The sequence below is a fragment of the Rhopalosiphum maidis genome, chromosome 3 (assembly GCF_003676215.2).
Source record: "Rhopalosiphum maidis isolate BTI-1 chromosome 3, ASM367621v3, whole genome shotgun sequence".
NCBI classification, from domain to species: Eukaryota; Metazoa; Arthropoda; class Insecta; order Hemiptera; family Aphididae; genus Rhopalosiphum; species Rhopalosiphum maidis.
In genome coordinates this window covers 68,219,501-68,291,589 of record NC_040879.1, presented here as the reverse complement: position 1 = coordinate 68,291,589, position 72,089 = coordinate 68,219,501, and the positions used below count along the sequence as shown (strand labels likewise).

General features: G+C 28.5%; 3 protein-coding genes and 1 non-coding gene across 5 annotated transcripts in view; 3 read left to right on the top strand and 1 right to left on the bottom strand.

The window, feature by feature from the left end:
* LOC113558076 overlaps positions 1-1,983 on the top strand; it is a 2,457-nt gene extending 474 nt beyond the window's left edge. Inside the window, exon 3 of the mRNA XM_026963592.1 lies at positions 1,507-1,983. Within this exon, the coding sequence (XP_026819393.1) occupies positions 1,507-1,983 (477 nt within the window). The remainder of the gene's footprint in view (positions 1-1,506) is intronic.
* An 8,235-nt stretch (positions 1,984-10,218) lies between these two features.
* Positions 10,219-17,578, bottom strand: LOC113556596 (serine/threonine-protein kinase grp-like). 2 transcript variants are annotated; one of them, XM_026961641.1, is made up of 10 exons: positions 17,344-17,578; positions 17,096-17,175; positions 15,594-15,817; positions 14,850-14,914; positions 14,652-14,777; positions 13,229-13,361; positions 12,498-12,701; positions 11,879-12,090; positions 11,690-11,821; positions 10,219-10,518 (listed from the first exon to the last, which is right to left on the bottom strand). In XM_026961641.1, the coding sequence occupies exons 2-10, from the start codon at positions 17,158-17,160 to the stop codon at positions 10,309-10,311; spliced, it is 1,371 nt and encodes a 456-aa protein (XP_026817442.1). In that variant the 5' UTR covers positions 17,161-17,175; positions 17,344-17,578; the 3' UTR covers positions 10,219-10,308. The 2 variants fall into 2 exon arrangements, with proteins under 2 accessions (XP_026817442.1, XP_026817443.1); XM_026961642.1 differs by having other exon boundaries at positions 11,690-11,809.
* Positions 17,579-19,753: 2,175 nt separating this feature from the next.
* On the top strand, positions 19,754-19,826 carry Trnar-acg. The gene has a single exon. It is a non-coding gene; the product is annotated as a tRNA-Arg (tRNA).
* A 36,161-nt stretch (positions 19,827-55,987) lies between these two features.
* On the top strand, positions 55,988-71,526 carry LOC113556253 (dihydropyrimidine dehydrogenase [NADP(+)]). The gene is made up of 14 exons (XM_026961088.1): positions 55,988-56,429; positions 57,806-58,015; positions 60,427-60,630; positions 61,588-61,749; positions 62,232-62,458; positions 62,812-62,971; positions 63,062-63,728; positions 64,045-64,295; positions 65,661-66,110; positions 66,758-66,910; positions 67,907-68,380; positions 68,479-68,970; positions 70,240-70,400; positions 70,768-71,526. The coding sequence occupies exons 1-14, from the start codon at positions 56,340-56,342 to the stop codon at positions 70,868-70,870; spliced, it is 3,804 nt and encodes a 1,267-aa protein (XP_026816889.1). The 5' UTR covers positions 55,988-56,339; the 3' UTR covers positions 70,871-71,526.
* Positions 71,527-72,089: the final 563 nt, after the last annotated feature.

Here is a 72,089-nt window from a genome sequence, read left to right as displayed (position 1 = left end):
TTTAGTATAAAACAAATGTTTTTATTTTCTTATATTTCTATATAGGCAAGTACCTAATACTTACATGTAACAATTCGGGACTATTTTGTACATTTAAAAATAGTGAAATTGTTAAATAGATGTAAAACTTCACTTTTATTGATTATTAACTATACTTTAGATTTAAAATTGTTTATTTTGAGAATTTTTGATTTAAGGCGCCTGGTGCCAATATAATTTATTCTGTCTTGTAGAATCAACCAAATTTGGTTATTTTTTTTTTTGTTAACAGAGAAAAATATTCTATAGCCCGTTTTTTCAATAATTTAATCACAAGTATTATAATATTTTGATACAAATCCTCTTAATATCCAATAGGTATCGGTAAAAGATTAGTGGAAAAATATTATTATTAAGAGACGTTTTATCCGTATGTGTTGTCTCTCTCTTACTTATGTAGATCATAGCAAATTTTCGTTCAACAGAGCAGATTTTGTGGTATTAGCATTAATATTAGAGTAAATTTACCTATTAGCAAACTTAAAGGTAATACTATTATCTGGGGAAACTAATAGGCTTTTATTGATGTCTTAATTTTTAAGTGAGTTATAGTTATGTAAAATATTAAAACTTTAAAATACTCGTAATTCGCTTAAAAATTAAAATATCAATAAAAGCCTGTGAGATGCCCTAGATAATATTATTACCTTTAAGTTTGATAATAGGTAAATTGACTCTAATATTAAAACTAACATCACAAAATGTGTTTTGCTGAACGCAAATTTGCTATGATCTACATTAGTAAGACAGAGACAACACATGCGAGTATAACGTCCTCTTAAAGGATGGCAACTATAAATTAAAATGTAATTTGTATACACAAAATCGGCATCGCAAATAATAAAATAATAATAATATATAGTAAATATTTACATGTATTTGTCAATAAAATCAAAATTGTAATTTATTCATATTATACAAGTATAATAATACAATATTTTTGATTTAATGTAGGCCAATTTAATATTTGTTTTACTAAATATTGACTATTTTATACCATACTACTTTTATACTGTGTGTCTATAAAAATTCAATAAAATTAGACTAATATTCAAATAATTTGTAATTCCATAGTAGTTGGTACTACTTTAGGAGTAAAAAATGAATATAATATATTATTTTAGTATTATTATCAATATATTTAAGTTTAAATGTATCGTAATAGCTTTTTAAATACTTGAGTTATATCTCTTGTGCATATTCTAATGATTTTATGTGCAAATTATTTGATTAATATTAAATATAAATTATATAAATAATAAATTTTATGATGTTTTTTTTTAAGCATCTAAAGTAATTTCATAAAGAAGCAACCACTATATTACAGATAATTTATGTACCTATGACAAATTATAAATCACAATTATTTAAATTACTACAACACCAATTATCATTTTTTTTTCTTGTTAAAACAAATATTTAGATTAATAGTAAAAACTTTTGATTAAAAAAATATTTTTATTTTAGATTTTAAATGAAACGAATATGGCTAAAGATATGTCCTCTGAAGTACATTTTTATTCTGGCCAACCACGCACAAACAAAGATAAGCTTGAAGAGGTTTATGATGAAGTCAAATTTAGTGGAATAAAAAGCCGCAAAGAATCAAGCAAGAACGAAGAATCTCCATACCTCGATTTAAGCATTCCGCCCTGTGCTACATATGAAAATATGTTAAGCCCCAATGAAAATAACGAGTTGGTATATAGTGGTAATTCTTATGTGACTCCTAAAGAAGAAGTTACTTATACTGAAGTTGAAATTGCTGTTTGTAAGACTAAAAATAAGAAAGAGTTGCCAGTTCCCCCTAAAAAAGAAACAACAGAATATACGGTTATTGATTTTGAACGTACAAGACACTTAACTAACAGAAATTTGTTCAAATCTCCTTATCAACCAGGTACAATAAGAACTAGACATGATATTGGAGCAGTTACTCCTTAATATAATTAGACTATTATACTTGTTTGCCTACATAAAGTTTTTAATATTTTAATTGAACTATGAGATCAGCCTATTAAAGATCTTTAATAATTGACATTTTTTTTATTAATTAAATATTATTTATTTAAATTAATTTTTATTTCATTAACTTTTATATTTTCACTCAACAAATTTTTACAATGCAATTTTTAACATTATTTTTAGAAAAGATGCTTTTACATTTTAGATAACAAATAAATTCCTGTTATAAAAAACAAAATCTGCTATTTGCGTAATACTTTTTAAAAGTGTACATGCAGTTTTTGGTGGGAATCTTAATGATCCCATTTGTACTTTGATGAATTTAAGTTGTGGGTGGGAAGTAGAGTGCTCTCCTAAATTAATGCGAAAACAACTAATAGTGGCTTCGTTAACAAAGTAGTTCAGGCCTTACTGACCACCACACACTCCAAATATTTGTTATGTTTTTACATCATTATTTTATAAGAATAAAATATAAATTATTTAATAATATACTAAAAATGTACTGAATCACATATTATTAAAATATGTTTGTGATAAATTATCTGAATAAGATTTAAGTTTCATTTTTATTATTTAAAATAGATATATTGTTGCATTTAATTGGATAATATTTGTTTATATTTTATAAAATAAGGTAATTATTATTTTGATGTAAAATTCTACCAATGAACTAACAAATACTCATTAGAAATAAATATGAACATATTGTGTTAAGAAAAAATATAATGAATTACAAGTAATAATAAAATTTATTTTTTCAGTAAGTTTATACCTACTAATAAAAACTTCTCTATATATATTTTTTTGTAATCATTCTTATTGTGCTTGACTGTAAGTTTGTTCATAAAGTTAAGCACTTAAAAAAAAAATGATTAACTTTGAATTATATACTTAAATGTTAAATTATTGTATGTAAAAGTAAAATGATGTGCCAAAATGTATTGTTTAAGCAATAATATTACGTATATATGTATTCTTTATATCTAACTATTACTATTTGTTTATTAAGTGTTTAGACCATTATTAACAATAAAAAAAATCTTATTGAAAATCTATGTGTTAATTGACAATAGTATGTAAGTAATAATTTGTCAAAAACTGATATTTAATATTTATTTTGTAGATTTAAAGTACTTAATAGTTATTTTAGTATGATTTACTTTTTCTTCAATATTTAGTGATTAAGTAATAATCCATATATTCATAAAATATAACAGATTTTTTTATTAAACAATTATAATATTAATGTTTATTCACAGATATTATTGTTATTATTATTTATAAACAACATTCATAGGTATATATTTATATCTAAATAGTTTAATGTATTGTTTAAAGAGCTCAGGGATCATGGTTTTTATAAATTACCTATTTGTGTTTGAGTAAGTATATCTAACTAATTATTACTTTTCCGTTAGTATCCCACTACAATTGCATAGTTTGGAAAACAATTTTTTAATATATTCTGTAGTTTCAATTTTTTTGTAAATTTAAAAAAGTTATTATTATTATTAGTTAATTATTATGAACCGTAGTCATATTGGTGGAGGACCCCCGTCTATAGGGGCAATAATCAGAGTTTGTTATTACAAAACATAGGTAGCTAACAATGTTAACATATACATAATTAATAATAATAATCAGGGATAGGTTTTTTATGCAATAAATAATTGTGAAATATGCATTTTATTTACCAAAATATGCAAACATATGCAATTAAATTTTTATAAGATTTACACAAAAACATAGTTACAAAATAAATATTTATTTATTGAAATACATCAGTGATTGACTGTTTGTCTTAGTATAATATAACTGAGAAATAAAATAAAATAAAATAATTTAGAAATAAAATTTATAATTCACATTCAATAGTATAAATACGTGTGTTATGTGCTAAAACCAAATTATTTTTTAAATTTTCGAATATAAATGATCGGCTAATTGTATTTATCTTGCTCTGTCCAACTATTCAATATTTTATCGCATAGGTATCTATAGGACTGTATTTATAAAAACAAAATTTATATTTGACAAAATAACTAAGTTATATACTTTAATCAGCAGGGCTATAGAATTAAATAGGTACGAAATATAGTATATTTAATATACTATAAAACATGCATAATCGCATTCTTATTATAATCAAAATATGCAATAATATTCATTTTATTCAATATACACAATGATAATATGCATTTTAACCAAAATATGCAAAAACATGCAAAATAAAAACACCACCATTTATCTCATCATGAGGTGATTCGTGGACATTACTGACAAAATCAATAATCAGAAATCTCAACAAAAAAACATGCTGTTGCATATAAATCCTAGCCCTGGTAATAATATTTATAACTTAAAAGCAATGGATATAATTAATTTAATTTACCAATAAATAGATTTTCCATTGTAAACCCCTTTGAATTCGACATTTTACATGTGCAGTGACAACAAAGTATTGAAAAATGACAATTGCTTTGAATTTTGTAAGCTTAATACTGTTTTTAAATTAAAAACTAAAAATCAGCTATTTCCGTACACAGAACTATAGAAATAACTACATACCTACTGACTCTCAACAAACAGGTATTGATTTTATTCTTAAATAATATTTTATTCATACAAATTATTTTCACAATTTAAATAAATAATTAATTTGAGTATTACTCCTTTTACATCTTTGGTATTATCCAATAAACTGTAAACGGAATAAACGACGTATAAATTATAATATGACTGTTTATATAATTTGTGATAAAATGTTATGAATTGTAGAATGTGAATGTAAATACTTATAAAAGTTAAAATTGTACATTTGTATGTATATTCGGACTTTGAGAGGGCGTGTTAGAAGGAATCAGATTTTCAAACTTATAGGCTTGACTGCTCAAGTAGACAGACATTACAAATTTAAAATTCAAGGACCCTATTAACATCTATGATCGTTATTCGTTGTATATTTACTGTTAAGAGTACGTCACACTCGCATATGATGTCTTCGTCTTACAAAAGTATACTATCATTTACGCCTAGCAGATCACGTTTAGCTCCGTTAGTTTAAAAATTAGAGTGAACCAACCTATTATAAAACTTAATGGTAAGAACATTATCTGTGTTCGCATGTTGGGTTTTTACAATAGTTAATTTTTTAGCAAGTTGTACGTATATAATGTATTGTAAATGAAGAATGCTGTTAACTCACTTAAAAACTGAAATAATTGTCAAAAACAAACATAAAAACATAGATAATGTTCTCACCGGCAAGTTTCATAATAGGTCGATTCACTCTAATTTTTAAACTAATGGAACTAAACGTAATCTGCTGAGCGTAAATTTGCTGTTACGCTTTGTAAGACGGAGACAAACACGTGCGAGTGTGCGATCGTGCATGTAATAGTCGTATTGCAGTATTGCATTATCGTGTACTTTACCCGATAGAAATAGAAACAATCAATACCGTTCGGTTTGCTATAACAACGATGTAACATGGAAATAATGTAGTAACATTATATAAATTATATTTTTTAAATTAAATTAATAAATTACATTAATTCTGTGGTAGAAACATACCTTATTTCTAACGATTCAATTCTAACAATGGTGATAGCGCAGGAGCGGATTCAAGGGGGGAGGCAAGGGGCCATTCCCCGCGTAGACTCTGCACACACAGGTACATTTTAGAATGTCTATTTTTGGCAGCGGATAAAATACGATACGCACATGGTATTGCCTCACCCCCGCCCCCCGTAAATTTGGTCTGGATCCGCGCTTGAAATAGTGCCAGTCTTAAGCAGAGACCAGCAGGGCGAGCACCGGGCCTTGCATTAATGAAATTATACGTTATTTTATACTATAATTTGACGGCGAAATTAGCCAAAAAAATTACGATTTTCCCCTAGCCTCGCTCCACCCTAAGCCTATCGATTGACAATAGGATTCGCGTAACAGAAAATACCTACGACATTCCTCAAGCATATTGGTTGGAAATAAAAATATTTAATTCATAATATTATTTACACAGAATATGCATAGTTATTTTATTTTTTGTCACAAGCATAGACTTATTATAATAATTATTAATTGTATAGATTAATCAAGTATAATATTTGCGGTGTCATAAGTAAATTTGTTAAGTCAAATATTACCTACTTATTTATTTTTTTTATCTGCGTGCCACACAACAAATTTGCGTTTGGCATAACTAAATAATATTATAAAGTATATGTGTACCTATTGTTAGCTAAAATATTAGAGCGAATTTTCCTATTTCTACTTCTACTATGAAATTTAAATTTAAAAACATTATCTGTGTCTTTAAGTTGGTTGTCTTACGACATATCAATATTTGTGCAACGTGCAAGTTATTTTACTGTAAAATATTAAAATTTAAACTCGATAATAATTAATAGGTAATAAATAATAATATATCGCAGTCAAATTTAAATTTCGTAAAAACGACAACGCTGTACGCACAAACACAGATATTGTTCAAAATTGTTCTTCTCCATTGGGCTGAACACAAATTTACAAAGTGACTTGTTGAACAGAAAAAAGAGAAGAAACGGTGCGATGATATATTCTTAAATTGCGGATACAAATAGAGACAACTTAAATTAGGTACATCATATTATCACAGGTAAGTACACGGAGTAATATTGTATAATATTCTGCGATTCTATTGATTCAATCATCAAACACCGTTGAGTATAGAATTACAATTTACTTAATTAATTATTTAGATTAAATCTATTTGCGCAGACTTCTACGTATATAGACATTCATATTAAACTTGTTTGCGAAATTGTGTGTACAAATCATATAAAGTAACACGATACTGATAGACACCTACCACCTTTGTTAACAGTAAGTCAGTTACATCTCTATTATCTTTTCTAAATGTTAGTTTCTTTATCGATCAGAAGCTTTTATGCAGATGTAAGTGATAAAGGTACACGCCAAATAGTTGGCCTGTGGCCTGTGTAAATGAGGGTCAACATTAGGTACCACATTCGAGATGAAGTGCTTAAACTATCGTTTTACACAATCAAAATGTACTATTTTATGCAATAATGATATGTCCTATTCGTAAAGTTTTGACGCTTTGAGCGGTCCATAATCGTGTTGACAACGCGATTTTTTTATGATTAATATTTTACACATGTTAACGACAATTTCGAGTTCAGCTAATTTAGTTGATAATAATATTAGTATTAAAATTTTTCAAAAAAGCAACTTACCAATATGGATCAGGTCATTGACGAATTTGACAAAGTGAATAGTACATATTATTGAAAATGTACTATTTGATACAATTGAGGAGACGCAGGCAATTAATTTGAATGTAAATTGTTTGAAATAAGAATTTTACCAATTTTCGTTTTTGTATAAGCAGTATTAATATGACGGTCAATTGAAACTAATGCACTAATATTTATATATATATATATATATATATATGTTATATTAGATGATTTACTTCTCATTCTATGAAAATTGGTTTTTAGGTGTAGGTATTGTTATTTGTAGGGATTAGAAAAAAAAGTAATGCACACATTTTTCCGCACCACAGTAGCCGCCTTCAAAGTTCAAAGTGTGTGTTTACTGTATAGTGAAGATAGGAATACCGTATCTATAATAATATGACGTTTAATAATATATGAATATAGTACTGTACATATAGACGTAAGTATTAAGTGCAAAGTAGAAATCGGTTTATATTTGATTTTGATATTACACATTTATATTATTTATTATCATAAATTTTACGAAATTGTCAATATTTAATATTATTTATCACGCATACGGTATAATAACTTATAAGATAAGGTACCTAAGCGGTAATAATGACTATCGTTTTCATTACAATCGAAACTCGACAAGCCTGCAACAGCAGCAGCAGCTGTTGGCCAGAAAAGATAAATATGCCCAGCGCTAGTTAGTAGATAGAACAATATCTATACATTTTGGAACTATACAATTTATGTACATAATATATTTTAAAAAAAAATTATACTTCAACATAATTATTATGATTATTATATTAATGGTCGTGGATTTCAATATTTGACTTTTGAGCCTTTTGTACCGTATTGCTTCAATTCGTGGATCGTGATGCACTGGTGCTATTCTGTGATAGTACTCTCACGCAGTCGTGCTCATACTATTATTGTTTGTCTGGCGCGCCAAAATATTTTTATATTGTGTTAACTACGACTGATAATCACGCAATCGCAATGATGTGATAATAATTCGAAAATATAGAAAATAATAAATTTACATTATAGTCATTTCGCTATTTTACTACAATAATAAATCAATAAACTATTTATTTTCATATTAATCATATTTCTATTAAATGTCAATAATAAATAACATTTTATTTTAACAAAATACTTGTAAGTATCTGCAATTTTTCAACTATTTATATTGCATATAATCAAAGGCAAATGTTATTACTCGGAGGTCCTGAGAATATTATATTACTATTAATTATTTCATTACTCCATTTAACTAGTAATTGTGCAATACATTATAACTGATACTTGCGGTTTGGAGTGATATGCAACTGATATTATAAGCAAACGCTCAATGTTAAAGAATATCCGTGTTTTTTAATTTACAACATATTTCAAAGATATTTTGATTTAAAATCCAAACATTTAAAATGATTTGGTTTCGAGGTATTAAGTGAGTGCATTTAAAACTAGTATACCTAGATCATTGGGACACAAAGTTTGGCTACCAATACTTCTATCTCTTAACCATATTCATTATACTCAAAAAAAAATTAAGTAGGTACAGATTGAAATTATCATTCACTTATATACATTATGGTATAGTGGTTTATCTAGTGTTAGACATTATTCAATTTAAATAATAAATATTAGTTAATATTAATTAAATAAGTTGAAATTGTGATCTTAATTATTTTTTTTATTCATTTATTTAAATTAATATACAATCTGTTCCCCAAGGAATAATAAGAATATGTGATAACGAATTAATTTTTTTTACGTGAGTAGCATAATAGAAAGAGTCAACTATTTGTAAGACTACTCCAACTTATTACTTTTGTTAATTTAAATGAATAAACTCAGTGGCATATCCTGCACAAATTAATTGGGTAGGCTTGTATTGTTATGTAGTGTGTTTATAATTATAAGTCTATAACTATTGGGGACGATTAATTATAACATGTGACATAGGTATGATAATAATATTCAATAAAAATAGGTTGGGCCCGGGCCTAGTCGGCCTTCTCTATAAACACGCTACTGGCTACTGTATAAACATAAACCTTAAGTAGATCATGACATCAGTTCCTTTTGAGCCTTCTCGCCTTCTTGGGGGATTCCTAATTGGGTTACCCTACAGGCAAAGTAATCAGGTGATTAGAGTGGCAAATTTGCACACTTAAAAAATAAAATGTATTTATTATATTATATTATAATTTGAGATGGCGACAAATGTCTTGCTTGTAAGCGCCAAATTGCTTAATCCGCCACCGATTCCTAGGAATTGTGAAAGTGGCAGGAGTCTGGAGTGGAATCTTTTATAAAAGGATAGTGCTCCTTTAAAGATGATTTTTATTTTTAGATTGACATGTAATTTTAGGTTTGAGATACAAAGTGGTGAATTGGTGATTCTATGAAAAATATTTTAAGGTTTGAAATTTTGTCTGTGTTTGATTTTTTAGCATTGCCTAGAGCTGCATACAATAAGTTCACATTGGCTCAAACAGGGATTTATAAACTAAGATCTTAATTCTAACACATAAAGTCAGTAAATATAGTAATTTAATTTTTCTTTTTATTATTATTATTTATCTAATATTTTTAAAAACTAATAAGCAATCATCAGGAAATTACTTTTATCAAATCACCTATCCTAACTTATCAATGCACTTTAAATCATATGTAAAAACAATGAAATAAGATTAAAACAATGGAAAAAACACACAATATAAAATTGTTTGTTTAAATTTAATGCATAAATGTACAAATACATTTTATAAAAATATGTCACTTTCATTGACTATTGGTAAAGCAAATAAAAATTAGGAAACAACATGTTGTCAAACATTTTTAATATTAAAGCTAAGCAAATGTTTATTAAATTTATGCTACCTGTATGTAATTAATCAGCTACATAATAAAAAAAAATAGTAAAAATTGTATTATAATACATTAAAAAAATCCATAAAACACATCATTGGAGCTAGGTGCAGCATAAGTAAAATTATATTTAATCAATTTATCATAAATCAGTCTTATTTGTACTCATAACACTACCAAAAGTTTATGGTACAATTTCAGGTTTAGTAGCATTAGGCCACACAAATGGAACTTTGGAAATCAATTTAGACATAGCATTTTTAATGGAAACAAAATGACGCTTGAATTCTAAACCGCAGCCTCTTGAAAGTCTGAAGTCAATCAGAGTTTGATGATTCATTGGAATTACATTAGATTTAAACACTAAGCGCTGATCTGTAGTAGTAATTGTAACCTATAACAGTACAATATATAAAATTATTACTTGCATAGAATAATGTGTTAACTATCAATTTTAGTTAATGTGGTATATTTTGTTTTAGTTAAGAAACTTGTAATACTTTTGAATATTTACTTTTATCAATTGTTTTTATTTCCTTTTATTTTTCTTATGTACCTTACACACTAATTTAAAATGGCTGATAATTTACATTCTTACTTTCTATTTATAAACCTATCAGTGGCATATTGAACCATTCTAACTGAAAAAACAAATATCTCAATATATCATTCACCCATATTTTATTTAAATGTACCTACCCACCAAAACCGTTCGCTTCGTTCGCATTGTACCCTTTGCATATTCACATGTGGAGTAACAGATAACAATCTCATAGTTCAACGTTTATGTAAGTTTGTGTTCATTAAAAAGCAATAGAACATGTTTACACATTTTATGTGTCATTGTAGTTATATTTAACTAATATAAATTATGACTTATTCCAATTTCTTTCTTTGTTAAACTTTTAAATAAAATTAATATTATGTTATTATTATAATCATTATTTCACTACTGTTTGATATTAAAAAAGATAGCTAGCTGATCTATATTTGTTCTGTTAACTGCCATACCTCAGTGCACAACATAAATTCTTATCTCCAATGGCACCTTAATCACATAGATAACTTTACCAAACATGACAATTGTTTATCTGTATCATATAAAAACAAAATAAAGCAATCTATTCACTATTATTTTCTTATTAGCAATATAATAGGTCATAATTATACCTAACTTAGATCCTAGCTTGTTAATTAGGTAATGCTCATAACCATGGTTATATTTCTTATTTCTCCGTTCAACAGGTTATATGATGCACTTAAATATCTCCAAAGAATACAATATTTTTGACTTATACAAAATGTTTTCCTTTTTTCATCCTTTTCCTATTTAAATATCTTGTCGACTACTGCATGCCATACCAAACACAGAGTGTGCAAATAATACAATGAAATTTTAGTAAGATAATCAGTTTTTCCTTTTATAACGTAGCATATTTTTATTAACTTTTTTTTTCGACATACCATGGTTAATCATTTATTTTGAATAACAATTTAAATTTTTTTCTGTTTAAGTATTAGCTAATAATTAACAACAAGTAATAGTAAGAAAAGTAAGAATTTACCAAACTAGGTGAGTTGATTTTCCATGTATATCCCAAATCATCGAGGAATAGTGATAAGTTAGTTAATGCTTCTTCCGGCGACAAACAAACAAGAAATCTAGTCATTCTCTTGACTAATTTCTGTAAAGAATTCTGAAAAATTAACAGTTTATTAAACCTTATAAAATAATACAAATAGTTTCTAATTACATTTGGTGTGGAGATGGACTGTGATGTTAAAAGTTGTGAAGAAAGCAGTAGATCATCAACCTGTGTTGGCTGGGAAAATGAGTGTATTTCAGATTCACTAGACAACATGGATGTAGTAAACGAAATAGCAGCTGGAGCTGGTTGAGAATAACAATGACGATCATCGTCTACATCTCTGTCGGACCGAACAGAAATTCCAACTTTTTTATTATCTAAACAAACATCATAGTCTTGAGTTATATTATAGTTTAATTTATTTTAAAATGTTATTGAAAACTATTTAAGAATAAAGTTAGTATTACTGATGTTTATAATTTAGTTACTCAGAAATTATTTTCTGCTTAAATGCCTAAATGAGTAAAGTGTACTATACTCCGTGCCATGGGAGAGTGCAACCGTCATGAGCATTGAAATGATTTAGCTCCAACCCACCATGTGAAGTCATCTTTGTGCATACAGCGGTTCTTCAAATAGCATATCATGAATATGACTGCGACTAACTTTTAATCCAGTCGAGAATGTGGTATGGAATTGCGGGAATGAACCCGGTTTAGATGTCGCCCAATTGCATTCTTTCGTGGCACGGAGTATAGTTGTAATTAAATTAAGTAAAATTTACCAAATGTTTCTGACTTTTTGAACCAAAGATGTGATTGAATCTGAGATATATCATATCTTTTAGATGGTGTTGGTGTTAATATCTTTCTCACAAGAGACAAAGCTAAAGTATCTAATTTACACCATGGTGAATGATTAGAATAGTCAGTAGTTTTCCACAATTTATAATCTTCATCATTATCAGATGGCATATCCCAAGGTAACTCTAAACAAGTACAAAAAATATATGTTAAATTGAATAAATAATAATTTTTCCAAGCATTTACTTTGTAATTAACTTAATTACAGTAGCTAGTACAATATATACAGAATAAAATAAAAATCTATAAGCATTTAATTCTTAAATATATACTAAATATATACATAATATTTGAAAATGTAGAGGTTTTATCAACATAATATATACATTTTGTTTTTTAGCACTATAATTATAAAGTAACAAACAAAAATATGAATGGTAGCTTAAATTTAAGGAAGCAATTACATTATACAAAACTGACGTATCATTTTTTAACTTAAAAGTTATAATACTGAAAATGACAAAACGATATCAAATGCCAATAACTTTGGTACAAAAGCTCTAGAATATTTCTTAAAAGTTACATCTACAGCTAGAATACCAAAGAGATCAACTCTGACATATTAATTTTCAGTATGATATGGTAACTTATAAATAAATAATAACATTTAAAGACAATGTGTAGTATAAGTAATTTAATTGAAAATAATTACCTCCAGCGAGCATTGAAACTAGTATAATACCGCATGACCATATATCAGAAGGTTCTGCTTGATAAGGTAAAAGTGAAAGAACTTCTGGAGCTAAATAAGGTCTAGTTCCACAATTCTTATCCAGTTTACGCCGCTATTTAAATTATTGTAAGATATTAGATAGCTATCTCTAGAGATAAGATTTAAATTTAGTGATACTACTTACAAAGCAACAGATTTTTCATTTAATAAGAAAATAAGCAAATTAATGGTTTTCTAAATTAGTTGTAATAAACGTATTTTGTATAATTGGGTAAAATAAAAGTATTTATTATTTTAAGAGGACATTACACCCACTATCTGTATGTGTTGTCTTACTTTGAAAATATTGAAAAAAAATTCAATGCTACATCACTCATAATGTTTTAACTTTGATAATAAGTAAATAGGTAAATTATTTTTAATATCAAAGCTAACAACACATAATGGGTTCTATTGAACACAAATTTGCTATGTTGTATGTATGTTAGACGGAGACAACACATGCAGATGTGGTGTCCTCTAAATAAATTCATTAAGGGGATTTGATACCGACCATATCTGTCTTTGTCTTACATACACAGAACATAAAAAATTTAGATGTGTTTTTGCTAAACATACCGATTAATCTAGTAAAACGTTATGAAATCTGAAAACAAATTTGAATTTGTTGTCAAGTCTATTTGAAATTGACTTTAAAATGTTTAATAACTATATTTTTAAAATAACTTTTTTAGAGTAAGATGATAAAATAAAATTTGTGAGAAAGCTGATCTCAAGTAGATTTCATAAGAAGTTTAAATTTGTCTTCAGATTTATTATTACTTCATAAAATCAAGCGGTACATTTGCCAAAGAATAAGACTGAATTTCTATGTTCTGCGAGAGATATAAAGTGTCAGTATCAAATTCCTTTAAAAAAAAACTATTAATTATTAATTTAATTAATTTTTTTAAGAGAAGACATATTTTGCTATTTTATTCATAGACGATGCGTTAATGTTAAAAAGAATTAGCAGCGATGAAAAATTATTTTATGTGCATTGTGTGAAATAACAATAAATTATTTGATTATTTGATCATTTTTTTTATTATAGACCCCTCTTCCATATGTATAACATGTTATTATTAAATATATTGAGCTAATTTGCATGCCTTTACCGAGAACATTTTAGACGTAAGCAAACATAATCTACCTCAAGTAACTATCACCTTCCTATTTAAATCTAACATTCACCAAGTCACCCACCTATTAAAAAAAAACTATGAGCTTTCTCACTCACATAACTCTACTCTCGCACAGCCACTGTATAGAACTGATGAGTATTATTTTTAATTACTTCAATCTGTACCCTAAATGATTCATATGATTATTGCAAAAATAAGTATACATAAATACTTCTTACTTTTTCACCACATAAAAATAAAGTGGCCAATCCAAAATCACTTATTTTGAGATTTCCGTATTCGTCCAATAATAAATTTTCTGGTTTCAAATCTCTATGAGCTATACCTTTACTGTGTAAATACTCCTAGTAAAAAAAGTTGTAAATTATATATAAATAGATATAAAACAAATAAAAAAATATTGTTTAAAAACATACAACTCCAGCAATCAACTCTTTGAAAAACTTTCTAGCATCAGACAGTGGCATTCCAATATCAGGTTCTAATAAATAAGTGTATTAATAATGCAATTATTAGTTATGAATTATTGTTAGTATCATAGAATATTTAAATCTTATAAATTCTATAGAGATCAATCTAAAAAAATTTGATTAATTGTTTAAAAGTGAAATAAAAGAACCAGTAAGTATTGATTATATAATATTATAACATTTATATAATGTAGGATTGTCTCTTTAGAATTCATATAAGTCATACACCTAACCCGTCAGTAGTCGCGTATGCACTCACATGATTTCTATACTCACCACTATTAGCTTTAATTTAATTCTAATATTGTTGTTATTTATTTATACCTTATGTTATCATACCTGGGAATTTTTCTATAAATAATATAACCCAATCCAAAGTCTTGCGTTGAAATGACAATGGATTAAAATAACCAGTCTCCACAAAAGTGAGTGCCAGGCTATAAGTACTATAATATAAATCTGGTCAATCGGGTTCAGAAGCAAAATCAGATTCAGAAAGAATAATTGTAACTGATCTTTGCTTATGTATTGGAATATTTTAATAATAAATAATCATGGTGATCCAAATTAATTATTCACACCGGAATTTTGAATAATCACTTTTAATAGTAAAAATAGAAGAAGTGAGCCTAATCGTGTTACAAATACTAACACGCCTTCTGACGGGTTAACAATATCAAATAAGCTTACCAATTCGATCAAATAGTTCACCTCCAGATGCATATTCTAAAAATATATAGTAATTATCTTTGCAATGACGTTGGCCATAGTATTTTATTATACTCGGATGATTCAATCTGCAATGAATAGCTGCTTCTTTTTTTACCATATCCAATGCATCGGAATAGTTTTGTAAATCAATTGTCTTCATGGCTACAGAGCCTTGAGTATTTTGATTTACTAAAAGTTTTACTCTGAAAATAATTTCACATATATTTGTATTCATGTATAAACAAAGCTTGATAAACTCATTTGAAGGAGCAAAAGCTTTTTTTTAAGCTTTATAATTAAAGCAATTAAGATATAATTTGTGTATATATAATAAAAAAAATTAACTGATAAATCAAATATATTTCCAAGATATACATGTAAATTTACCAAACATGCTTATTGCTAACCATTCTTATTTTTTCCAAATATATCAAATTCTGTAAATTGATATTTTAAAGCACATATTTCAAATACCAACTTATTTTATTCTAATGTGAACCAATTTTTTTTATTGTAAACTGTTAGGAGATAATTTAATTTAAAAATGCTTATGAATATAAATCCAGTGGCGAAGCTTAAGTTTTTAGTTGAGACATTGAATAAAATTACACTAATACGCTTGGATTCCTCTCTTTTTATTTTACCTATTCAATAATACATTTTTTTTTCGTATGAATAATAAATAATCCCATTGTTCAAAATGACATAAATTATATCATCAGCCATGAAAACATACTACAATATAAAAACAACAATATTAAGAAATACATAGGTACCTATCAGCTATCAGTAATAGCGATTTACAGGGGACGATGGCAATGTTGATTATTGAGGAAATTCGAATAGCAAAACGTATCTCATAGCGAAGATAGTACATTAAAATCCCCCCTGTACCCGCGCGCCAGTAATTGGGAGACGTTGCGATGCATGTCTATTTGATATCATACAATATTTGGAAGACCTACATGGCCATATCGCACGCATCTAATCTATTTTAATAATTCTTAAAGACTATAACTGTACAACAAAAAACCAATTTTAACAAATATTAAAACATATAACATTTTTATAATATAAATGACGTTAAAATTTGTAAATATTTCATAAAACAAAATTATTTGTCCTGTGTTCTAATTTCTTAGTAGGTAGATTATCTCCTATGACGCTTCACCACTGTATAAATCCCAAACTAATTTTTATTCTAGTGTAATCAATTAAGAAATTGTCTTCTTATAGCACCTAAAGAAAAAAATAAAAACAAGTTGACTCCATATTAGGTACCTACTTATTAATCAATTTAAAACATACTGAATATTTAATCTAAGTTTAGCTAAATTTTATATTTAAATACATTTATTTATTTACCAAAACAAATTATAATACAACCAGTGACCCATCTTAAGACATTATAATTTTTAACGTAACATTAAATAGCATTCATAAAAAGAATATTATTTGTAAATAATTTAACAATAACATACTCGCCAAATGTTCCTTCGCCCAATATTTGAACAATGTTCCATCCTTCAACAAATGGAGTATTCATTTGTAATTTTCAAACCTAGAACAATATTCTATTAGACACTAATACCTATTAATATAGATTAAGAATCAAAAATGTATAAATAACAAAAAGAAAATTAAAAATAAATAAATACATATATATAATAAAACAAGTATGTATATTTAAATAATAATCCGACTTTAAAATAAATGAGTTAGGACTCACCTAAATCTTGTGTGTTAAAAAAACCACTAAAAACTATAATAAGCTAATACAATTTTTTGTTTAACTTAAAACATTTTAGTAAAAATAATAATTATAGTTTATTAGTTTAACAATTCAATAATAATCAACAGGCATAATCGATCGCACCTGTATGAATAACAAAGTTCAACGGAACACCACCACGTTAGGTGACACACTAAACGAGTAAACGACTTAACAAAAAACACTACACAGTACCTACACTAAACACTAAACAGTGGAGCGAAATAAAGGAACAACAAAATGTGAATCCGTTAACCTCGTTTTTAAAAAGTGGAGTTTTAGGTTATTGTCGCATACTATCGAATCAACTATCGATAGTTTGAAGATTCTATTGTTTATTATTTTAACCGTGAACAAACAAGTGATATATTCCGTTTATTATGATAATATTATGTAAGTTATTATCGTAGATCATATACAACATTATTTTAAGATTTTGATGATTACTAACCATAAAATACATTTTGACTTTAAAAAAATAGTATATAATCGAAGATTGTTTTGAATTACATCACTAACTAGTGATTGCCCAGACGACGATAAATCTGCAACGAGTAACTCTACACATGCGCACATCGAGTACCTAAGAAAGAGACCTGTCGCTCGTATTGGTAACAAAGAATTACGTCGCGCGCCGTGTCTCCATCCACATTATGGTATATGATCTTAACTTATTATCGCCGTTGATAAGATATGTAAGCCGATGATAAAGTCAAAGTCCTCCGGCATTGAGTAAGGTCGAGTCTGACGCTATACCGATACATTTGAAAAAATTGTTATTTGTTTGTAATTAGTTCTCTTGATATTAGATATTATAATTGTTGTTTAACTTCGCAAGCGTAACTACTCGTCTAAATTATTTTCACTTATGAGTTGATAGTTTAAAATAATTGAATTTTTCTTCTTTAAACTGTATCGTAAATGCTATTTTATAATATAGGTACCTACTATATTACCCAAATTACTTTGGAACTAAAATTATTAATTAGGTATTGTGTAAAAAAATTAGAATTGTTTTTAACAATTTTAGTCGCATAGACCTTTTTTAATTCAGTTAATCAATATCAATGGTTTATAGAAAGAATGTAGTACTTACTAGTATGGTTATACGGGAAATAAAATCATTTAACAATAAATAACTTGATGTATATTATACAATTAAACCAAAAAAATATGTGAATTTGAAGGAACTATTTAAAAATGTAATATTAATAATATTGATTTTTAATAAACTATAACTAAACAAATGTAAGTTTGTAATTTATACAAAATTTAATACCTGCATTACTTATTAGTCATGGGCAATAATTATAATTATATTTTTAAATTGTGTTATAAACTATAAACATCGGGAAAACTACAGTGTATTACACTTATTCGTCTTATTATTAACATCGAGCTATAAAATATAACTAAATTTCTATATATATATATATATATATATATGTTACGAGAAAAGTAAACTTTCGGACATTGTTTACATTGCCCTGTCTATGTATACTTTTCCCGGTGATTTTAGACAATACATTAAAATATTATTTTGACAGGTCCAAGTATACTTTGTCCGTAGTAAAGTGGACATTATAACTTGAACTATTAGTATACTATTTGAGTGATTTTTTTTTTTAATGTGTTATTTAGTTAAAAAGAAGTAGGTATAGCGAGGACAGGTGTAAGGTATAGGAATAGGTATGAGAGTATAGGAATAATAGTAGATATAATATTATGAAACCATTGTCTGTTAGTACTTCAAATACTAGTATGAGCCACCAGGTACCAATATACAAAACTCGATATTATCTCGTCAATTATCGTTGTTTAAAATTGGTTACTGTGGAGGAGGTTGATCTAACTATTACATTGAGAGAGCAGCGAGGAAATATTCAAATGTAGGAGGACATGGTTATGATAGATGTAATCGTACACAACAATGTTCAAACAAAAAATGTAAATGTAAGGCGTTAAGGAAAAAATATAGTTCAAAATGCCATTCTAATAATAATTGTAAAAATAAATAATTAAGGTGATGATATTTATGAATTGTTTAATGTAATTGCGATCAAAAATGTAATGGCAATGGTAATAATTTAACTAATGAAGTAATTAATAAGATTAAAAAGGTTTATAATTTCAAAATAAAAACTTTTGGTTTATATTGCCCAAGTTTTACTGGGCAATTCTATACAGTCCGGTCCGGCCAGTTCGGGCAATGTGAACATCAGTAGCAGGAGTGCAGGAGTTTGTTAACAAAAAAAAACGTTATCTGTTGGATGTATGAACATACCGGTACATAATATATTATAATAACATGAGCTATAAAGTAGGTGAGCAGAGCTATCTGCAAGTTAGTTATTCAAGGGTGATAGGTGGCCCTGTGGCGCAACGGATAACGCGTCTGACTACGGATCAGAAGATTCCAGGTTCGAATCCTGGCAGGGTCGTCGTCAGCAACGACAAATTTTTTTGTAGATTGTTATCGGCCTAACAGTCGCAATAAATTATTACTATAAAATTGAATAAAAAATAGATTAAATCAGGATAATTTTTTAATTGTTTAAAAAATGTATCAAAGTAAAAATATTCTAATTTATATTTTATACATATTTATTTAGATTTATCCAGATATGCCTATATTATGAATAAAATAGATATGTCAATGCTTTTTTAATTATTACGCTTTGAATGCATTGTAATAAGTAATTTCCATACGAATAGCAACAAATATGTAGAGTACTCGTATAGTAACACCATATATTGATATTTGACTACACATATAATATTATGTATTTTGCTGATTATTACATTATTTTTATATAATTCGTTTAACCTCTATCAAAGATGATTTTTTGTTTTGTCGACATTTCGAATTTATATATATATTTAATTTTATTAAAAATATTCCTGGAAACAAGTTTTTATACCAAAAACAATGTAACAGAATACAAATAAATCTTTTAAAATTAATAATAAGTTATGTATATTTGTTATTTTTTTAGTTAGGTTTTTTTTTTATTAGTTTTGTTATTTAAAAATTTCTTGAAATTAAACCTAAGATCCTAATTAACAAGACAAATCATACGGCGTAGAGGTGAATTATAATGAAGGTAGGTAATTACTAATTATAGTGGTAAAGAAAGGTAAGATAAAGGTAGTGGGATTTTTCAGTTGACGGGTTGGTATACATATACTAAAATTAATATTCGTTGGAGAATAGATAAATCAACAAAACCAGGTAAAAATTACGTTATGGTTGTTACTTACCAATGATCTGATAAACTTTTCAAACGAAGTAGCTGATAAATAAATGTGTCATGTTGAGCGTGATATATGTTTAGGAGAAAACCGCAAAAATATTCTTTTGTTCAATTATTTGGGGTTGTAAAAAGTATATAAACTCCAAAAAAAAGACCCATACTCAAAAACTGACTCCACTTAAAGAGCAATATAATAGTATAAAAGGGGCAATATATACACAGAGAGAGAGAAAATAATGAATAGGTAATTAAAAACAAATGTAGAATAGTGATTATATTTTTTAAATCTATTTATTTTTAATAATATTGACAAAGAAGAAACAAATAATATTAATATTTTTTTTATTAATTGTTAAGGTTATGTTAAGTTTTATAATTGATAAGGCTTCAACAACAATGTTAAAGCCTAATTTTTCTTAAATAATTTATAATATACTAATAAAAATGTTATTAACTGTTTATAGTCACAAAATTAGTTGATAAAAAGTAGATACCTAATGAGTAATAATTATACTTAAATTCACTTATATCTATATTTTTTTAATAATTATATTTTTATTTTTATAGTTAAAAACAACTTAAATTAATTTTCTTATAAATAGAATTGGTTTAATAAAACAATGCAATACAATTAAAATAATAAATTTTAATTTAAAAAAAAAAACTCATGTATTAATATTATTTTATAATAACATGTTTATATTATTTGTTAAATATATAAGTACCTACTACTATTTTACTAAGTACTGAATATGTAATGGCTTTTATAACAACCACTTATAATCTCAAAATCAATTCAGATTTAAGCTTGTGGCGAATAATAAAATTATAAGCTACTCAATAACAATATGTAAGTTTTGAAACTCAAATTTATGGTCGAAAACCAAAACAAAATACGAGATAAAATTAAATTTGAATTTATTGTGTGGTGTCTGCACTTAGCACGTTTTTTTACACCTCTGAAAACGAAAAATGAACTTGTTAAGCTGGGCTAGAAACGAAATAAACTTTCGAGTGTCAAAGTGTTTAATTATAAACGTAAAAAGCAATAAGAATATAAGATAAATATTTTTGAATTTTAAGGTCACTCTAAATATTTGTGTGATGTAACACAAACACTCAAATAACTAAATATAAAACTTATAAGTCAGCAAAATATTTCAAAAAAACTACGAAGTAAACAAAACGTTTGATAAATTATAGACATTTTACAAAATAGTTATACATTTGAAGTTAATATTTTAACGCCAGGGCATGCATGGACATTCGTCTGACAAGCCATGGTTATTATTACTACTATTTAACTTATCTTCATTGATTATAATATTTTAATAATATTATTATTATTAATCTAAAGTAAATCATTTAATTATACTTAAATTAACTTATATCTATTTGATTAGTAATTATATTATAACTTATATAATTACAATCTAACTACTTTTTTGTTTTTAATTATATTTTAATTTATATAATTAAAAACAACTTACATCAATAATTTATTTCATTATATAATTGGTTTAATGTAACATTACAAACCACGAACGATATAAAATTAAAATAATAAATCATAATTTATACAAAAATACTTATGAGAATATTATATTATAATAGTATTATAACACGTTTACAAACACCAAAAAAATTAGCCTTCCTTAAAAATGCCATAATACCTATTTATTATCATAATTTATAATAATATTTTACAACCTCCGAGTTATTATGGCTTTCCGAGGTACATAAATTCTAAATTATGTTATTTAGGCGTGACCTAATAGAACTTAATAAGCTTAGGTTAATCGCTTCATATTGGTATAACCAATAGGCAATCACACCTACCATTCTACACTTTAAATACTGAACATTGCGTTATACTGCTGTATATCTCCTTAATAATAATGCGTAGGTACCGTTTTTGTTTGTACATTTTACAGTGTACACACAACACATGCACCTACGGCAGATTAACTAATAACAATATGTAATAATGTAGATTATACCGAACATACGAGTATAAACACTATAAACATTATAATTATTAACTATACCATAATTAAACATAAACGTAACGTTTATGTAAAAACTACAATTAATTTAAGTAACAATAAAATATTTGTACCATTGCCGAATGCCGAATTTAACCGAGAAGTGATCGAGAGTTATGTATAATATTAAAGACGAACATAAAATGCGTATTAATTATTTGCAATACTCAGTATTACGATTAAAAACTATTAGAATATACTCTATACCAGCTGGTCTTAACAAGGGTGTAGCCGGGGGGGGGGGGTTCAGGGTTCAGACCCCCCCAGAAATTTTTACTTAGGTTTCAATCTTTTTATAATTAACTACTCAGTTTGAACATGTTTATGTACCTTTCCTCGTAACTTAATAACTTTTTTTTTTTAATTAAAAATTAAATTTGACATGTATTGAACTTTACTTCATTAGGAGTTAGAACCTACGAAATAATATAATATTAACAATGATTCATTTCAATTTTTTTTTTTTTTAAGAAATATTTTATTAGCGTACCACAAGTCGAGAAATGCTGGTCTATAGTACATAAATACATCACCACACCTAGTACAGTAAGTTCAACTTAAATTAGATTTAATTTTAATTTTTTAATTATTACGATACTTTAACACTATATTTTTTCGGAAAAAAAATCAAATTTATTGTATTATCAGAAGGCATATTTGATAGGTACTTAATTATTTTTAATTGTGCTCTACCACCATTTACATATTATGTAAATGTAGGTATATTGTGCAATAACAAATCAAAAATTGATTATTCGTAATATTTTCGAGTTTAGATTGCAAGCAGCGAGATATCGAATTAAAAATTCGTATAAATATGGTTTTATGTAGTAAATAGGAAGAAAGAGGGCCAACATCAAAAAATAATATTAGCAATAACACACTGCTCCTGTTGTTTAATGAAGTGGACAATCATCATTAAAATACAGTGCAGGTATTAAATAATATACGTTACAAAGATTAAAATTAGTTAAAATTACCTTAAAATTATGTTAATAATATCTAAATAATATTATGAACACTTAATATCTAATGGTGGACGGTTCCAGATGATCAAAGGAGTTTAAATAAACATTCCGATAGTATAGTAATTAATATATTTATATATATCTTTGGATAGTACTTGTATATATACAATGGCTGCGGAAAGTGGAAAAAGCAGATGGACGCGTGAACTTCCTTCCCACCACACTCCTCGGAAACAAACTACGAGACGTGTTTAGGGCTTAGCAGCGTTTTTGTCGCACTTGTAACTTTAAGTGCGACGGAAGCATATTTGACGGGTCCCTTCGCGACTGTTTGCAGGCCCGCCAGCCTCATTGTAATCGACAGCTACTGCAAGAGCCCATATGCCACAATGATATCCGCTGACATTTGCGCGGCTGTACCTGTTTGTGCCGCCGTACCCATTTTCTCTGTTGCTAATGTCGTTATCGCGAATACCTGCATTACGACGGCGGTTGTCCAAGACATCCCACTGAAATATCGGTTTCAGATACAGAGCCTTGATAAATTTGACTAGGGCTTCTTCTTCGTTCCTAATACCGTGGTACAACTTGTGCTTTAGGTATGGCGCAAATGTCCACGGAGCTGGTAGATACTGCTGTAATTAGACATATAAATAAGAACGGATATAATAATGTCTAAATCAATCATGTGTGTGGAATTATACAACAAAATAAAAAATAAATGTCGACAAATAAATAATAAATATGATGTAGGGCGTACCATGTTGTATATCTGAGAAAGTTATGCGAACCAAGAGACAATGTCGTTTTTAACAAAAACGTTCGTATAACTAGAACATAACAATAAAAGTACCTAAATAAATGTTTAAAATAAGTGAAATACGTTAATACCGTTTTTAAAATTAAAAAAATAGTAAATTATAATGTCATAAGTGAGATATATATGTTTATTTATATATAGATTTATACGCTGACTCACAATGTACGTAGAATACTGACAGCAACAGACTGCAGCCGTTGCTGGGCCCAGGCAATTCAAAGGGTCGATTTTTGAGCGAACACTATTGGTTGCCATGGTTATGCAAGTTTATTGAATTTCGAGGGAGACCGATTCCGAGAAAGTACAGCCCACTGGTAAATGAATATTATCGTAACACACACACATACACGGAGCTTACCCGGACAAACCACCTAAATATTTTTACCCCTTTGCCGCATCCAAATTCTGCCAACCACGTCTTCACACATAAATTTCTTGCCAGTTTTATCGATAAAATATATCTTATTTAACATGTCAGTCTCTAATCATAGGTCCCGTTTAAGATGGGATCGTCACTTTTATGAGCATCATCTCCCACTGTAACTAAAACTGGGCCCTTTTTGACTTATTTTTAAAAAGTATAGTCCAGATTTAATCACATTATCTCCACATTGTGATTTATGTAATTTGTGTTTATATAAATGTTTATGAAACAAATAAAAATCATATTTATAATTTTCAAATTTTGTATTTAATTATTGACACTCGCAGTCATAATTATTATCACTTATAAACAACAGTTATTGTATATTGATTACCGAGTGTCAATTGTCAGTTATGAGCAATGACTGCATGAGACATATTGCTTAGGCTTATTACCGCAGTAAAAATGAATATTGTACAATAATAAAATCCCACTGTTTCATACATAATTATATCTTCCAAATATAAAAATTGTTTATTGTTTAACAATTTTTGGATGATTTTTAATACAGTTAGCTAAAGTCGTTTGTCTTGTTTTTTTATATAAATATGGCTACTTTGAAGGCGGAGTGCTGTATAATTTAAAAGCACACACGCATACAGGCACACACATACATACGCATTAATCGTCCAAATTTCATTTAATATTCATTATTTCAAATCCATTTTAATTTGATCTCTTTCAATTCTATAATATATATGTGAAATGAGTATTATATCTATTTTTTTTTTTTATGTCACGTTGACTACATGTAATCAATTGGTATGCACATTTTAAAACATATATTGGTACAATACTTATACATTGATCTTTTTATTTATTTTGAACACATTTAATGTCATGTTAAGTAGTGAGTATTATGTAGGTAACAAATCTGTGTAATAAAATATTTATAATATCCAATAATAGATACACGCATAACGCATATTACCTAAATATTATATAGTATATACTATAAAGTTTTAAATTTTTAAGTACTCGTAACGAATGTAATATTATGCTATTTTCGACGTATGTACATTATCTATTTGGAATAATTTTTTTTATTCTATACTACAATTATTCATTTAAAACAATTATTCTTTATTCGTAAGTAAATCAGTTATTCATTCTTTTATTTTTTAATCGTTATTTTTATTTGTTATTGTCCATCTCTGAGTCGTCAAATGTAATTAAAAACCACACTCAATGGCTATGTATTTAACGAATTTACCACCACGAAGATGTTACTATATTTTTTAACTAACAGCAAAAAATATTAAAAAAAAATTAATAAAAAAAAAAAAAAACGTGTTATTAATAATTGTCACAATACGGATAATTGACACACCGATGCGCGTCGTTAAAGGAAAACCAATAATGAGAGAATAGAAATACTCGTGGGGGACAATAACATGTCAATAAAATAATGTTCGTACCAAATGTGAAATTGACATTTTGACGTAACACTTCGTATAAACGGACAGCTTTATGTCCTCGTTACCCCGGGCCACTAGAGAAAATTTGATGGCGGAAAAAGTTGGAGACGTTTGATAATGGAAAATTTCCGGCTGTCTGTTTTCTAAACGGTAAAATAAACGTTTGCAAATATAGTTCCCATAACTATATATATAACCCAGCATTTGGTTACAATAATCAAAACCGTGTTCGAGTTTGTTTATATTTTTGCGCCTTTAAGGCATAATAATTATCACAGAGGACAAATATGATATAACCACAGATACCTATATAAATCTCGCTTTATTTATGCGATATATGTTGACGCAGTGGAGTAACAGTATTTGTTCACGCTCTTCATTGCACAGCATAAGTATAAATTGGGGGGACTTAGGGGGGCTTAGACCTTTTACATTTTTTAAAGTTTTTCAAGAAATTTAAGGTTATTTATTATTAAAAAAATTATAAAATGTAAAACATAATTCCTAGTCAGGATATCCGATAGCCGATAGGTATGTGTTATGTGAACATTTAAGCTTTATGTATGAATTTGTATTGTAATTGTAATAAAATTAAAATGATTGAGCTATACGTATTAATATTTTATAACGACAACGATAAAAAATTATATGTATTATACGCCGTTAAATAAATAAAATTGAAGTTTTATATATATTTTATAAATAAATGTAACAATAAAATTGTAAAATTTATATGAAGAGGGCATGGGGAGTCTAAGCCCTCCGCTGGCCTATCTATGTTTATAATTTTAGCCCTCTTTCTAACAGGGCAAATTTACACCTATGTCGCATAGCCATATTATTTTGTCTCATTTCCAGCAGGCTTTACAACAACATAAAATCGTCACGTAAATGACAAAACAGTCAGCCTCATTATAATAAATGTCATCTGAGAGCCGTGACTCTAATAGTTGAGAAGTATTACATAATCTAATATTTTACTGGATACTATAGGTATAAGGTATATTGCTATTGGAATTTAGTAAAGTTTGGAAAGAACGGTGAAGTTCAAATTCACTGGCTAAGATTTAAGGACCTCTAATCTGATCAAATAATGAACATAACAATTAATTTTTTTTAATAATTACATAGGCAAAATCAATACGTTTTTGTAACTGTACTTGATTTAGGTTTGAACTTTGTAGCCTAGACCCGCATACTTATTTATTATACCACCCACGAGCCACCTACAAAATGTATATCGCTACGCTCGAAATTATTAGAAGAACGTAATATTATGTTAGTTTAGGTTATAATATGTTATATGACTATTTTAATACCTATAACATTATGTATTTCAAGGTATTTTATAATGGTTTTAATTCCTCTTTTTATAACAAGTCAATAAGTGATTATTGGTTATTATATTTTTATACTATTAGTAAACCATGAAATTAAATTTCAAATATAATAATAATTCAATAACATCGTGTTACTATGGTTAAAATAAAAATAATTGTAATGTTTTAATAGTTGTTATAACTTATTGGTAATTTTTTTAGTTGTTTTTGTTACTATTAATTTATAGTATCTATAGTTAAGCTATAGTTTATTGAAATAGCTTTAATTCTAAAACATTCTTGACAAAGGAACGTATTCATTCAAAATGTAATTAAAAAATATATTGTTACAGAATGAGACTTTATATTTAAAACTTTCTTTATAATATACTTTTATCGTAATAATGAGCTCTAGATTATAATATGTGATATAGACATATTATAGTAAAATTCATAAGTGATTTATAAGTATATAACTACCTATCATTAATTATTATTCAGCGTAGCCTTTGCAGTAATTTATAAACTACACTGTTGGTTTCTATAATCCATCAATAATAATTTTATTATGACATGTAAAAATAGTTATTTTAGTTTATTGCTTACTCAGTTACCTAGACGTGGCACACATTCAGACATCAGACCCATCCACATACTTATTTTTTTTTCTGAATAACGGAATCCAAATTAATACACCTTTCTAACTTCGAGCCATCATAGGACGTAAGTATTAATTTACGTACAACGTTATTACACTGCCTATTCATAAAATATTATGTACAATGCGGGAATATTAAATTGGAAATTCAAAACACTCGTTAGGTATAGAAGTATAATGATTAAGACGATTAAGTTTGTTTTATCATTGAAACATTTTCATTAGGTTTATTATTCCAGAAACATTTAATATTAGCGTCGTGTCAGTCATATATCTTGCAAAGGTCTGAAACTCGAGTCACCTAAATAATGTGTTGTCTTAACGAGTACCAAATGATTTAAAATGTTTAGTATTAATTAATATAACAATAAATGCATTCAATTTGCATTAAAAATATAAAACTAAATATTCAATTGGTTTCGTAGTTACAAATGCTCCCTTTGTACCTATTAGGTACTTATAAGAGTTGTAAGTAATATCTATGTAAAGTGAGAAAACTATTGTAATTCTTAATTGTAATTGAACAGTTAAGGAAAAAACAATAAAATACAGCAAAACAATTATGTTAACCATTAGGTTAACTTAATAATACAATATATTATATAAAATATTATTAAACAAATCATAACTCAAAAGTCACAATGAAGTATAGGTGTAGACTAATATATTAAACAAAAACTAATACAAAATCAAATAGCTTTAAAGCCATTTTATTTATATATATATATATAAATATGTATTTTTTCCATTTATATTAATTTCGTATAAGTTTTATATTCCTTATTCTGTTAATTACAACATTAGCAATTAAATATTATAAATATTATCGTTAATTTTTTTTATACATAGTTGGTATTTTATTTACAGTAAATAGAAATTTAACTTAACAACTTGATCATTGTGGTTCTACTTTATATGATGCCTTTGCGCAGAAAGCCTTTGTTAAGAGTACATCGATACTCGATACTGGAGTACCGCAATTAGGCAATTTCCCCACTCACGCAAATGTAAACTGTGCCCGCGGTTACCTTTTTTCATTTTTTGTTAGATGTTCGGCCCAGAATTTATAAGTAATAAAATAGATCGGTTGTAAACTCAGCCCGATAATTTTGACACTTACAAAATATAAAAATTAGGAAATGTCGGTTAGAAAATACGTTGAACACATGGAATTTTACTTAAAAAATAGATTTATATTTTAACCTTATATTAAATTACATATTTACACTACAATTGTCTTATATTTATACACCTTTTTACACTTGTCTTACAATGTTACATAAATAAATTTAACTTTTATTTTTTGTGAGTAATGAATACTCTGAATTAAATCCAATATTGAAACATTTTATCTACATTTTTACAAAATTTTATATTTGCATAATGACTATAATGTATTTTATACCATACAAAATAATATGAAAATGAAAATCATTTTTAGATAATAATCGCCTCCTCGTGGTGTCCTCTGGGTAATTTTAAATGGTTTTCAAAATATTATGAGAAAATTATACATTTATTTTTATTCGAGCCAACTTTACTCGTTAACCATTTTTACCTGTAAAAAAACGCGGGTCGAGTTTACAACTAAATCATTTTTACCTGAAAAAAACGGTACCTTTTGTATATTTTTTTTCCTCGGGCTGAGTATACAATCGTCCTATTATTCCTTAGCTCCATAAAATGTACTTATTGTACAGATTGTATAAATTGATATATTTTAAACAAATAAAAAAAAGAGGACATTGTATCTCTATTTATGTCATTTATTTTCGTCTTACATTCGTACAGCGTGTGCAATTTGCGTTCAGCAGTAGAGTTTATCATAGTATCATGTATAGTTAACTTTAGTACTAGAGAGAATTTAGCTATTAAAAAGTAGCAGGTAATAATACTATTTATGGTATCACACACTCGGTTTTTATTGATATTTACATTTTAAAGAGAGTTATAAGCACGGTAGATTATAATCTACCGTGGTTAAATACCTACTAATAACCTAAGGCATATTTATAACTATTCTTGATAGTTTAATATTTAAGTAAGTTATGAGCATTAAACAATTTACAGTTCAAAATGCTTATAAAAGTTGGTAAAATTTATAAAACTTTTAGAGGTACCTTATCAATTAATATTTTTGTTAGGTCGATTCATTCTAACCACATAAGTTTTAATTATAAATAATGTAGGTAAAACAAACTTATTTTTATATACAAGTGCTAAATTTAACTACTAAATAAGAAACGGTTAAACAACTATACAATTACACAATATATATATAAATAAACAGTTATCCACTATCGATTTATTTAGAACAAATCAAACGGTAAAACTTTTAATTATTTTTTTTTAACTTACCGGACAACGAATTGCTGTTGACGGAATTTTCGATTTTGCATTTTGACTGAATTTTAGATTATTTTTACGCCTACATCCATCGGATTTTGAATATTTTCATCTGTCCGATTTATTCACCGAAGACGTCCGGTTACGTTACGTATAGAAAACATAACCTCGGCGTACCGACTGTCACAAAAATTATTTCGTTTGGTTTGTGTTCGGGCTTTCTAAATGAAAAAAAAAAAGTAGTAGAATTTTAATAATACGAAGTTAACAACCTGTGGATTTAAAAAACCTGTAGCGGCGCGACACGGTGGCGACACGAAAGCGCGCGGCGCTGCCACGGCGGCGGCGGCGGCGTCAATCGCCCCTCGCACACGCATATGGCCCGAAATATTATAATATATTATTATTATTATAATCCTCTTCGGCGGACCGTCAGATCTCTGGCCACGATAATAACAATATATTATTCGACTATGCGGCGCGACTGTGCGTGTACGGACCTTCTAAATCTAACGTGTTGTACACGGCGGCACGTCGTCGTTCGTCGCCCGTTCTCTATACGGGACAAAGAAACACACGATTCGATGTTATATACATATATCATATACAATATACAATATAGGTATACAATGTATTACAAAAAAATAGGTACCCGAAACTACGGGGGATTATATCGGTTAGGTATACACCCAGAAAAATACGAAAAAATGGTTTTGTCAAAAATGTTACAAAACATGTATTATTTTTCGTCCGTAGCCGTAGGTAGTTGGTAGGACGTATAAAATACACGGTCGAATATCTCGCCTGGAAACGCACGACGCGTTCCTATAGGTTCCTATAGGCGTGTTTTGCCGACCCCCGTCGGCGCGTTAAAGGCTCCGCGCACGCCGACACCGAAACGGCGCGCACAAAAGAAATAATACAATATAATATTCGACAAAATCGATACAGCTGCCCGCCGCGCCGCCGGGTCGACGCCAACATCCCCCGAACAATAACCGTCTCCCGTCACGCGCGCGCGCCCGACCCGCTGAGGCCGCGTGCGCGCGCGCGTAGAATAAAACTGCGTACGCGTTATTATCACTATGTTTTTTTGACACGACTGGTGTTGCACTGCTGCGGCCGTCGCGTACGGCAGCAACACACCCACCGGCTATGCGCAGCTGCTGCGCGACGACACACGAACATAATTTATTGTTGTGTCGTCGACTCGTCCGACCAGTTTTCTCTTTTACTTTTCATTATTATTACACGCTATGCCTATTACTATTACTATTATTATAATTATTATTGTAATGCGCGCGTTATCGTCACAACAACAACAATAAAAGAAAGCGGCACTGGCGCGTCAAGGTCAAAGTCAAATACCCATATTCTATACACATGCCTACGACGTGTTGTATTTTCGAGAATTTCTGGTACTGAAACCGCCGCGTGTTGTAGTACCGTCGTACGCGTCTTATATCATAAGACATTTTAAAAATAATAAAATATAAGCTCCGTATTAAATGGGTTCGAGACGAGTTCCTAGCTGTACCGGTTTTTTTTTTAATCTTATTCTCCATAAGTCCATTACGACGTGTTAGGCATTCGTTGTTTCGGAAAAAAAATCTCCTCCTCGATCGTACAGAATACATTATATAAAGTAATCGACGTTTAACCTGTCCTACCGGTCATTTACATATTCTTTCGATGATATTTCTCACAAAAAACTAATTTATTTACCTATCTGCAGTATAGGCCTATTATACGTATACTAATTTATTCTATATCATGTAAAATTCCGTGACTACTTTTCTCGTGGTGATTATATTGTATAAACCGGTCAGGTCGGAAAGATTTATTATACAAAGATCTAAAATCCTAGAAAAGATACGAGTACGTTTTCGTCAAAATAAAATACAGCTGTTTAAATAAATATATTTTTCCAGAATAATTTAATTATAAAAAAAACTAAATAATAATATTACTTGTATAACTTATATTAGAGGAATAATTAATATTGTTAGCTCGGATTAAAGTGCATTTGAATTTACTAGTAACTATAACTACATATAAAAAGGACTGGGTCGCTAGGTAAATTATTCGGTCCACGATAATATGTGTTCATTTTGAAAGCGGTAAGTTGTGTCCCAGCTATAAACCATTGGCGCTAAGTGCAACTAGGTCTAAAATATTAAAAACTTAAAACATAATATTTTTTATTTGTACAATTTAATTTTGTATAATTGTGTTTTGTATAGACGAATTAATAAAATATCAGTGTGAGACATATATTATTAAACTACGAAGTAAGTAGGTACAATACAAAATTGCGCTCGGTAAAAAAAAAACACTTAATACTACAAATATATGACGAATAATGACGAAGTATACTAATAATATAATAACCCGATTAAAATTTGTTAAATGTTTATCATTTAAGTTTTTATCTAAAGCATGATATTTTTACGTACCTACTAACATTTTTGTCCAAGACTCAATTTTTTTAATTATTTATATCATATATTATTTATTAAGAGCATGATATTATATAAGCCACATATATTATAATTTATATTTTTTTTTCCGGGACTCAACTTACCTACTACCTATTATTTCCCGAGACCCAATTTATCAAACCCACTTATATAATGCCAAATGGTATAAAAGTATGCTTTACAGGTAATAACTAATAAGTAACTTTCAATATTTCTGGTAAAAACTAAGTAAATACATTTTAATAACTTTTACTTTTTTTTTTCTGCAAATTGTATTATATAATATTATTTAAGTCAATATTATATATTTTCAGATAATTTATTGACTATTGCAACAATGCATGACATTATTTGTTATTTTTATTTTAGTTATAAATGCACTTATTTTCCATTAAATTGAATGAAAGTTTATAAGTATAATATAATTAATAAACGTATTAAAATTATATTGATGGATAATTTTTTAAAAAAAAAATCAAGGGAAGTCACTTTGCTATACAGCAATTTACAGGTATCAAAGGTTATCGTCATTAGAAAAGTCATTGTAATGACTATATTAAAATTGTACTGAATGATAAAGCATTTTTTATTTAAAACGATTATGAGAATATTTTCTATATAATATTATGTTTATATTGATATTATCTAATACTTAATAAAAAAAATTTTATCAGTTATGCGGAAGGTTAACTAATTTCGACAAAATATAAAGCACATATATTATGTGATAATAATTAAAATATCAGCCAATTCCTACTTCGACGTGAAAGAACGATCGTAATAAGTTGATAAATATATTGTATAAATAACGTAAAATTAAAAATTTGATTATGTATTGACATATTGTGAAAAATAATATGTTACTATATAATATTACTCCTGGTGGAGTAATGTTACAAGTCTCTATGAAGAATATATGTTACTGAACTAAAAATGTCTGTAACAAAAAATTGTGCTTAAATATGATTTTTTATAATGCTGTAAGAATAAGTTATGAAGAACCTTAGATTTACATTTTTACCAATAGTTTAAGAAAAAAATAGTCTTAACTTTTAAATGTCAATAAACAACTCAAAAATAAGATGAATTGTAAAAAAATCTATTATTAATATTGTTAATGAAAAATTCGAGTATCTACTATTATTCGGTTATAAATTACAAAAAAATAATAAAATCGATTTATTTTAAATTGTAATTATTTGGAATTAAATTTACTTAAAATATATTTGTCTTATTCAAAATTCAACGATAAAACATTTGACTATTCGAGTGTAATAGGTACCTATATTTATTACATTTTAAAAATCATTACGGTAAAAACATGTAGTTAATAAGGAAGAAAGGAAGAAGAAAAGGAACATTTATATGATTGACAACTGCAAATGTTTAGTGGGTGTTTACGATATAAATCTTTTAAAAGTATTGTATGGAAATATTTTTTAGAATGCCTACTAAAAAAAAAACTTTTAATTGCACCTCTATGGAAACCAGTTTTTGACTGTCATGGTCCGTTCGTAGTGTGAACTGGTTTATATACCTGCCTAAACACATTATTATATACACGATAAATTCATATGATGTAACTATGGAAGAAGTTCTTGTCGAGTGTATCTTTACATTAGGTTATTATAAAATCGGAGGACCCTCCGCATGTTACTTTCTCTAGTTAGAACCAGTTTTTTTCATGCTTCTTTCAGTCAAATTTATTTGTCCACCAGAAAACAACGAACACAATAGAAATACCATTACTTAATAATGTTTAGATACAATATTTGAGTATAGAATTTAAAAACATTTGTACCGTGACTATTGATCAATAATTAATTATATGAACGCAGTGGACACAGAAACACGTTCGTAACTCGCGTCCATATAAATTAATGTTATGGGATACTTAGGAATTAAGGTTTCAAGAATAATACGAGATTTATTACATAGTACAACAATCAATATTTTAAAACCTTTAAATAAAAAAATTTTTCTTCATTATTTTATAATGCAATTTTATTGTAAGGTAAAATAATAATAATAATGTGTAATATTATTTTAGATTCAGAACGGATTGATGAATGTATTGATTTTACGATAATGTATTTTTTTTTATTTTATTTTTTATTTTTGTGTCTGCGTCATCACGTTTTGAAGTACCTAGTAATAGTGCTTTGATTTTTGACTTCAGCCCCTTTTTGAAAAGAAAATTGTATCTAGTTGGTACTTTTTTTTTTTTTTTGGGGGGGGGGGGGGTGGTCAAAAGTAAAAAATTTCCAGTAGTTTTCATAAGCGTCAGGAAAACCATGAAAAAGTAACAGTAAAACGAGAATTTTTACGCATAACCACTTTTCAATAAAATCGATTTAACTTAAAAACGAATCATAAATACTTGAAATTTTCACCAAAATGTTTAAATGAGCGTTATCTATTTACGATTTTCAAAATATTTATTGTTTTTAAACAATTTGTAGGCTATTGAAATTTTCGATTTTTCTAAATTTATTTTTTAAAATGCCGATCAAAAAAAATTTGTATTTCCAAAAAATCTTTAAAATTTAATACAAGGTTTATTATAAGTTGTGCTTGTTGTAGTAAAAAAAAAAAAAAAATAAAAAAATCGTTATTCACAATTTTTGTTTATAAGCATTAAAAGTTCAAATGTTTACAAAATAAGTATATCAAAATCGCGAAAATTTGCAAGGAATTTTGAAGTTGAAAATTCATAAAATTGTTGTGATGTATATCGAAGGTTAAAAAACCAAACACAAGGTTCTCCATAACTTTTTCTTAAAATAATAGTAAAAAAAACTTCAGCATCGATATAGAAAAAATTTTATGAGCGTATGAAATTCATTTTTTTATGAAATCGAATAAAATAACGATATAATATTACAATTTAAATATAGGTAATAGTATAATATATCCTATTAATTATCCTAGACTTACAAATCATCTCCGTTCAGAATCGTTTTTCGTGTACGGTGATACCTGTCATTGTATTCAAATTCAACACATCCATAATAGTGACCTACTCATCTCCATGGCTACTATACAGCAGATCGATATCCACTTGCCCACCTTTTTTTTTTATATATTATTATAATGCAAGAGTTTAAAGTTAACTGTTTTTAAATGCGCTATGTTCAGTTTGTAAAATATTAATAATATTTGATTTACATTTTTATTTTTACTATCAATGAGAAATAATTTTAATTATTTATCAATGGGATATTATTGAATAATGATTGAATATCCAACGGAAACAATGGAAAAACAATTTGGGATATACATAACGCTTAATCTTCATACATTGAATTTGTATGGTATAATATGATTTATAAACTCTTTTTACCTAATTTAAATTTTCGATAAAAACAAGACATCTTACTATCTTAGTACTAATGTCCAGGCCCAAATTTTGGCCTAGGCCCGTGAAGCTCGGGTTGGAAAATTATTTTGAGGCCTATGGTAGCACTTTTACTAAATCCGGGCCTGATTATGTCTCAATTTTAAATTTATATTTATCATCTAATACAGTACTTATCATATTCGTTTATTAATATTACATATATTTTATTTGTATTGTTATGTTGAAATCTTGAAGTATAATATAAGTTGATGAATATTTATCTGTTAAATATATTATTATACTGGTATATATAAACTAAAAAATAACTCATATTCATTTCTCCTCTATAAATTCTAAGTTTATTCGATAATTTATTAATAAATTCATAGTTGACGTAAGATACTAAACAACATTCAGAAATTGTTTGATTATGTAAACACGTGACTTGTATAATAAGTGAAATAGAATAATTACTATTTAGAAAAATACTGCTTTTTTATCTAAATCTTTGTGAATAGAGATGCCTATTTTAAACGCTATTGTAAATGAAATACGTGTTTTAATATCGACCTGGACCGCCTAAGCAGTTAACCGGTATAATATGAGATTACCGGAGTAGGTAAATTGCGTCATCGAAGAAAGGTCAAAGTACCTAAACTATATACTTACTGTATAACTTGTGGCACGGGTATTTTTGAAGCACATTAGAACTGCGTCCCGGGACATTTAAAAAAAAACCATTGTTAAACACAAAAAAAAAAACAATAAATAATGAGATGCAAACGAAATCTAATTGTTTATACAAAGTTCGTGAATTATTGTATTTAAGTATATTTATACACATTATTACCAGTCACTTAATTATTAGTTTTTAAGAATACATTTTTTAATTTTAAGCAATAACTAACATCAATACAAATACTTCAAACCATACCAATATTAATACAAATTATATTTTTAGTTTAAAGACTAAAAACGGGTCAAAAAATATTCCTAGACGTTATTTATATAGTATGTATAAAATATACTCAGACTGCAGTATTTACATTAGAAATTAAAAACCGAATTCAATTATATGTACAGTGACTCGTTGTTTTTTTTTCATAACATAATCCAAATCTACAATATGTGAAAATTTTAACTTATTATAGGGCTTTAATGATGGTTTTAACTTTTAAAAAGCCTTGTAGTGACTATATAACAGGGGTAGCCACAACAAGGCTTACGAGTTTCGTGCGGCTCTTGAAATTAAGCTTAAAGAAAAATTATTAACAATTTTATAAACATCTCTCAACAATGAGACTAGCTACAAATTAGTTTCATACATTTGAAATACTCAAAGTTAAGATTAGTGGCCACTGTGGTTACATAACATAGGTTTTATTCGTTGACCCCAAAAACCACACACTTTTAATAAAATACAGACAAAACCGCACAATTTTAAAAATTATCGTATCTAAAAACCGCACAGTTATGATTTTGACCCCAAAAAAGTCAATAAACAAAAACGCATATGTATAACGTATATTATGTATAATTAATTATTTATTCTCATTATTCTCATATTTCATCAAAAAAAAAGTACGTATTCAAAAATTTAAAATATTTAAAAAAAATTTAAAACTTTCAAAGTTTGATTGGTTGAAACCGACTGCCGACGTTATTTAAAAACTTTATACGATCTCCGTCATGTAAAAATTCTTCCCAAAATTGAAACAAATGCTCCTAAAAATAAGCTCCTAAATAGGCAACTTTAGTGGCAACTAAAGACTTGATTATTATACAATACTTATCTAATAATCTTATCTTTTTACTAATTTCACTAAAAATAGTGTGCGGTTTTAACCCACTCTAAATGTGCGGTAATTTATTATAAAATGCCGATAAGCTATGCGGTTTTTGTCTATCGACCTTGTTAGGGTCAAAATCAAAATTGTGTGGTTTTTGGATGCAACCGTTTTAGTTTCCTTCTCGAATTTGAACAATATATACTAGCTGATTACCTTTATGCCACCATAGTATAAACGTTTAAAACAAACGATTCTTATAATCAGACATAAAGTGAGTAATTTTTTTTAGTTAAATGACGGGTTTAAGCCGATGGATAAGTATTTATTGATTTGTCATTTTCATCACTATTGAGAACCTATAAATAAATAAATAATTTTTTATAACGAAATATCTTAATACTATCCTAATTACTTATACGAGATGCAGTTAGTAGCACTCAAAAATTCCCACGAAAAATGTTTACAACACAAATAATAAATATATGATTATAAAATATATTGAATTTATAAATGCGATTATAGCGAAAAATGATCCTTTTTGTATTTTAACAAACATTATAGTGATTTGACCTCTAACATGTTAATTAAAACATTTATATTATAAACAATATTATTATTACCTATTATATTCAGAATTAATTAAGATAAGAAAGTACCTATCAAATAATTTTTTCAAACGATTATCTAAATACCTAATACCTATACATATACAACATATTGTGTAAATAATTAATGACTTATAAAATATTAGGTAACATATAATCTAGATACAGCGCTACTCATTAAAACTTTAATAATTTAATTAAATTAATAATAATAACAATTATTATGTTAATTTTTTTCCACTCGACGAACTAGGTATATAAAAATCAAGTTTTATATTTTTATTACTAATGTTTTTTAAAAATCGTAGGTAATATTTTGAAGTATTTTTTTACGATTATTAATTTTTTAGTCCCTAATATATATTTTTTTATATTAGGTACTCAAAACTAGAAAGTTGGTGGATTTTATTTATAACATCATAGTACCTAGTCATATTACTCAAAGTTATAGTAAAAGTAGAATAAATATCTGATTATATGAAAACTTATAAAAATACTATTTACAACTTCAATTATTATCCAAATTTGTTTTAAATTAGTTTAATACATATTATATTTCTTATCGTTTTATATAAGTTTAACTCATGAAATAAATTATAGTTCTTTCACGTTTTAATACAATTAAGATTAACAATTGTTGTGTTATGAATATTTCTAATACAGTTTATACTTATATTCAGTTAATAGTGGTTCTCAAATAACCAAATTCTAAGTGGATCGGAAATATATTGGCTTGCAATGAATTATTATTATCTTTATTAAATCCTTTATGAGATTAAGTGACTATGTAGAAATAAGGTATATTTGAATATTTCAACACTTACGCAGATCTATTAATTTATTGGAAACCGAATATTGTGCTTATGGAAGGTATTTATGGTAATCGTAATATTTTTTTAGATACTCATAAAAAAGAGGAAATATATAGATGATACGATTTATAGGAATACTATGTTTTAACAATTTAATAATATATTCTGGACCATTATTCGATTTAACCGGTTATCAATTTATTGTTTAGTTGGGAAATATTTAAATAATTATTTCAGGTATAAATTATTTTACCACAATATGCATAATAATATGTATAGTTAAATTATGTTATAAATATATTAGTGCATGTGTAAGAATTTAAATAAGTACGTACTTAGGTATATATAAAAATGTAATAACAATTAACTTTATAAATAATTTAGCATGTTTTATAAAAAAAAATACAAGTTGTGTGTTATAATCATGTTTAATATACGGTTTTAATAAAGTAGATAGTTGTAGTCTTTTTTTAAAATTATTTATTATTGCATCATTACTCATTAGATATTTTTATCTTATCAATCCACACTTTCTGAACCATTAAGAATTTTTGGTAATATATTTTAAAATATTATATAGGTATTTTATGTAATACCGTTATTTATAAAATACTAATATTATGTACAATTGAAGCTACGATATTTAAGTTCAATTTACTTGTATTGATAATTGATAAAATTTTCAAAATACAAGATTTTTAGTGGCTATGAATGTATTGATTTTAAAATAATATATGTGTTTTTATTATTATTTTTATGCATCATGTCACACTTAAAATTTTAAAAATTTTTTAAATTCTTATAAAATTTGTCAAAATCACGAGCATTTAAATTTCCAATTTTAATATTAAAAGTTTGACAATTAAATCTTATCTTATAAGTTGTTCTTATAGAGAAACCCTAAAAGCTCTCATAAAAGTATCTCAAACATAGTATATATAGTATATAATCAATAATCGGCTTCCTTGAGTCGCAGTCCGAGTAAGAAATAGAAATGATTATATGAAATACAGTAAAACCTCGATTAGACGGAATCGCTTGGCACCATGCAATTTTTCTGTGTTACCGGGGTTCCCGTTTTACCAAAGTTCCGTCTTATCGAGGTTTTACTGTACATAATATACCTAATGTCACAGATGACACTGCCAAACGTCCAAAACGTGTATAAAAAAACGCTGTATAAACGTAGGTTCACATTGTATATGCATACGATTATGAGCCTTCACTTATTATAATATATTTAATAATATATAAATATGTTAAAAAATAAAAATTGACAACAGCGATTAACGACCAACAACGACGAGCGTACACAATTATTTTAAAAATAAATTACATAATATAGTAATATAGGTACTTGTATGTTATTGTATGGATGACATACGCTACCGGTCGTCCAAAACCAGTATATAAGATCGCAGTTTAATTATTGTACCTTCATTTGCTTGATTGCAGCATTTGCTCATGATGTTCAGATAGCTCGGATTGCAGCGCCTTTACTATCATGTTCAAAATAGTTAGGAAAACGCTGTCGTTCGTCCAAACACTGCTCGTGTGAACTTGTGTACCTATAATACGGTCCTGGTATTAGAGGAAAACAAATGTAATGTCCATACACGAAAAAAAAAATATTATAACTATTATCATACTATTCGAAAATTGCAGTTTTAATAAAAATTATTTTTTAAAAATGTAGGAATATACAATTATTAATTGTTTTCTTTTCATTATTATTAGTAGGAAATGCGATCGTTCCGTCGTCCAAGCCACGAGTCGCTACTGCTATACTACTTATAAGTTATATTATTTACTTTACAGAATGAAAATATCAAATTATTTTTATTAATTTTTAAGGGGTTTTGATACTAACCGTTTATAAGGAGTTCAACATAGGCAATATTCTAAGTTATTTATGCGGGTCAAGTAAATGCGTGTTAACTAGTAAGTAGTACATGTGTGATTGTTTGTAAAATAAATAGCAGAAAAATAAATTGCATGTGTTAATAATTCATTGTATGAATATTAATGATATTGTTAAAAGTATGTTCAGTGGTATCACTCAAATTATCCGGTGTCTTAAATGATTTGGCCATTTTCTATATTATAATATTGGAAAAGTAATTGCAACGCGCAATAGTGCAATGCGAACATTATTACAGTTAAATATCAAATCTACAATATGATTTAAGTTATAAATCATAATAAATAAGTTTTAGTTTATTTTATAATTATTTTTAACAAATGTTTTGTGATTACAGTAAACAAATATTTATTTTTTGTCAATCGTATCTTATCTATTTATCCCATAACATTTCTAAAAGAATATTTGAATACTTAATGGAATTTACTTAAAAATGGTTTGCTTACATTTTTAAATCAATTCATTTTCTTTGATATTATTAATATTTTAAAATACTTAATAGGGTTTTTAAGGAGTTTAATTTTAAATAAGTTGAAATGTAATTTTGAAGTAAACTGCGTATAACGAAATCAAATATGTTTCATAGGTTTTATTCGATGACTAGGATAGTCGATACATTTGGCATAAGATAGATCTATTTTGGTAGATGATATCGAATCCCTTAAAGTTATTTATAGTTAATATATCATGAACCTATTTACACCGGTATAAGCGCGATACGCCGGTAATTAATTATAAGTTATATAAGTTCCATTTATTATTTTTATATGAAATAACAGTTTAATAATTATAATAGGTATGTGATTCGTCTTTGCAAAAATTAGTTAAACCTATACTATATTATTATTTATAACTGATGGAAATATAAATAATTATTATACACAATACAGCAGTGCAATATTATTTATTAAGTCATTTTTGTAAAAAATAGGGATACATCGATAGAAGTATTCTCTCAACATTGTTTTTAGTATGCGATGATTTGTAATTGAATTCAAAATATACATATTAATTATTGAGATCTTATACTCAATAATGAAGTCCACCTACTATACAGCAGAATGAGTGATCCTGTTTTTATACTTCAAAATGCTTGTATATTCATTATTTATATATTACTTATTCTGTAACGACTGTATGTAACATATTCGCACGATTTTATTTCTTGAGTTCTATTAAATTAGAATTATACATTTTTATACTATTTATTACATTTTTAACAACGAACTACGACAAACGTATTATTATTGAACGTTTTGTTTATCACAAATTATTCTGTCGATTTATATGTATCGCGTGTTATAGAATCTAAGGTGCCAATAATTGTTTTTTCCAAAGTTACCCTCTGGGCTCTAGTCACGGAATAAATTGTTGAACATTTCGTAAAGTATCTTTTTGTGCGGATGGAATTTAAAAAAAATATAATAACACATAATAATATGTTCTGAACGACAAGCAATGTGTGTGTGTGTGATTATAGAAATGCACGCACGCAACGGTTGACGTTGATTATTTGTTATGGGCTTATAATGTTTATACATCTATTTAATAATCAGATTTAGTATAAAATAGAGTTTTATTTTTAGTATTGACCCCGAGAGATTCAAATTTTAAACACGAATGGAAAAACAATAAAAATATAGACATATAGATAATTTAATATATCTGTGCAACAGCAATTTCGCACTAACTAGGTATTGGATTTGCATTTTATTTATGATTGTTTAATATTTATACTTTTAATTTTTTGTCTGGAGGGATAATTATTCCGTTCGAAGGGGAAACGTCCTATATTCCATAAATATACATACCATTGTATTATAAATGTATGTGCTTAGGCATATGTTTTAGTCGTACACTGTAGTAATATTCTAATTGACCATTATACTATAATTGTTATTGTTATAGTTCATTATATAATATTATAAGATATATTCAAAAATTATTATAATGTAAAATTAAATAGAAAATTATGAACTTTAAAAATATCTCCAAGACTTAATCCGATTAATTGAATATTTGCTCATAATAATGGGTAAATAAAGTTGAAGACTTAATATTTATAAGTGTATAAACGCCACGAGAATAGATTCTATGACGTCACATGGAAACATTAAATGCCTGTACATTGACAACGGAAAGTTAAACATTTTTAGTGTGAACTACTGTTTTTTAACGTGAAGTACTATTTTTCAAAAATATAAAAAAGCTATTCATTTTTTCTTTTTATAGTCCTTTAAGTAGTATATTATTAAATAAAATTTACGTTTACTTTAAATAAGTTACAAATTTAATTTAAATTATTTTTCAAAAGTAATTATGTACAATATTTTTTTCAGCATATTTTATATTAGCTGTAATAAAGATCAAACTACATTACTACAATATAACATTTGTGTTTATTATATATATACTGTAATCTGTATAGACATATAATTTTCCAGGAAAACAAGTATAATTATAAGAAATCTATACATTATTAGGAGTTCCTCAAACTATCAACAGTTGGAGACTGACGCTCATCTTTAAATATATTGTAAACATATTTATCAATTTTTTTAAATTTTCGCTTCAATATGCAATAAATTTTAAATATGCAAAAATATGTAATAACCTTTAAGTATGCAGAAATATGAAAAAAAAAAATTCAAACTCATATGGGTATGTGCCTGAGTTGACCTATACTCTATACAAAATACACGTATATAGATGATATAAGACACTTTATGGTCACAGTTAATATAATAAGAGTATACATCAGTGGTCTGTCCGACTGTCCATATCCTTTATCCTCAAAGAAACCCTGGCCGCCCATTTGAGCACGTCTAGACAATGACCGTTAAATGTGTGGCAACTATATTCGAAGAAATAAAATAAGAATAGCCGCCGTATATTTTTCCGCTTTTCATAGTTACAATGCTATTATACACTCAGGATATATGGCGCGTCGGGACGCATATTAAATAAAATAATAAATTTAATAATATTTTCGGCCATAATTCGGATAGTTTGAGTGTATCAGAAAAGCAAACAAATATAGAACGTATATTTGACCGAGTTGAATGCACATACTATATATATATATGTATATATAATCCGGAAAGAGCCTGCAGGAGATATTAGTCACATTGTGGCACATGAGCTATTATTCTTTGTACAAAAATTCAACCAAATATATAAATTGTGAACTCATTACTCCCCGAAATTCAAAATAAATTCTTAAATAAAACATTCAACAAATTGTATTATACAAATTATTATTAAATCGCATTAAAGTAAACCAAAGTACGACTTTTGTATAATCTATAACAATAATTATTACTATAAATCATTGTTCTTTAGCTGGCATTTTTTTTTTAGTATGTTTATTTGAGGATTCAAATGTATTAATAATATATTATTATTTAACGAACAATAAGTACCATTTTTTTTTCAGAAACATTCTTATTAGTTTGGAAAACCTAATCAATTTTAATTTAAAATTCAAAAATAAAAATGTACATTAATATTATAGTAAAGTGAAAGTACATCGTAAGATCTTAACATAATTGTTTTTTTTTTAATTTTCGGTAAAATTATATATAGTTGTTATATTTCTTATAGGTAGTTAATACAATGGTAGGTAACGGACATAGTGAAAATCCGAAAATAAAAATGTTAAACTTGGTATTAAGTAAAATAATAGTTGAGTGACATCATCAAGAGGTAATAGGTAATTATCGGCCACTGCACATATAATTTTACAATTTTACATACTTCGCGGCATTGCCACATACGAAAATACAAATAGAACATTAGAACATAATAGTTTTTAAACATCACGTAGCAACACAGTTGAACGTAATATTATGCACAATTTTTTATTATAATATATTATGTTAATAATAATATAATATATTATTTTTTTCATTTGTCTATTTGTAATATTTAATCATACGCGTTTTATATTTTATACCAGCGACTCTTCGTGAAAAAGTGAATAGGTAAGGGTGAGCGACATCTATTGGTATAATATACTTGTATTATTTAGTGTTACTCTTTGAGATTCTGTGCGACTGTGCCCTATAGACAACGTAGTTCAGAATAGTATTTCTTTTCTAGTTGTAGGTATCTTTTTTAAAGATTAATATCAAAACATCGAGTACAAATATAGCATCACAGTTCTTTAATAGTTCATTTGAAATACAATCGTGGTTGTGTACAATCACAATTATATAATATTATATTATTAATATATATATAAAACAAATTTTATTGCAAGTGATTAAGATTTTGTTTAAAGTTACCACTTCACCAATATATATAATATATGTAATAAAACAATATAATAATGTATAAAATACATATATATGATATACACATAGAATATGTAAATAATGTATATTGTATTATTGATGTTTTATTATGTAATTCTTTAAGTGCTTTCTTACGGTATTGATGTATTTATTATTAACTATGTTAACATTTTTTAGATTTTTCCAAAATTTGATTTTGTGTTAGTCTTAGTTTTAGATTCTGAGCGCTCTACTCCAAAAATAATGCATTGATTTTATAATGATGTGTAAAATAGGGGTGATTTCTAATAACAAATTAATAACAAATTGGATTTATTTGACTTTGGTGGGAGATCAGAAAAAAAAAATTCTCAATACTTTTTTTTTGTAATCAGAAATTTAAACGCAAATGCAAAACAATTTTGATTTTTGACATAACTCGAAAACGATATATTTAATAGTATGATACAATTTTCAAAATGTTTAACTTTTTTTGAGTTATCTATAGGCATGACTAATTTTCTATTTTTTTTTTTTTTTATAAATAATGTTGATACAAATTTTTTGCGTTCTTATATCTGTAAAAAAAATATTGGAAATACATATAGGAACAATGTTTTTATATGCATTCAAAATAAAAAAATAAAACTTCTTTTTAGTTATAAATTTATAAGAACTTATTTTTTTACATCTCAGTTTTGTTCATTACCTAAAGTTTATAAAATAAAAGTAGTTCTTTACCAATGTGAAGGCAATTGTTTTTTTTATAGATATTTTAAGTTTAAATTTGGACAAAATTATTTATATAAAATTTAAATGATAAATATATATAAATAAATTATTGTTTTTTATAATTTAAGAACATTATTCTTGGGAACCTAAAATTGTTACGTATATGGTATGTTATATTATAATAAATTTTATTATATGCAAAATATTTTTAATTTATATTAAGATATTATTATCTATGTTTACTGTCTTATGGTATTTACAGAAAGATATATAACATCCTAATTACATTTTGAGTTATTTAATTTCTTCGCGCACAGTGGCGTCATATACTACCTATAAAAATATTTGTGTAAAATCGATAATTCATAGTTGCAATGCTATGTAGATAATATGTTCAATTGTAAACTGTAATATATATTGAACTGTATTTACTCATAAAATCACAATCTAAATAAAATAAAACAAATTTATTTATTTATATCAATGTTATGGAAAAAATATTTAGAATTGGCAAAAAAAGTATATAATTCATCGAAATACGGTTAATGTAGATAGTCATTATTATATTAATTATGTATTTATGTTCAATAGGTATATAGATTGTGATGGACGATGGTTGAAGTGATAACAATACCTATAATAATTATAGTCAAGTTGTAAATAAATAACGAATTGAGTGACGTGTTATTATTCTTAGGATTATTATTTTATTGCCTAAAAATATTATTGTTGTTATAATGTTATATATTATTTTATTATATAATTATAATTATAATAATATGTTGTAGATATTGTTGTAGGTATTAATTAATATTTATCATCATATCATTCCATATCAACTGTTCTATGACTGTATAATATATAAATAATACCTTATAAGTTATAAGTACCTTTATAGTACATATATATATATATATATATATATATATATATATATATATATTATATAGGTACTCACAGTGTGCAATAAGCCAATAACATACTTACTACGTAAATATAAACAACTATTTTCCAGTTGTGTATGTTGAGTGGTATTACTTGTAAATTATCTGGAGTTATTAATTAACTAGCCATTTACTATGATATTAGAAAAGTATTCGGAATATGCAGAAATATTATGCGAACAATATTATAGTTTAAGATTTATAAATACATGAAATTAAAAAATTTAATTAAGTTATATTATTTTTTAATTTTATCTATTAAATTATTGACCAAAGTAAAGTAGATAGGTACACTATACCTACACTATAAATAGTAAAAAGTAGATTAACTTTTTTTAACTGAATTAAGTTAATATTTTATTCCATAGGTGTTAAATTTTAAGTAATTGAGTTAAATTTATGATTTGTTAACAATTAAATTTATAACTTATCAATACTTAAATATGGTAGCAAAACGTTTTTAGGGGAATTTACAAAATATAAGGCGAGTTAAAATTTGTCCTAAATTTAGAATTTAATTTAATTTTATATAGTTAATTTTATTATTATTTATTACAAATATTCTGCGACTACAGTTGATAAATATGTTATTTATATTTATTATAAATTTGTATTTAATTAATTTAAATGTATGTATTTATGAATTGTATTGTAATTATATACATATAGGTACACGTTTATAACAAGGTGTAGTTTGCATACAATATTTTTAATAACTATAAATTAGGACTTATTTTTAATTTTTTATGTAAATATTGTGACCTCGGTATATTTTGTGTTTATATATGAATTGTGGCCTAAATATTTTTCTTTTTAATTTTCATATTTTGGATATTATTATAACATAATAATATTATCACAGAATACTTAAAACTTTTCGTTTTGTTGTTGATGTGGTATTTGATTAAAAAATGTACTATTAAAAATTAGTAATTAGATATTTAGTAAAAATGTGAATGATAATTCCCGTACAGTCTAAACGAGTAATTTTTTTTGCTTGCAAATCTTTTATTTTTCTATTGTAATTTATTTACTTTATTAAACATATTCATTAATTTATTTTTTACTTTTTGTTTCCTGATTTATTGAACTATACATATGTATCTCTAATCACTTTTTTTTAAATTTTCCGTGATGCAATTTACGTACGTTTAAAAATAGGTATGTATTATACTATAATAGTACATTAGTACCTATGACTGTGGCCTTTTTTTGTTTTGACAACTTAGTATAGTTTCGTCTAGGCTTATAAGCCAGGTGTAGTTTACATGTATAATTATTATCCGTACTTAAACGCAGTTTCTAAATGCTAATATTAAAATATTATGATATTACCCTAATCACAAAAAGAGACGAAGTAATTATACATATAACAGAAAATATTATAATGACAAGCTAAGAATAGGCCACTATAATATTATAACTTAAAGATTTTAGCGAGTGGCGATGACCAGGCGGTCATCTGTGACTTATTATTGATTGTCATAAATATTAGTTCACGCACAAGACGTAGCAGATAAAAATCACGTTCCTATACACGAACAAAAAAAGCTTAAAATTATGTTATTTTTACATACAAAAATATATTCTTACACAAAAGTCACAATATTTTAACACTAAAACAAAACATAGATATTTTTGTTTCTATAATTTGCAAATTTTGACGAATTTAATAATTTAATTATAATTTTCTAACTTTAAACATTTATAAAATTGTTATGATTATATATAGTATATTTTCGATATTTTAAGTTGGTATATAAATAACTTATGAAAAACTTTGTATTATATTTTTAAGAATTTTAAACTAGCAAATATTTGTTTAGAAAAACTAAAATAATCGAAATAAATGTTAATACTTAATGAGTATGTACAAGAAAATATTAATTTGAAAAGTAATTTAATCTACATGACTACATTACTATATTTTTTTGTTTTTACTATAAAACAACTGAAAATCGAAATGTGCTATTGATTTAATACATTGTTGAAGAAACACAAGGTCACATAAGAAATTTAGCAATAAAAATATTTATATTTATATCCTTTAAAAAGATTATGGTTTACAAAATATAATATAATTATTATAAGTATACATTAAGGACTTCTCAAAAAAATATTGGACGTTGATGTGTATACGCTAATATGAACTATGAAAAGATATACTCTTATTACATAAGCCAATGTGGAAGGTTGATTCAGTCAGTATAAAAACATGTTGCGACCAACAAATCGTCGTTATTTTACATTTTTAAATCTTAGAGAATATTTAATTTCACATTGTTTCAAGAATTAGATAAGCGATAAATATATATTTTTTTTTGCTAAGTTATATTTTTGTATTTTTTTGTTTTGCATTTTTATTCAAGTTTTTATTAAACGATGATTACATACTTTGATTTTATTTTACACAATCTTATAAAAATAAGTGCATAAATATGTAAGTATGAGAACGGATTTAAATACTAATTGCGTTTTTTTTCTGAAAACATTGCTTTCCAAGCACATGTTCATTTCATACATTAAAGAATTAAAAAATATAACTTTTATTTTGCATTTTTTGACATTTTTAGTGTATTTTTTAAAAGTTTTTTTAGTAATTTTTATATTATAGGAATTGATAATATTTGATAAAAATTAAGCATCACCTGATTATACAGTACTATCATGAAACACGAGGTAAAAGTATAACGAATGTATCTATCTAAATTGTATGTTCAATTTTTGGAGTAAAAAGAAGATCTAGAATATGATAAAAATAATACGAATAATTATTAATACCTAAGAATAAAAATTTATATAATTAAACAAATTTTTTTAATGTTAAAAATAATTTTAAAAAAAAAAGTGGTAATAAGAGCATTAGATTAAATTTCTTTAAAGGATTTTTCTTGTCTTTTAGAGCATTTTAATCCATTCCCTACTTAATACATTAAAATTTGTTTCTTACAGTCATAATAATAATAACTGCTAAGTGCGTATACACATAACGCACATGGTTATGAATAATGGTAATTATACTTTAGAATCATCGGTTATTATTTGATATAATGAACTATCTATGAACACATCTCAGAATAGATTAGACATTTAAATATTCAGGAATGATTTCATCCAATTGTTTTTAATTCAAATTAAATGTATAATAATTTTGTTTGTTAATAATTATATTTATTATGTTATGATTTATATACACTTTCATCGCCATTGTATTCAATTGTATTCAAGTAGTGATCATGTTCCTATTGATTTGTATTTTATAATTTATATTATTGCTTATTGTCAATATTATTAATTGCTAGTATAAATTATTTTAATAACTATTATTAATTTTAAAAAGTACTATTTAATATTTATAATTATTTATTTATTTACTGATAATCCAGTCATAAAAGATTTTAAAACTGTATACACAAGAATATGAATTTAAAAACAGATATAACATTAGTATTATTATACTAATGAATTTAGAATAATGATACTATTATAATATAAATTAAGTTTGAAAAAATTGTTTTACATAAATATCAAATGTTTCAAAAAAAAAAATTTAAAAATGTCGTCATCGTAACGTGTGAATGTAAAATAAATAGATATACCTACCTATTTTTAATATTACTTATGTCAAAATAACAATGAAATTGATAGATGGTGAAGACTACCATAAGAACGAATCAAACTAAGTATTTGAGAAACGATTACTTGTAATTTTTATTTCTGTATTTAGAGGTTGGTGGTTGTTCAAAATAAAAAAAAAAATAGTAACTTAACAGTAGTGATTGTAATAACTAAATATTTTTTTTTTTTTAACTATTTATTTATTGAATATTAGATAGGTGGTGAGATTTTAGGTTACTATAAAATAGTAAATACTAAATATATCAATGTTATTAGTTATTTAATATTTTAAGTTTGTTTAACACCGGTTCGGGTTTTATTATATCGTTGTATTATACATAATAACTTATCAATAAAAGTTTTCGGTAAATTAGATCACCGATCGAGTCATTAATATGATTTTTTATGTTATGGAATGCAAAGAATTTATAAAAGTAATATTTTTAAAGTTTATTAGCACTTAGCAAGGTGCATAATGTTTACGTGATCCCTTCTCATAATATGTTGGTTTAAACCGAAAAAGTCTATAACCTAGAGCGTGAAACACGTAGTTAATATGCCTATTAATATACTTAGTGTCTTAGTTCCAAACAATTACTTGAGAATATTTTCAATACTCATAATTGTTAATTAATTTATTCTATTTATTCTTTAAATAATATAATGTAATTGTGAACTATATATAAAGTTTTATTTAGTTAAAATAAGTAAATCACAGCTATAGCTGTCAATTGTTATTATATATAAATTGTATTTTAATGTCCGTATTACTGTATTGGGTTTAGGAAAAAATTATTGAACTCATATGTAAATTCGTAATCATATAAATATATATAATTATTAATTGCATGCCTCAAGGACTGCATAAGTCATTTATGTTTTATGATTAATGTAACGGTATATATATTTTATTATTTTAGTTTACTTATCTAGTTTAAATAATTGTATACATAGGTACATAAGCTATTATCTAATCGACTGTAATCGTATACTTGTATAAAATAATTAATACTAAAACAAAATAGGAAACTCGTCGTTGAGTACTGACGTACTGTTATAGATGTGTTAAATTCCTAAATCAGTATATTATTATAAACTTATGTATGTGACCAAAAATTATTCTAAACGGAGACGAACTGCTTATATTTTATATTTATTATTGTTATTAGTAATTTATTTTTCTATTAATAAAACGATAATTTGAATTCGTTTTATTATTTAAATAAATCTCATATATTAAATAGTAATTAATTAATGACTATTGTTATAATAATATTATTTAACATAATAATTTGCTATTATTAGCATATTATAATTAATAAGCTAATATTGACGTAGCAACGTAAAGGTATCGTATGTGGAGTGAAATAGATTCGTGGTGTAAATAATTCCAAATTATATTCTAAATATTTTGAAAATTTCATAGTAAACTATTATATACATAGTGGTGAAAATTTTTAAGTTCAAGTATCTATCTACGAAATATAATGTAAAAAATTCGAAAAATTCTGAAAGTATCTAATAAATATATCAAATTCAGTTTAAAGTTTAAGCCTCTTGAAAATAATATTATTATTTATTATTGTGAAACATGTACGAATATATAATGTACAGAAAACAGTAATATTATTATAGTATACTTACAACATTGATCGATGTAAAATTTTATTAAATTAAATGTAAAAATTAAATTAAAAAAAACCATTTACAATAATTACAAAAATTATTATTTAGATGTATAAAAGACCACAGACAAATAACCGTGTACGGAATACATTGGTATTCATGTAATTTATTGTGTAAGTATAAGTACAAAATAACAACTTCTACGACTTATCATTAATTGTTATTGTATGAAATTATTAATAAAATATGAATAAGCTATCTTTTAAATAGAATTAAAATGAAGATATCGAACGTATAAAAACGTGTGAAATACTGAAATTCACAAAGCCTTGATTTATTCCGACACCGATTTTATGGAAAAATGTCATATGAATATCGATAATATTATTTACTCATAGTATAATGTATTATTAATTCTAAAGTGTATAGATAAAGTCGTTTAAAAGTGTACAGGTTTCGAGGTTATACTAGAGTGACTACGTTTATACAATAACCTAGTTATTGTGAAAATCATATGAATAATAAATAATAATTGTTTTTACATTTCAAAAAATGACGATAAGAGTATAAAAAAATATGTTAACACATGGAATGTAGTAAAAAAGGTATTATAAACAGTATTACAAACTACAAATTTAATGTTCGTAGTTGTAGTAATGTGTTCAAAGCTGGAATAATATAACTCGTTGTTATTAGTTTACGGAATATGTGCATAATATATCTCGAAAGTGATTGTAATACTATAATAAGTATAGTCGAGACTGTCACGAGTCAAATGATACTTAGAAATTAAAACGTTTAAACCGATACGAAGCTTATAACTTTCGTGGTAATCTAACTGTGGTTCTACTCGTCTTTTTCACTACTGTCTACGGCTATGATCATATTTTATCATAAATCATAATTTAGAACGTATAAAGTGGTCAGTGAACTATATAATATAAATGGAATCTCTCTCCGTCTATATATGAAGTGGCTGTATAACAATGGCATGACGTGTCAACGGAGAATCTTAATAACAATAATATTATTATCATCATCGCGCGGGACGTCTACTCAGCATTTTATTTATTTGATAATTCAACCGTATAACATTAAATATTTATATTTGCAAGTATAGTCAAGGACTTATGTCTACTACACACACACTATATTTATATATATATATGAAAAACTCGTATCATTAAGCGAATCTCGGATCGCCATTATCTTTTGGTCGGCAAATTGATACGGATATGTAAATAATGTGTGTACATATCTGTTGTATGCATAGAAGTTATATTATGCTTACTATAATGACCTTGTACGGTTAGCGTTCTTGCGCTCGCAAAGCTGTTAATATTTGTTGTACAATAAATTGACGAGTAAGTATATATTACGCGTGTACACAAAGTCAATGGCGGTATTAGGAATTAGGTTTGAGCATAGGCGTGCGCAGACTTTAATTTCTGGTCCAGCCTGGAAGAATTAATGCCCCAACACTTGAACAGTGCCCCTAATTTTTTTTGACACATTAACATACTGTAATATAATATATTACAACATAATTGTAATAATTGTGAATTTAAAATTGTGTACATGTATGAAAATAGAATCAAGTTGTATGTGCAATATGCATACGACATTAATGTGCTAGACATAAGTACTTGTATATTTTTTAAGTTAAAAATAAAATTACATATTATATTAATACATACTAATGCATTTTTTATATCTAATTATAATACATATAAACTTAGTAGGTAATATAAAAATGTGTAATTATGTAATAATTAATAAATTAATTTTCTGATTTCCCATAGGCGATAGGCCATTGTCTATGCTATGGAGTATAGACTCTTTAGTACTTCTTCAGTCATACTAGGTACATATTTTGACATTTAATGCACAATGTTTTAGTCAGATAAATAAATCAATAAAAATTATGTGGTTATACACAAATATTTTTATTTTATTTCACTATTACGACAAATACAATTTTCATGATCTCCACGAATATAATGATAAAGTCAAATATAATATACATAAATTTGAAATTTTACTATGCCCCTAAAAAGATTCCAGTCGAGCCGGGGCTCGTCCGGCTCGCCTCGTGCGCACGCCTATGGGTTTGAGGGGGGGATTATACGTTTTAAGCTGTATGAGTTTTGCTCATTACCAATACTTCGATCAACATGTTGGCAGAAAAAAAGTTTTGGGGGATTTATTCCCCCTCCAATAAGTAATTACGCCACTGCACAAAGTTCTCTCGCGATTGTCCCGTTGCTATTCCGGGCAAACCGATTTTGTAAACTGAACCTCTATTATTGGAACTCTAAGGTATGCTAACCTACCTAAAATAAGCTTAATTAACTCGTCGATCGACTTTACTCGTCGTCAGAAACATCTCACTCGAAAATTAATCGTATAATAACACTACAGGAGGTACACACAAAGTTAATTATCGATCGTTTTCGTTAGCAGCTTTCGTGCATTCGAAAGAGACGTGCACTTTTTTACGTCTGTGATGGACATTTTTTCTGACCTAAAAGGCGGCGGACGGGCTTTGATTGTTTTTGCTCAGTCCCAATGATCTATTATATAACTGATACGTGATGATGATCATATGATAAAGATGATTTCTGCGCGTGTTCATTTCTATTGATATTACGTAATGTAATATTATTAATTATTATTAATAATAAGTACACGCGTTATTATTGTACGATCGCGATAACCGTATACCGCGTCGTCGTCAAAACGACAGCATCCGCCAGTCAACCGAATAGATTATTACGACATTTACAATAATAATAATAATAATATTAATATCGTAGCGATCGCGGACCAGTTCGGCGGCGGCGGCGACAGTGCCGTTTAATTGCGCAACGATCGGAGTCGCTGAAGTGACGACGTAAAGAGGTCATCGCCGCGGAACAAACAATAATAATAATATTATACTAACAACGCGGCGGCGGCGGCGGTCGTGTGCATGGCGTGTGAGTGCCGGGCGGGGGCTTTCGAGTAAGTGGAAGCGGTGCGCGCGAGGCCGACATGTGATCCCGCCGATGCCGGAGCGTGTTGCAATAACGTCATGCCCGTGATGTGTTAATGTGCTATTGCGTGTGCACGCGCTTATCTTTACTATTACTATTATTATTGCTTTTAGTCGGCAGCAGCAGCTGCTATTATAATATTGTTATTATACAACAACTGCAGTAGGTACCGATCGACCGAGTACGGACGTCGTACGTGTTGTAACATTTATATATATACATATATATATATATATATTGCTTTGCTGTCGCGGACGCTAACCTAACCGTTCACCGCTGACATTTTTCTCCCGTAATCGTAACTACAACAATACGATATTTACGATTTTGATGAAATAAAAAAAAAGGGTGAGGAGATTTCTGGTTTTTTGTCGACCGCCGTTGTCATCATCAAACGCCCGATCACCCGACGGACGGACGATAATATTTAACATATTACAACAGCCGTCGCCGTACAACGCGATAAATATCATCGCAAGTGATATTTATCAGTGTACGTAGTCGTGAGCTCCGACGCCGCGTCCGATGGCAGCCACCACTACGGCCGGTTACGCGCGGGCCGAGCTCGACGCGCCGTACGGCGGACGCTGCAGCGCCGATCCGCCCGACATCGAGGTAAGCGAATTTCGAGCATGACGTGAACAAAATAAAAAAAAAAAAAAAAATGAAAAAACTATGAAAAAAACCATAGTACGGTTACCCGTTGACGCGGAAATTCGGTATACGCTAAACGTTTAACGATGACTTTGCGTCGGACTGCCCGCGTAGGACATCGTTATATAGCCAAAGCACTTCCCCAAATGACGGTCGTTACGATACGTAACCGGCACAGAAGACAGAGACCTATGGTTTGTACTGGGAGATATGACGTTTATATATTATACGAATCAAAAACAATCGAGTAAAAAAAATCTATCGAAAATTCGAAATCGACGAAGAAATAGCATAAGACACGCGTTGTACGTATTATATAATAAAACGGGACACACAAATCCATAACAATATTCGATTCGTTCGAAATCTGACTGTTTTGACGTATTATTGCAGTATGGCTTCAAAACAGAAAAATCCCGTATAGTCGATACTCGATAGGCGTTGTGATCAGCTGTTTGGCGATCGGAAGCAACCAGTTTGTCGCCAGTTCGGCGTCCGTGTGTGTATACACGTTTAAGTCGCACATCACTATATAATATTATTGTCGAATACACAGTGTACATCAGCTAAGGGTCACCAACTAATTTATATACAGGTCCGTTTTGAAACTTACCATACAGGCCGCGGTCCCCTAACTGCAGTATTAATAATTTACACACGTTAATAAATATATATATTTTTAATTAGTATTTATATTGATTTATTTATGCATTTGTTCATTGCAGATTAATTAAATTGTTTTTCGTATTATACATTGACACACTTATAATTTGTATTTATTTATATTATAAAAATTTTAAAATTTACTCCGCGGATAACAGTCCGTAAAAGAAGTAACCGCGGTCCGGATGCGGACCACGGTCCGCCAGTTGGTGACCCCTGGTATATACTGTATTACCGTTCGACGTCACTGATAAACGAATTTTAACGCGGATCACCATATTTCGATTTCTAAAACTTAAACGGAATTACCTATTCGATTATTGTGCCGAGCACTTTTTCTACCCAAAAACTTTTCCCGGTAAAACATAATTTAGTAAAATAATGTAAACGTAACAAAGCCTATCGTAACAATAATGTTTCTATGGTCGTTTGTCACTAAATTAAAAATCGGCCGCTGACACCACATACCAAGTTATTAACGTATAGATATTTAAACGTGACATTAAAATATCAAAAAAAAAATGACCACATCGATTTTGGCTTCTAAATTAACGTTTTTCGCGGTGCTCGTATACTTTTATATGTACACGATGCTGCTACGTACATAATATATCATTATCGTACGTAAATGTGTTCATTTTGGAAAATAACCCATTTCGGTTTAATTTTCGTAGGAGTTACTCCGTTTGAACCCCAAACCGCTGGCTAACTGCCAATGGACAACGACTGTGCCCAACGATGGAGGTACGACGGCCGGAGGAAAAGGAGTTGGATTGATGGCCGCCGCCGGATCCGGACTGGCCCGGGCCCGGGCGATAGTCAAACCGTCTGCCGCAACGGTCGTGGACCGTCATCACTACAAGCGTAATTCTTCGTATTCCGAGGTATGTGTAAACGTCTCATGGTACTATATAGTCGGTGTAAGATTTTTTTTTAAAAAAAAACGGATATCTGCGAAAACTAAAGGTAGTAAAATCCGTAGATTCCGTCTATTCGTCTTGAACGGGACTGAAAGTTGTAGGACGTAAGTTTACAAATACCTACTCCGTGTCTATCCATGAATGCGCCAAACGGTATTTTTACTTTAAAGCGTTTTGGTAAATACAACGTGTGTCATGTATAAATACAGTAAAACCTCGATAAGACGGAACCGCTTGGGACCACGCAATTTTTCCGTGTTAACAGGGTTTCCGTTTTAACGGGGTTCAAAATAATGAAATTTAAAAAAAAGTACCAAAGAAATTTTCCGTATTACCAAGGTTTCCGTTTTACCGAAATTTTGTCTTATTGAAGTTTTACTGTATTTATATACCAGTAATCAAAATTTGAAACTTGACAGACCACAGAATGCTAAGGAAAAACGTGAACTGTTGCTTACAATAGTTAGGAAAGACGCCATATTTCAACTTTAGCTAAAACGTAGTTTTTACAACACGACAGAGCGTTTCGAGGAACAATAGCGAAAATAGTAGCATTTTATTACGATTATTGATGTCAGAACTAGATATTTGAGTGTGGGAAAAAACAATTAGTGGCTAAGATGTGCTTTAACACTAATTAGCGCTTTATGACAAAATCCCATTGAAAACAGAGAGTGTTCAAATTACGCTGTAATACATTTCGTGATTTAATATTCCATGGATCTAATACGTAAAAATAAATTAATAAAATACTTTTTTAATTATATATATATATATTAATATTTTAAAAATATATTTTTGTTGTATTTTTATTAAATGATGTACCACTATGTACTATTTTATTTCTTAAACAATCGAATTATTCGATAATAATAAATTACCTTGTTGACTTCATTATGAATTATGATTATTTTTTTCTAATTTTTAAAATTAACATTATAATATTATCATAATTGCAATGTAATGCACTATTGTATTTCTAACATTTATTTCATCGTTATTTATAATATGCTATGTTAAAAACTTGGTAGGTACATACCTGATATGAAATATTCAAATGTATAGCTGCTCAACTATATTTTGTCCAGATAATATTGGTCACAAATAGAATTGTCAGTCAAAAACTGAAATATTACCTTTAGCTCAAGTGTTGTCAGCAGTTTGCGTTTGCTCGAGCATTTTTGAGGTTTGCTTGATATCAACTTTTCTAACATATATATAGCCTATATAATAGTATAAATAGTATAATATTTACGAGTATACAGGTTTGTACTTTGAAAATTTACCTGACAAATAAATTATGCAATTTATATAATGTATTTATGGTTAAATGTTTTAATTTAAAACATTTAGTACAATATCATTTTTGTTATCGTCGTGATAATAAATATATACAATAGTGCCTCGGCTTGTATGACAAGAATACGTGAGCAAACGCGTTCCGTGGTCGAATGATTATACATTTGTTATTAGTTGGATATCGTTTTTAAGCTAAGTATTTTAAGAATGTAATTTATTCCTAGAAATTAATAGCTGTGAACAGACTAGTTATGTGATAGGCAATGCTGACGGTGTAGCTATAATGATACATAAATTTATAATAAAGCTATGTAGGTATATTATATAAAAGGTATATTTTTTAGATAATACTACTTACTAGTTAATTTAGTAATATACATTTATTATTTTTTTTTTGCATTTATATAGCAAACATATAGATAGCGATATATTTTAGACCTTATAAAATTGTTATAGCGAGAAGTAACCAACTAAACTATTTGAAATATGTATAGTTATAATGAGGAATGTAAAGGACGACATATCCAATCACTGTCTTAAAACGTACAGCAAAGCAAATTTGAGATCAGAAGTTCCAATTTTGTATTTTAACTTTGAAAATAAAAGTGAATCGATCTATAGTGTAACTTAAATATAAGGGCATTATCTATTTTTTATTTCGGTTTTTTCGTGTAATAATTTTGAAGCAAGATATATGGGCAATTTTAAATTGTTATATCATTTTACATACCTATGTAATGATAACTTGCTTAAAAATATGGTAAAAACAGATATCGTTCATACCTTTAAGAATGATATAAGGTCAATTCACTCTAACATAAAATTAAAACTGTTGAATTTAAATGTTGTATACCTACTTATACGTTTATAAGAGTAGGACGAAGACAAGATATTTTAACAATAACTGTGTGTCAGTGTATACACGAAGACTATTCTACAAAGTGGTTAAAATTAAATACAAAATAAACATGGCGACTTATTTAAAAAAAAAAAATATTGGCCACTCTCCGAAAAACTTCATGAATTATTGATCCGTAAGTTCAATATCATGCTAATTAGTTTTTATTTATGCGTAGGACACTGCAGGTGTCATAGATGGTTGTGCTGGTGGCCTGTGGAACCGATGGTGGACTGACGTCAAACCCAGCACACTACGAGGTGGCGAACGAGCGGCTGTTCGCGAGGCCCGCCGTTGCCTGAAATGTGCACATGCGCCATGTCAGCTATCGTGCCCAACGTCCATCGATGTCAAGTCATTTATCACGAGTATCGCTAACCAGGTAATGCTGATAAGAAAAATGTTTTATTGTCAAAAAGCTTAAATATGTTAATGGAATACGCAAGGTTTCAACATATGAGAAAATAATATTATTTTCTAGTGTAATATTAGAAAATACATATATTATCAAAAAATTTTTTTTGGAAACATTTAAAGTACAAATTTTGTCAAAATTGGATATTCCAACGAGAAATAAAAATTTTTCCATTTAAGGTTATAACACTATTGTTTAAATTATCAGTATCTGTTTTTAATGAATTTTAAAAATAATTATGACAATTTTAAGCTTATACTAACTATAATTAGTGATATTTTTGAATTTGATAATGTAATTTAAATAATTTTAACTTTGACTTCAGTTAAATTAAGTAAAATATTTTCAATTATAAAACATTATCTTAAATATGTACCTACTCGTAATTATGGTTATTTTTATCCTTGTATAGAAACATTAGAAACGCCACTGATAGTGATATTGAGCTATATTTACACATAGGTATAAAAACTATATACCATACACTTATACTTATAATTAAATAAATACCTAGTTTCAATCTAGTAACCTGTGTACTAGTATCAATAATTGTTTTATGGCTTTAAAATAAATTTTACAACATTTTACATTACTCGTACAGTTTATATGAACCTTGTACAGTAGTTATACTGTAACAAAAGGAGTTACGGTCAAACTAAAACATCTCTATAAGTACTTTTACCGATTAAGTTGGAAGTATATATTTTGTATACTTATCGTTGTAATAGTGTAAGCACTCGTCATTTTGTTATTATTTTTAAAATAGATATTTGTTATTTGGAGTTTTTCTGTAGTGAACATTTTTCTGTAACCAAAAAATAAAAAACGTCCACTAGTGGGAGGTGTCTATTAGGGGAAGTTTCTTTGTATGTATATATAGTAAAGTTGTTAAAAACATAACATGTAATGATTTAACTTTCACAGAACTATTATGGAGCTGCTAAGACGATCCTGTCGGACAACCCGGTGGGCTTGTCTTGCGGTATGGTGTGTCCCACGAGTGAGCTGTGCGCCGGTTCTTGTAATTTGGCCGGGTCAGATGGCGGACCTATCAATATTGGTGGACTACAGCAGTTTTGTCTAGAAGTAAGTGTTGTGTTTAAATATTTTTTATCCACTGTCCGGATTGGTGGTTTGGTTATTAGGAAATCTAATTTATTGTCGGGTTTCCGAGGAGCAGTAAAATGTCCATATAATGCTCATATTTTTAAAGATATCTCAGCGAGGTTGTCTTGGTCCACTGCTATTTTTTATGTTCCATACGCTACCAAAAATTGTTTAGTCAACGCCCTATAAAACAGACGATGGTAAAACACTAATGCGAGCCCTATAATTTTAATTTTAATTTTTTTTCATTGAATTGAAATAACTAAATAGTAAATTATTGTACTCACCGTCGTGTATTAAAAGGCTTGGTCCGTATATAATAATACATAATTACATGAGTAATAACATTTTGGTAACATGTTATACCTATATAAGTTGAGTTTTATTGTATTAAACTTTACATGCACTGTGTAATGAAAATCTGATCGCTTTATAGTGAACATAACGTGTACGTGTTATAGATGTTCATGGACATGGCAGTACCTCCTTCGGCTGTTTCTTCGGAAGACGATGACGACGAGGAATACGAAGACGGCCCGACGCTAAAGGCTCGAGGCCAGAGTAAATTGGCGCCCATAGCTGTGGTTGGTGCCGGTCCGGCGGGGCTGACGTGCGCCACGTACCTAAACCGGCTTGGATATCGGCGCGTAACTGTCTATGAATCGGGTGCTTACGCCGGCGGTCTTAGGTAAGTTCATAAATGGTCAATACGCTTTTAAAAGAAAGCCGCACAATAGGTCACAACGCTTCCATTCTATCGTTAGGTACTCGTATAACTTTTTGTTTCAATTATATTGTTACGTACAATAATAATAATTATATATATAATATATATGCGACATGCGTGTATATAATACGTACTAAAAAAATAATAATGAAAATATTGAAAACGAATTCAATATATGGTACTGGCAAACAGTTACATTATTAGTTTTTATGTCCTAGCGCTTTCCATGTTAACAGTTCACTTGTCGTTATATTATTATTAATTATTATGGAATTATCACCGAATTAATGTCATGTAATGTTATGTATGTATAGCGCCTCCGAGATACCCGAGTACCGGTTACCATGGCGGGCGGTTCGTTGGGAAATCGAGCAGATGGTCGAGCACGGTCGAGGTGGCGTCCGCCTGGAGTATGGTCGTCGACTATATTCTTCTTCCGCTGGCGATAGTAGACCCGGTGACATCACGTTAAAAGTGTGAATATATTATAATTATTAGGGTTATACCAACCGGATGAATGTTCTTTGAATGACGATTCACGTATTCTATTTTCACTTTCTCAAGGACCTGATAGAAGGACCGGATGCAGCGCGGGCTGTATTTGTGGCTGTCGGTCTACCGGAGCCTCAACTTCCGGCCGACCTCTTCCGCGACGTTGACGTCAGCGGCACTACGGCCGCCGCCCAAAGTCTAGGCGTGTACACTTCCAAATGGCTATTGCGTCAGGCCTCGGGGTACTCCAAGCGGTTGCCTGACGGCCGGGGGGGATGTGGTAGTGGTTGTAACGGAAGTACCGGCGGCTGTGGATCGTCGAAATCGGTCACCGCGCCTCTGCCTCCGGATTTCCGAGGTAAAACCGTGCTGGTGCTTGGCGCCGGTGACACGGCCATGGACTGCGCTACAGTCGCACTCAGGTGCGGCGCCCGCCGCGTACGTGTCGTCTTTCGACGTGGCACACCCGATGTGCGCGCCGTTCCAGAAGAACTGGAAGGAGCTATGCGCGAACGTTGCGAGCTGGTACCACACTCACAGCCGGTGAAGTTCTTGTTCCGCAAAGTTTCGGGCAGCGGTACAGACCGGATCCGAGCCGTGCAATTCCGCCGGACCGACGTGGACGACTTGGAGCCACAGCAGAACTCCGCCGACGACGAAGACCACTCGGCAGACGATCTGTTCGTGTTGCGCGCCGACTGTGTCGTCTCGGCGTTTGGCTCGCGATTACCGAAAGAATGTAAGTGTTTTGCAATTGATTTCTGGAGGAAGCAGTGGCTTATTTATTATTAGAGAGGGAGGAGTGGTTTTATACATAGGTATAAAAAATAGATATTGCATTTTTTCATATATAAATGTGTTTTTGACTAGATACATTTTTTTCTGACCGTAATACCACTCTATATTGGTGGTGACACATGGTCACACGGATAAATAAATATCTCCTTCTCCCTAAGTCTAAATCCTAAATACGTCACTGTGAAGGGCGGGGTTGGTATATCCTAACTAATTAAACGACTTTATTATGCGGTCGTTTTGTTGTTGCGCACAAACAGTGGCGGAAGCGCTGGCACCATACGCAAGAGTAGACGAACGCACTGGACGAGTATGCGTCGACACTCAAACCGGCCGCTGTGAGTGGTGGAAGGACGGTGACGACAAACAAGAACGGCGGACTCCACCACCGGTATGGTGCGGTGGTGACGCTTCTTGCGCAACAGGATCCACAGCCGATCCGTCGCAGACCACGGTAGAGTCGGCCAACGACGGAAAAACGGCTGCGTATCACATACATCAGTATCTACAGGTACTTAAATAGATTTTATATGGTATACATAGCTTCGATAAGATTATATATGAATATTAAATCAGTATTTGAATTAAATTGCATAAGTTTCTAAAAAATAAACCGTAAAACTATAAACTAGTTGTGAATTGGCGTCATTCATAAAAATATTTTCACGTAGGTATAATACTATTGGGATTATAATATGATTCCAATTGAAATTTGTCTGCTATCCTATTATTTTAAAATTTGGATAAGTTGAAAAGCGATGGTGACATTACAAACACTTCATAGTAAGTAACTGTTAAGGAATAAAATAAATCGATATAATTACATACAGTTAAAAATGTTAAACAATTAGATTTCATAAATCATTATAAAGAATGATTATAATACTTATAATATTTTACACATAGTTACCCGTCATGATACAAAAATATATTTAAAAGGTAACTATTTTATATATATATATATATATATTCATGTATATGCAATTTAAGGAAAACAATTAATTTAAGTTAGTTAGTTAATTAATAAACAATATATTTAACTCTAAAAATTAAAATTTACTATGGACAAAATAATTTAATTAAAAATAAGTTGAATCGTTTTTTAAATAATAACTAAAACATTTTATTGTACCGTGCCTATTTTACATCTCTTCTAGTCATGAACTCGAAATGATTGTTTAAGTCAATTGTAATTAAAAATAGTTTGTTTATTTAATTAACACAAGTTAGTTTTATAAAGAGTAGAAAAGTGTGAAGCGTGAAGGTGCTGCGGACTCGACGGATTTAGTGTATCTAAATATTTTGTGCAGAAGGCTTCTTTATAAGTGACTACTTCGGTTCTCTTCTTGCCTGAGTCCATAAATTAGCCGCAAGTATCGCTGTTACATCTTTCGAAAATTTTTATTACTAACCAGCACAAATAGTTATAATTCGTGCACGTTCCATTATAGTTGAGGCTTATTATTTTATATTATATAGATTGATCTAAGTCGATTTACACTACTTGCTATATCTCATATTATTTGTGATATAATTTTTGGTAAGATTTTGGGTGTCTAACTTATTATAAATTATATCTTATGAGTTTCGCAACAACTCCTCATAAAATATGATATACCTACACTAAATTTAAATACAATTTTTACTCTTTTTTTATGTTTCTTTTTCTTCTAATCTTTTTTTATTTGCACTAGCAGTATCTGTTGATTATTTAGATCATTACATAATTATATCGCTTACATTAATTTAACCAATGACTAATAAAAAACTTATCGGCGTCCCATCTGTCGAAATTGTCATGCGACGGTCATTATTTTTGCATTATAAGTGTCTCATCCTCTCATATAATATTATAGCTTGTAGTATATTTTTCCAGGAGTTGTACGGTTACCGTATCCAAAATCACCAATCATCTGTTTCACGACCACTGCTACCAGGTTTTCGAACAGCAATTGACGACGTGGACTTATCTGTCAGGATGTGTGGACTGCGTTTTATGAACCCATTCGGACTGGCCTCAGCACCGCCCACGACGAGCGCTGCGATGATACGCCGAGCGTTCCAGGCTGGTTGGGCATTCGCTGTCACAAAAACGTTCGGACTGGATAAGGACTTAGTAACGAACGTATCACCACGTATCATAGGACTGGGCAGTCATGGTGTAGGAGGCGGCTTGGCTGCCAGTGGTAAAGGACCTGGTACTGTCAATGCCGGAGACTCGGATGTGGCCAGAAACGCTTTTTTGAACATTGAATTGATTTCGGAAAAAACCGCTGCATACTGGTTACGTTCCATTCAGGAATTGAAGCAGGACTTTCCTCAGCACGTGAGTAAACGTTAAACACACGATGAACCGCATGTGTTGTCTCTGTCTTACCTCTTACAAGTACGTAATATAATAAATTTACACTTAGCAGATCACGTTAGCTCCGTTAGTTTAAAAATTAGATTGAATTTACCTATTATGAAACTTGATGATAAGAACATAATCTGTGTTTGTACAATGGTTTTTTACGATAATTTAATTTTTCAGCAAGTTATGCGTATATAATATAGCGTAAATTAAAAATGCTCATAACTCACTTAAAAACTATATAATCGTAAAAAGCCAACTTTTATGCACTCGATAATGTTCTCACCATCAAGGCTCATAATAGGTAAATTTACTATAATTTTTAAACTAATGGAGTTAAACGTGATCTGCTAAGCGTAAATTTGATATGTTGCGCACTTGTATAAAACAGCACATGCGTATAAGACAAAACAAGTGGGCGTTGAGTCTTTTTAAGAAGGTTAATTTACTAAAAAATTCCAAAAATTAAAAAGTCGTTACTAAGACAAAAATGAAAATGGAAATGCTTAGTAAATCATCTTATATGATTTAATTTCATACCAAATAATTTAACTTTTTGATTTGTTTTTCTTTTTTCGGTTGTTATAACGACAACGACGTTCATAATGATATTTTTGTAGATACTAATTGCCAGTATAATGTGCGCGTACATCGAGGACGATTGGACATTACTTACCAAATTGGCGTGCGACGCAGGTGCCGATGCGCTGGAGTTGAACTTGAGCTGTCCCCACGGCATGGGCGAATCCGGAATGGGTTTAGCGTGCGGCCAGGTATAGAAACAATATTATAATACACACGACGAGATATTATTATTAAAATATTTTTAATATTATATTTATTTATCGCGACAATTAATATATTATTATAGTTATTCAATATATTCTACAATATATTAAAAGCTAAGCTTGTGCTAAGAGTGCAGTTATTATACTATTTTCACACATAATATAAATTAATAGTTGTTGCAAGTTTAGTTTATAAAACTCTATTAAGAAAAAGTAATGTTTATTTTAATAACGATAGAACAGATTTTTTTGTAAAGAAACTAAAATGTAATAACTAGATTGGTTAGGTTTAAAATACTTCTCAAACAACTTTAAGCTCTTAAAATTATCTATACATCAATGTCAAATGTACCTACAGCATAAATTTAAAATCTTATATAAAACACTCTTTTCTCCAAATACATATTTATAAATGGGTAAACAATAAACATATAGGTACCTACATAATAATAGTATTTTGCTTATTTGGTTCATAGCAATGGAATTATATATGCTCATGCGTATTTATACAATTCAACTAAGACAACATTAGACAGATAAATTATAAATAAATATACACAGTACATTACATTCACAGTTCACATTAAACTCCTTATAAATTAAAGTGAAGACAGTTTGCTTCAGTATATTTTGTAATATATTTTTATTATAATATATTAATACAGTTTATAGTAACAATCACTGCACTAAGAAAATGTTTATTAAAAGATCATCATTTCGTACTAAAAATACAAATCATAAATAATTAATTATTTTATACGAGTATACCTATAACTTATTTAAATAGTCATCACGTTAAAGAATTTTCGTAAAATGTTATCGATGTAATTAACATTCTTATCACATTTTTTTGACACGTAATGTACCAAGGTGTTTTATTTCTTTGACATTTTATAGTTTGATACATTTAAGTCTACGTGAAATTGGTAATTAAATTTGAATAAATTTTATTGAAACGGTTACTTCGTGTATCCCACTCAGGATCCGGTGTTGGTGGAGAACATTTCAAGATGGGTCAAACGAGTGGCGGTGCGACCGGCTAGTGACGGTGGGGCGCCAACAGCCGTACCCGTATTCATAAAAATCACGCCCAACGTGACGGACGTGGTAGCCGTAGCCCGGGCGGCTGTGCGACTCGGAGGGGCCGACGGAGTGACCGCTGTCAACACGGTCTCGGCGCTTGGTCCGTTGGACGTGACTGGTACGGGCGGTCGACCGTGGCCGGGAGTCGGCAGAACCACTGCGGACACGCCAAGAACCACGTACGGTGGCATGTCAGGCACGGCCGTCCGGCCTATAGGTTTGCGGGCCGTGTCGGCGTTGTCCCGAGCCCTTGGACCGGACGTGGCGGCCGGTGGAGACGGAGGACCGCCTGTCCAGATAATGGCCACAGGCGGCGTGGATAGTGCCGCGGCCACGCTCCAATACCTGTATTGTGGTGCCAAAGTTGTACAGGTATACCATGGTCGCGGTCGGAACGGTATCCGTCCAAAAAGTGAAAGCAGTTATGGTGAAATAATAACTGTAAAGTAATTTTATTCCGTTTCGCACAGGTATGCAGCGCTGTCCAAAATCAGGACTTCACCGTCGTCCAAGATTATATCACCGGACTCAAGGCGTTGTTGTACACGAACGGTGGTGGCGGTGACAAACGACGGGAGAAACGGATTCATCCCACTCCCGCGCTAGTCAAGGACTCAATCGACTTATCCGACGACTACGATATCGTATCAACGACGGCCGCAGTTGCCGATCAAAGCGGTGGTAAATCGATGTTTGGACCGTACTTGCGGAGCAGGCGCTGTGAGCAGGCATCCGGTGCGGCAGCAGATATGGTTAGCTCGATCCAGGGAACCAAGTCAAACGGAGTTGATCAGACACCGGAGCAGATGGTAACGGTTCCGGCATCGGAGGAAACTAATGAAGACCTAGTCTCGGTTCCGGTTGCAACGCCTGTGGAACTGGTTGTGGGCCGAGCGCTGAAAGCCGTCGGCGCGTACAAATCACTCGATCGTCGCGCGCAGGTCGTGGCCCTGGTCAACGAAGTCAGTTGTATTTGTGTATAAAGTTAAATTTCCATTTCCCCCATTTTGTCTAAATTACACTGCGTAACCTAACCTAACCTAAGTTAAATTTGTAAGCTTAATTTTCAAATAATTATAAATTGGTATTTGGAATTTGTAAGTTGTTTGAAGCTAAATTGTGCCCGAAATAAACTTAATGGAAGTACTAACTTCATATTAATCCTTATAACTTAGCTCCAAGGAACTTAAAAATTCCCAGAACTAATTTATAATTATTTACAAATTAAAATCTGTAACTTGTAACATTTTGTTTGGCGTAATTTTAACAAAGTAAGAAGGCGGTTAGTGTGAAGTTAGCATCTCAATTAAGTTTATTTTGGTCCAAATTTAGCTCTGAGAAACTTTAATCAATTTCTAATAACTTACGAATTGAGCTTTTTAATTTACAATTTACCTACTATAATTTGAAAAGTGCTTACTTTAATTATGTGAGCTATAGTATTTAGTATTGAAGGTGATTCGTTACCAAAAATCTTGGGTTGATATGCATACCTGTTTGGTGGGTTGTGTGTCTTCGGTGAAAATTTGCTCATGAAATCATGAGTAGAGAGCGGATTTTTAAGCTCTAAAAAATTTAAAAATATGCATGCAATTATGCACTATAAAGTATAAAAATATGCATCAAAAACATGTTTTTTTTATTAATAATTTAAAATAATAAATTAATAATAATTTAAAAATTAAATAAAATTTACTATTATTAAAATTAAAAAAAAAAAAATGTTTGCAGACTGCTGTTGAATTTTTTGTTAATTTGAAAATAATATACATGGTTATACAGTAGAAACTAAGTACTGATACGAACGAAAACCGGCTATTCCCGGTTGACGCGAATATTACATATAGGCCTACAGCCATGGGACATTTTAATCTATTAATATTAGTCGTGCCTAGTCCGTTAATATAATACGAAAAATCTCAAATATACACTAAAAGCATGATGAATATATAAATATGATCAAACAAGAAAAAATCGAACAAATGTGTAAAAAAATGCAAAATTAAATTGATGAATTTGAATTTTTTGAGTAATGAAACAAATTTCTATCTTACTCCGTATTAATTTAGATTTTATTAAAAAATATGATAAATGCATAAATATCCGCTCCTTACTCATGAGCATCGTGTTCAATTCCCATATTCCTATACACTTCGTTTGCCACTTTGAGTATTCAAATTATTTTCAGCTGACATTAATGCATTACTGATCGTGTAAACGTTTTTGTATAGGACTCGTGTATCAACTGCGGCAAATGTTACATGGCTTGTAACGATTCCGGTTACCAGGCGATTTCGATGGATCCAAAATCACATATCGTCCACGTCCAACCTGACTCGTGCACGGGTTGCACATTGTGTTTGACGGTGTGCCCCATTCCTGGTTGCATAAGGTACGTAACATGGAAACTAGTTCAAGTATTGTAACTTCTAATCAAATATTCATATATCTTATAATCCCGAATGCTGTAAAACTCACTTAGTTATAAAAACAATTTGTTGTAAAATATATATATACGTACACATATACTAGGTGATTTTTTTTTTATCGAAGTACACTTATTATTTAAAAATATATTAATGATTTTAAAAATATTTTTTGTATAATTTTAAGTGATAACAAAAAACAAAACACTGAGAAAAATGTATATTTATATTTATATATTATATTATATAATTTTTTCAAAAACAAATTTTGTTTATCACACTTTATAGCATTCGATTAAGTACTCACTCTAATTTTCGTTATTTTGTTTGTAGCATGGTCGAAAAGACTGTACCGCATGTGGTGAATCGTGGTCTAGGCCGCCGACAGAAAGTTTCCACGTATGCGTGTCCCAACGACGGCGAATACATCGACTAGCAGTGTTCCTCAGAAGAACAGAATAACCACGGTAGTTCGGCTGTAGCGACTCAGTGACAGTCATGATAATATCCTTACCACTGATAATGTTTACTGTGATCTATGTCCACGAGTGTTAACTGTACCAATTGCGTATTAGATAATATAATATGATTGTCCGAATCGAAGCGTCTATAATAGCCAGTTGTATAAAATAAATATAATATATTAATTCATTTTATACAAAAACAAAAAAAAATAAAAAAAAAATATAGGATTATAGCTTGTATTAATATCGGTATGTTAGTATGTTACGTTTAGGACGTTTAGGTTAAGTGTATAAGGTATTAAGTGTTTGTTTTAACTCGATGTAGTGTAGACCTACATATAACATATTATATATTATGTACTATTGTAACGTGAAGATGGGTTGATCACACTGTGTACTGCACAGATACTATCATTACACCATTCACATATCTAATATTATCTAATCAATCGTTTTATATTTTTAAATAACCGTGTTTAATGTTTATGTTTATTTTTAATAATTTTTAATGTAAAAAAAAAAATTGTCTTGAAAATCTAAATCTTATAATGCATATTATTATTATGCAAATATGAGCAATATTACTACACTTATTTGAATCGCAAATATACTTATGATAACAACGTTATTTATGCTATAATATTATATTATTTGAAGATAATGTGATATAAAAAGTTAGAAAATGATCCATGCTTAGTGTTGCTAATATCTTGTTAATAATAATAAAAGTTTAAAATTTATTTTAAAGAAAAAATTCACACTGGGCGAATTTCATAGGGATAATTTTAATTCGATGCTATTAGAAATTGAATACATTCTAATCAAAGACACCCTATACACAAATGCATTGTTAAATAATTTATAGAATACATATTATTTAGTTATTACAACAATATTTTTAATTTTTATTCAATTCCTCTTACAGTATTGAACAATTATTAATTAACATAATTGAAATTTAAAATTATATTATACGAAATAACAACGAAATAAATATGTATTTGAGTACTATATATTCCCATTAAAAGCTTTTCTCAATACATAAACAATATTTTTTGTTTATTTTATTTTCCTGCTAACAATATTACAATAATATGATATAGTAATAAAGTTGTGGGTTAACTTAATAAAACACAGCATACGGGAAATAATAAATGCAAAAGCAAACCCACGTTCTGTAGTTGGTAATTT

Excerpts from the sequence above, each read along its gene's own strand:
- LOC113556596 (XM_026961641.1), bottom strand. The coding sequence starts at position 17,160 with ATGAATACTCCATTTGTTGAAGGATGGAACATTGTTCAAATATTGGGC. Across the intron at positions 14,778-14,849 it reads AAGAGTTGATTGCTGGAGTT|GAGTATTTACACAGTAAAGG; the intron begins GTATGTTTTTAA and ends TTTTTTTACTAG. Across the intron at positions 13,362-14,651 it reads TATTTTTATGTGGTGAAAAA|CGGCGTAAACTGGATAAGAA; the intron begins GTAAGAAGTATT and ends TAATTTAAATAG.
- LOC113556253 (XM_026961088.1), top strand. The coding sequence starts at position 56,340 with ATGGCAGCCACCACTACGGCCGGTTACGCGCGGGCCGAGCTCGACGCG. Across the intron at positions 56,430-57,805 it reads CCGATCCGCCCGACATCGAG|GAGTTACTCCGTTTGAACCC; the intron begins GTAAGCGAATTT and ends TAATTTTCGTAG. Across the intron at positions 62,459-62,811 it reads GCTTACGCCGGCGGTCTTAG|CGCCTCCGAGATACCCGAGT; the intron begins GTAAGTTCATAA and ends ATGTATGTATAG.